The 72,089-nt window shown below is 40.1% G+C and overlaps 1 long non-coding RNA gene across 3 annotated transcripts; it reads right to left on the bottom strand.

The window, feature by feature from the left end:
- Positions 1–41,765: 41,765 nt before the first annotated feature.
- LOC142746339 (uncharacterized) lies at positions 41,766–69,338 on the bottom strand. Of its 3 annotated transcripts, none has more exons than XR_012881705.1 (3): positions 68,983–69,338; positions 62,691–62,920; positions 41,766–44,853 (listed from the first exon to the last, which is right to left on the bottom strand). It is a non-coding gene; the product is annotated as an uncharacterized LOC142746339 (long non-coding RNA). The 3 variants fall into 3 exon arrangements; XR_012881704.1 differs by lacking the exon at positions 41,766–44,853 and adding an exon at positions 61,859–61,911; XR_012881706.1 differs by lacking the exon at positions 41,766–44,853 and having other exon boundaries at positions 62,581–62,712; positions 62,790–62,920.
- Positions 69,339–72,089: the final 2,751 nt, after the last annotated feature.

Below are 72,089 nucleotides of genomic sequence, written 5' to 3'. Positions count from 1 at the left end.
GGGGGCCCTATCTACAGGGACCGCCACAGGGAGCTCTAGCTACATGGAATGCCACAGGGGGCCCTATCTACAGGGAACGCCACATAGGGCCTTATGTGGCGTTACCCTGTAGATAGGACCCCATGTGGCGTTCCCTGTAGATAAGGGCCCCCTGAGGCGTTTCCTGTAGATCAGGGCCCCTATATAGGGGACACACTAAAAAGAATGAAGAAAATGAATGAACAATATTAGTAATGGGCGAAAATATAAAGAAAAATATATGAGTTTTTCATGTTTCGAAAACATGGAATGAACAGATTATCTTTGTAGTTAATGAGAAAATAAAAACAAATTCCATAGAAACAGATGTGTAATTATTTTCCTGTGCTTGATAGACCTGGAATGAACACATTCCCTTATAAACTACACATATATCGTGTTCATTCCAGGTCTATCAAGCACAGGAATTTCCTAAGGCGTCTGTTTATATGGAATTTGTGTTTATTTCCTCATTAACTACAAAGAAAATCTGTTCATGCCATGTCTACCAAACATCAAAAATTAATTATGCCCTTTTTTATATTTTCTTCCCATGAGTAATAATGTTCATTCTTTTTCTTAATTCTTTTTAGTATGTCCCCCTATATAGTCCCCTGTAGTTAGTTCCCTATAGTCTTCTGTATTTCTCGTTCCCTGTATAGTCCCCTATGTAGTGCCCTATAGTGCCCAGAGTAGAAGGAAAAAAACAACACATTGTCTTACCTGTCCCGTTGCCCCGCCATCCTCCAGTGACATCAGTCCTCCTCCATCGGAACGATGCAGCAGCGCGATGATGTCATCACCATTGACTGCATCATCACTAAAGCGCCGAATGGCGAGGTATCATGTGCCTCGCCAGGGCAGCGCTAGTCAACTCAATTGTATCCGCGTCCTAAGGACGTGGATACAATTGAGTGCAGGGGACCGGTTTCGGCTTCCCGCTTCACCCGGTTCTGCGAACCGGCTGTCATTTTAACAACCGGTACAGGAGAACCAGGGTGAACCAGCCGGATCCCTCCCCTGGCCCAGGGGCATATGGTGTACTTAATCCACAACGTAGTATACTGTAAGTTCCCACTAGTGGCATGTACAGATAGCTAAACATTTATTGTTCAACGCTACAGAACTGCAGTACATATACAGCTCTGTTCCAGAAAAATGAAGCTCCGACCGCTATAAAGATATGTAAGAAAATTAATCACCACAGAATTTTGGATCTAAAATTCTATGGTTAAATGGTGGAGATTCAATATAGGATCAAAAGTGGCTGCATCCTTAAAGGATTAAATTATGAGCCCTATTGCAGACAGGATCTAATGATGTGATGTAATTTCCACCCCCTGTAAGAAATTTTGCAGCGTTTCCGCAGCAAATTAAGCAGTACATCAGAAAAATGCAGCAAATCAGTCCATTTTCCGCAGCAATAATTGACATACTGCAGAACTAAAATTGCGCACTGCAGGTAAGTTTCTGGACTGAATTTTTCTGCAGTGTGTGGATGACATTTGTTAAGTCTCACCCACTTTGCTGCTACTGTATTTTGCTGTGTACTTTCTGTCTGCAATTCCGGACGGAAAATATGCAGCAATTCCGTTACGCGTGGACAAGCCCTAAGTCAGCATATGCTGACAAAGTTAAATAAAATTTGCAGGTGCTAATCTGCTGTGACTACAATGCAAAGCAAACAAACACAAAGATGCAGCCACACTCTGCGGGCGCTAAGATATAAGCAAACATTGGATATATGGATTATTTTAAATAGCATTACTGCTATTCTATCTATTGAGAGTTATTACAAAAATATGTCACAGCTGTATAAGACTGTGTTCACACGTTGCAATCAATTTGCATCTTCTGCCACAATTTTGAAAAACTGCAAAAAATGTAAAACTGACTACGACATGTAAACACAGCCTAAGCAACAAGAAATACATACATAAAACAAATAAATAAATGCAACGTAAATAAGTTGAATAACCCCATGTATTATATTTTTTGGAGTGATATTTTTGTTCTTAGATTGTAACATTTCTAAACTCATACAATAATTTATTTTCCCTAGGAGTGCCTGCACAAATAGCTGTAGTTTGGCCAAAAACTGTGCAGTAAAACCGCATATGGTTTTACCGCAAATTGCTGCTGATTTCCCATTGTGAATTTTGGCCATACAGCTCGTACAGGTGAAGTACATTGAAACCATGTGCTTAACCTGTACACGCCATGCGGTCGAGAACGAATAGTTATTTCTGTACAGGGTCTCTAATTAAATTAAGATTCATATAGGGTTAAATATTTATTTTACATTTTATTTTTATTTTAGCATTTACGTTATTTAAGTTCCATTTATTCTATAATTTACCACTGTACTAGTTATCTTAATATACTTAGTCCCTCTGCGTAATTTGTGTGTACATTTGAGATTCCAAAGTTGTTTGCATTATTTTATAATCACGGACCATTAGGCTTAAGAATATGTAAACTTTGAAACTATGTTCTAGGCAAATAATAAAAGTTTCAAACTTTTATTGACGATCCCAGCCACTGGTGTGTTCATTGAATGTCACATTTCTCTTCATGACAAGGACTGTACTGCTAAACACCTGCAGGAGAGTGCTGGTTTATCCTTTAGGGAAACTGGACTTTAATTCTCTGGAGGATCCAGGAGTAAATGTGATTTTCCTGAACAACTCATAACTGTGGTAAAGGACACAGGGTGCAATGACCTCATCCAGTTCTTGTACAAAAACAAATAAGATGTTGAGTGAAGTCTCCAAGTCTGGCTGTAATATACATGCTAAGTGACAAATAAATGTTACAGCAAAGATGCTTGTATTTTTAAATGCAATAATATATTCTTTAATTTACGATGAATGGATGAAAGCCAGGCTGGAAAAATGCATATTAATAAAATTGCATAATAATAATAATTATAATAATAATATTTTAAAAACACCTCCACTTGATGTACGTTGTCTAAATTTCAGATCAAATATTATTTTTCACTTATTCTATGCCCATTTTTTTTCAACCTCTATAACCTTGGAGGATCTACCTAAGGCATTATTTAAATTGCAGTGTGCACAGAGAGGGTTAGGCCCCACCTACGGCTCTCTACTATGGGGCTCTAGGTACCCCTGTGTGCCATCATGACCCAGAGACATACTTCTTTGGATGTAATCTAAATTAGAGGCATATGTAGGTCAATACAGCCCCACGGGCTACTATGGGTGGCGTATTACATCTTTGTATATCTCTGAGCATGTAAGGAGCCATTATACGGCCATGTGTAGGAACCTTAAAGGACAACTCCTAGAAGATCTACTATAGATTAAATGCCTTTTAGTGGGCTTTCCAAATGTAAAACATAGGAAAATAACACGTGCAAAGGTGCAGCATTCTGAAAGAAGAGCTTCAGTGCCTGTGAACCCATGACAACTCTGCCTGCACTGTGCTCTGGCAGCTGAGTACTCATAAAATTCTGCCTCTGCAAACAGCTACAACATGTCTAGGGGCAGGGAGCTTTCAGTGCGGTCTCAGATCTGTCCTTGTGAGCTACTACATGGGCACGCCTAGTTCCATTGAGTTTGCATCAATGAAGCCAACTCATCCGTGCAAATTTTAACACAATGCACTATTAATATTACAACTTTCAAGTTGCCTAAGCCTAAAAATAAGTGTATTATATATAGTATATGATCATGAAGCTACAAACAGAAATTTTACAAAATGTCTTTCCCCTTCTGCAAAACGTTCATCATTGTCATATAAAAAAAGCCAAGACTAAAAATATTATTTTTGTCCTAGACAACGCAGCAATTCCAAGTAACTATGGAGATTATCTAACAAGTGGTTTACTTAGTGCCCCCAGGCTGTCAGCGCATACTGTTTAATTTATACAGCTACTTGAATCCTCCTTGGAAAAAAGTCACCCATATTTCTCACAACACAACTCTGATTTATTTGTCAGTGTGGGCCAAGGCATAACATTTATTATGATTCACCTTAGCACAATGACATTTCATTTGTCTTGTAAGAGAAGATATTCCTACGACCAGGAGATCAACATCCCCTTAGCCTTCTGAATATCACATAATAAACGGGTGTCTGCTTTTCCTCACTGCCTCAATAGGACGACATGTTTATGTTACAGGACCAAGCCCCCATTGAATATTTACAAAATTTGGTGCAGAGGTGTTGATACATAAATCTAAAGGCTGAAACCTACATGAAATAGAAGTGGTGGAGAGCCATAAAACACTTTACAAAGAGAAAAAGCAAGGCTAGATTTTTATTCTCATGCTCCATTATTAATTGCAGGCTATTCCGGGCTTAAAATGATATGATTTATCATGTAGTAGTATTTGCTGCACTTGTTAAAATTCATCTTGTGCAAGAGATTATAATATATTTTTTTTTAAAACAGTACAGAGATTTGTCTATATACACACACACACATATATATATATATATATATATATATATATATATACACTACCGTTCAAAAGTTTAGGGTCACTTCGAAATTTCCTTATTTTTTTAAGAAAAGCACAGTTTTTTTCAATGAAGATGACATTAAATTAATCAGAAACACACTCTATACATTGTTAATGTGCTAAATGACTATTCTAGCTGCAAACGTTTGGTTTTTGATGCAATATCTACATAGGTGTATAGAGGCCCATTTCCAGCAACCATCACTCCAGTGTTCTAATGGTACATTGTGATTGCTAACTGTGTTAGAAGGCTAATGGATGATTAGAAAACACTTGAAAACCCTTGTGCAATTATGTTAGCACCGCTGTAAACAGTTTCGCTGTTTAGAGGAGCTATAAAACTGACCTTCCTTTGAGCTAGTTGAGAATCTGGAGCATTACATTTGTGGATTCGATTAAACTCTCAAAATGGCTAGAAAAAGAGAGCTTTCATGTGAAACTCGACAGTCTATTCTTGTTCTTAGAAATGAAGGCTAATCCATGCAAGAAATTGCCAAGAAACTGAAGATTTCCTACAACGGTGTGCACTACTCCCTTCAGAGGACAGCACACACAGGCTCTAACCAGAGTAGAAAGAGAAGTGGGAGGCCCCGCTGCACAACTGAGCAACAAGACAAGTACATTAGAGTCTCTAGTTTGAGAAATAGACGCCTCAAAGGTCCTCAACTGGCAGCTTCATTAAATAGTACCCGCAAAACGCCAGTGTCAACGTCTACAGCGAAGAGGCGACTCCGGGATGCTGGCCTTCAGGGCAGAGTGACAAAGAAAAAGCCATATCTGAGACTGGCTAATAAAAGGAAAAGATTAATATGGGCAAAAGCACACAGACATTGGACAGAGGAAGATTGGAAAAAGGGTTATGGACAGACGAATCGAAGTTTGAGGTGTTTGGATCACACAGAAGAACATTTGTGAGACGCAGAACAACTGAAAATATGCTGGAAGAGTGCCTGATGCCATCTGTCAAGCATGGTGGGGGTAATGTGATGGTCTGGGGTTGCTTTGGTGCTGGTAAAGTGGGAGATTTGTACAAGGTAAAAGGGATTTTGAATAAGGAAGGCTATCACTCCATTTTGCAACGCCATGCCATACCCTGTGGACAGCGCTTGATTGGAGCCAATTTCATCCTACAACAGGACAATGACCCAAAGCACACCTCCAAATTATGCAAGAACTATTTAGGGAAGAAGCAGGCAGCTGGTATTCTATATAATGTAGTGGCTAGCGCAGTCACCTGATCTGTGAGAAGTGCCCATCAAGCCAATCCAACTTGTGGGAGGGGCTTCTGGAAGCATGGGGTGAAATTTCTCCCGATTACCTCAGCAAATTAACAGCTAGAATGCCAAAGGTCTGCAATGCTGTAATTGCTGCAAATGGAGCATTCTTTGACGAAAGCAAAGTTTGAAGGAGAAAATTATTATTTCAAATAAAAATCATTATTTCTAACCTTGTCAATATCTTGACTATATTTTCTAGTCATTTTGCAACTCATTTGATAAATACAAGTGTGAGTTTTCATGGAAAACACAAAATTATCTGTGTGACCCCAAACTTTTGGACGGTAGTATATATATATATATATATATATATATATATATATATATATATATATATATATATATACAGTATATATAGACATACACTATATGGACAAATGTATTGAGACAATTACACATTATACCAAGAGCAGCTTTTATGACATACCATTCTAAATCCATAGGCATTAAGATGGAGTTGGTCCTGCTTTTGCAGCTAAAACAGTTTTTACTCTTCTGGGAAGGTTTTCGTCAAGATTTTGGAGTGTGTCTGTGAGAATTTTTGTCCATTCCTCCAGAAGAGCATTTGTGAGGTCAGACACTGATGTTGGACGAGAGGTCACAATCTCACAATCTCCGTTCTAGTTCCTTCCAAAAGTGTTTGATGGGGTTGAGGTCAGGGCTCTGTGAGGACGGACAAGTTCTTCCACACCAAACTCACCCAACCATGACTTTATGGATCTTGCTTTATGCACTGGGACACAGTCATGCTGGAACACAAACCCCAAATTGCTCACACAAAGATAGAAGTATCCAATTGTTCAAAATGTCTTGGTAAGCGGAAGCATTGAGATTTACCTTCCCTGGAACTAAGGGGCCTAGGTGGACCCCTGAAAAACCAACCCATAACATTAACCCTCCTCCTACACGAAACTTTACAGTTGGCACAATGCAGTCAGGCAGATAACGTTCCCCTGGCATTTGCCAAACCCGGACTTATCCATAAGACTGCCAGATAGAGAAGCGTAATTCATCACTCCATAGAACACGTTTCCACTGAGTCCAGTGGCGGCGTGCTTTAGGCTGGGTTCACACAACCTATTTTCAGGCGTAAACGAGGCGTATTATGCCTCGATTTATGCCTAAAAATACGGCTCCAATACGTCGGCAAAGATCTGCCCATTCATTTGAATGGGTTTGCCGACGTACTGTGCCGACGACCTGTAATTTACGCGTCGTCGTTTGACAGCTGTCAAACGACGACGCGTAAAATGACTGCCTCATCAAAGAAGTCAAGGACCCTTCTTTGGACGTTTTTGGAGCCGTTTTCTCATAGACTCCAATGGAAACAGCTCCAAAAACGGACATAAAAAACGCCGCGAAAAACGCCACGAAAAAACGCGAGTTGCTCAAAAAACGTCTGAAAATCAGGGGCTGTTTTCCCTTGAAAACAGCTCCGTATTTTCAGACCTAATTGCACATACCCTTACACCCCTCCATCCGACGCTTGGGATTGTACTTGGTGATGTAAGACTTGCATGCAGCTGCTCGGCCATGGAAATTCATGCCATGAAGCTCCCGGGAGAAACAGTTTTTGTGCTGAAGTTAATGCCACAGGAGTAATTGAGTCAGCAGAGCGTTGGCGACTTCTATGCACTATGCGCCTCAGTACTCGGCGACCCTGCTCTGTAACTTTACGTGGTCTCCACTTCATGGCTGAGTTACTTTGGTTCCTAAACGCTTCCACTTTGCCATAGTACCACGCACTGTTGATCGTGGAATATCAAGGAGAGAAGAAATTTAATAAACTGACTTGTTACAACAATCCTATTGCAGTACCACGCTGGAATTCAGTGAGCTCTTTAGACTGACCCATTCTTTCACAGATGTTTGTGGATTATCAAATATTTTCGATTTATAAGACAGTTATAGTAACTCATTTGTAAGGCCTCATGCACACATCAGTCTTTTTCTTCAGGGTGCTAGCCGTTTTTCTGACGGCTAGCACCCTGACCCATTCATTTCAATGGGGCCATGCACACTTCAGTTTTTTTGACTGTCCCGTTGCTCCATTCCGATCAAAAGTAGAGCATGTCCTACTTTGGTCCAAGATTCCGTGACCGGGAGGCCCATGCAAGTCAATGGGGCTGTCAAAAAAACTGAAGGCACACAGAAGGCATCCGTGTGCCGTCTGTGTGTGACGGAGCCGTTGCCTAGCAAAGACCGGGCGGGCAGAAGTACATTACAGATATATTACACTAATCGGCATCCACTTCTCTCTATCCATCACTGATAGAGAGAAGAGGCTGCTGATTAAAAATAAAATAAAAAGCAGTTCATAAGTACCCAGTCGTTGTCTTGGTGACGAGTCCATCCTCTTCCTCCAGTCCGACCTTCCTGCATGACGCGGCAGTCCATGTGGCCGCTGCAGCCTGTGACTGGCTGCAGAGGCGGTCACATGGGATGAAGCATCATCCCTGGAGGCCGGCCTTCTGACGTCATCCAGACTTGCGTGACCGCCACTACAGCCTGTGATTGGCTGCAGCGGTGACATGGGATAAAACGTCATCCCAGGAGGCCAGACAGGAGGAAGGTAAGTATGAACTGATTTTTTTTATTTTTTTACTTCATTAAAATTGTATTTTGCGAGCGCCGAGCATGGTAATTCTTCAGCGCTAGTCACTGTCCAGGGTGCTGAAAGAGTTACCGCCGATCAGTGCAGCCCATTAACACTTTCAGCACCCTGTACAGTGACTAGCGCTGAACAACCATGCTCTTTCAGCACCCTGGACAGTACCATGCTCGGTGCTCGGAAACGGAATGCACACGGGAGTGCACACGGAAATCACATGGCCTCTAAAACGGGCACACGAATCCGTCAAAAACGGCCGTAAAAACGGTGATGGAAGTTTGCACGAGGCCTAAGGGTATAAAATCTAAATAAAGTAAGCAGAAAATAAAATTACTTTTAGGCCCTGTTCACACAAAGATTTTTGCTGAGATTTTGATCTGCCTGCACACCGTTTGCCGCGTTTTTCGTGGCATTTTTCGCCTGCAACCATTGAGCACCGAGGGTAAACACGCAGTGAAAAATGCTTTCTCTGCCTCCCATTGATGTCAATGGGAGGTCAGAGACGTAAACGCCCGAAGATAGGGCATGTCGCTTCTTTTTTTGCTAGACAGTTTTTCCACTCACGGGAAAAAACCGCCTCCACCTCCCATTGAAATCAATGGGAGGCATTTTCGGCGCGTTTTGAGAAACGGTTTCCGCGTCAAAAACGTGTAAAAAAAAAAAAACTCAGTGTGAACAGGGCCTTAGTGTGTTTTGTAATACGAGGAAGTTCCTAATTGGTTATATCTGCTCAGTATTCTGCTTCTGATCTTGTAGATAGATAGATAGATAGATAGATAGATAGATAGATAGATAGATAGATAGATAGATAGATAGATAGATAGATAGATAGATGATTAGATAAATAGATAGATAGATAGATAGATAGATAGATAGATAGATAGATAGATAGATAGATAGATAGATAGATAGATAGATAGATAGATAGATAGATAGATAGATAGACAGACAGACAGACAGACAGACAGACAGACAGACAGACAGACAGACAGACAGACAGACAGATAGATAGATAGATGGATGGATGGATGGATGGATGGATGGATGGATGGATGGATGGATGGATGGATGGATGGATGGATGGATGGACGGACGGACGGACAGACAGACAGATCAGAGGCGTAGCTAGGTTCTCCAGCACCCGTGGAAAGATTCAGTTTGGTGCCCTCCCCCCTTTCCCATCTCCTTCCCACTCGCCATGTTTGTTTTCTCTACCAATCAATGAGGTATGGTTTTTTTTCCAATTTTTTTTTGTGTAACTCGAGCATAAAACCATTTGTACATTTTACAAACAATATAGTTCTATATACAACACCAGAACAAAGCTCAGTAGATGTATACAGCACCAGAACCAAGCTCAGTACATAAATACAGAACCAGAACAAAACTAAATACATAAATAGAGCACCAGAACCAAGCTCGATATCTACATACAGCACCAGATCCAAGCTCAATATATATACAGCACCAGAACAAACCTCAGTACAAATATACAACACAAACACAAAGCCCAGAACATATATACAGCCCCAGAACCAAGCTCAGTACATATATACAGCACCAGAACCCAGCTAAAATACACATATATATATATTTTTATATATATATTTTTATATATATATATATATATATATATATATATATATATATATATATATAAAAGTTTGGGGTCACCCAGACAATTTTGTGTTTTCATGAAAACTCACACTTATATTTATCAAATGAGTTGCAAAATGACTAGAGAATATAGTCAAGACATTGACAAGGTTAGAAATAATGATTTTTATTTGAAATAATAATTTTCTCCTTCAAACTTTGCTTTCGTCAAAGAATGCTCCATTTGCAGCAATTACAGCATTGCAGACCTTTGGCATTCTAGCTGTTAATTTGCTGAGGTAATCGGGAGAAATTTCACCCCATGCTTCCAGAAGCCCCTCCCACAAGTTGGATTGGCTTGATGGGCACTTCTTGCGTACCATACGGTCAAGCTGTTCCCACAACTGCTCTATGGGGTTGAGATCTGGTGACTGCGCTGGCCACTCCATTACAGATAGAATACCAGCTGCCTTCTTCCCTAAATAGTTCTTGCATAATTTAGAGGTGTGCTTTGGGTCATTGTCCTGTTGTAGGATGAAATTGGCTCCAATCAAGCGCTGTCCACAGGGTATGGCATGGCGTTGCAAAATGGAGTGATAGCCTTCCTTATTCAAAATCCCTTTTACCTTGTACAAATCTCCCACTTTACCAGCACCAAAGCAACCCCAGACCATCACATTACCTCCACCATGCTTGACAGATGGCGTCAGGCACTCTTCCAGCATATTTTCAGTTGTTCTGCGTCTCACAAATGTTCTTCTGTGTGATCCAAACACCTCAAACTTCGATTCGTCTGACCATAACACTTTTTTCCAATCTTCCTCTGTCCAATGTCTTTGTGCTTTTGCCCATATTAATCTTTTCCTTTCATTAGCCAGTCTCAGATATGGCTTTTTCTTTGCCACTCTGCCCTGAAGGCCAGCATCCCGGAGTCGCCTCTTCACTGTAGACGTTGACACTGGCGTTTTGCGGGTACTATTTAATGAAGCTGCCAGTTGAGGACCTGTGAGGCGTCTATTTCTCAAACTAGAGACTCTAATGTACTTGTCTTGTTGCTCAGTTGTGCAGCGGGGCCTCCCACTTCTCTTTCTACTCTGGTTAGAGCCTGTGTGTGCTGTCCTCTGAAGGGAGTAGTACACACCGTTGTAGGAAATCTTCAGTTTCTTGGCAATTTCTCGCATGGAATAACCTTCATTTCTAAGAACAAGAATAGACTGTCGAGTGTCACATGAAAGCTCTCTTTTTCTAGCCATTTTGAGAGTTTAATCGAACCCACAAATGTAATGCTCCAGATTCTCAACTAGCTCAAAGGAAGGTCAGTTTTATAGCTCTTCTAAACAGCAAAACTGTTTACAGCGGTGCTAACATAATTGCACAAGGGTTTTCAAGTGTTTTCTAATCATCCATTAGCCTTCTAACACAGTTAGCAAACACAATGTACCATTAGAACACTGGAGTGATGGTTGCTAGAAATGGGCCTCTATACACCTATGTAGATATTGCATTAAAAAAACAGACGTTTGCAGCTAGAATAGTCATTTAGCACATTAACAATGTATAGAGTGTATTTCTGATTAATTTACCGAACAGAATCAATGAGGAACTTTTTACTCTTTTATTTAATATATATAACTGTCCAACAATCTAGAATATTTTATAATCCAGCACCTACAAGGGTCCCATTCACACCATATTAAGGTTTTTGTCACGTCAAAAAAATCAGTCCAAGATGAATAATTTCAGAACTTTTTCCACCTTTAATGTGACCCATAATCTGTACAATTGTATTGAAAAACAACCTGAAATCATTTAGAGGGGAAAAATAAAAATAAAGAACAAAAATAATGTGGTTGTATAAATATGCACACCCTTAAACTAATACTTTTTTGAATTACCCTTTGACTTTATTACAGCATTCAGTCTTTTTGAGTAAAAGTCTATCAGCATGGCACATCTTGACTTGGCAATTGTTGCTCACTCTTCCTTGCAAAAGCACTCCAAATCTGTCAGATGGCGAGGGCATCTCCTGTGTACAGCCCTCTTCAGGTCACCCCACAGATCTTCAATGGGATTCAGGTCTGGGCTCTGGCTGGGCCATTCCAGAACATGGCTCTTCTTATAGTGAAGCCATTCTTTTGTTGATTTGGAGGTATGCTTTGGGTCGTTGTCGGGCTGAAAGGTGTAATTCCTCTTCATCTTCAGCTTTTTAGCAAAGGCCTGCAGGTTTTGTGCCAATACTGACTGATATTTGAAACTGTTCATAATTCCCTGCACCTTGGCTAAAGCCCCAGTTCCAGCTGCTGAAAAACAGCCCCAAAGCATAATGCTGCCTCCACCATTCTTTACTGTGTGTATGGTATTCTATTGGTGCTGTGCAGTGTTGGCTTTGCGCCAAACATAACTTTTGGAACTATGGCCAAAAAGTTCAACCTTGGTCTCATCAGACCAGAACACATTTTCCCCCATGCTTTTGGCAGACTTGATGTAGGTCTTTGCAAAACATACCTGGGCTTGGATGTTTTTCTTTGTTAGAAAAGGCTTTCGTCTTGCCATCCTACCCCACAGTCCAGATATATGAAGAATACGGGAGATTGTTGTCACATGCACTACACAACCAATACCTCACAGAAAGTCCTGCAGCTCCTCTAATGTTGCTGTAGGCCTCTTGGTAGCCTTCCGGACCAATTTTCATCTTGTCTTTTCATCAAGTTTTGGGGGACATCCAGTGCTTGGTAATGTCACTGTTGTGCCAAATGTAATCCACTTCTTGATGACCGTCTTCACTGTGTTCCATGGTATATCTAATGCCTTGGAAATTCTTTGGTACCCTTCCCCTGACTGATGCCTTTCAACAATCAGATCTTTTTGTTGTGTTGTAAGCTCTTTACGGACCATGGCTTTTGCTGTCACATGCAACAAAGAAAATGTCAGGGAAATCCTAATAGAACAGCTGAACTTTATATGGGGTTATTCAGAATCACTTTATATAGTGGCAGCTGTGTACTGACTACTATTTAACATGAGTTTAACTGTGATTGGCTAATTCTGAACACAACCACATCCCTAATTATTTTGTTATTTTTCCCCTCTAAATGATTTCAGTTTGTTTTTCAATGGAATTGTACAGATTATGGGTCACATTAAAGGTGGAAAAGTTTTGAAATGACTCATCTTGTACTGATTTTAGAACATGACAAAAGCCTGACATTTTAACAGGGATGTGTAGACTTTTTATATCCACTGTATATATGGTTTGGTAATAATCAGCTGTATAACAGTTTAACATCATACTTGACTTCTACCTAAACGATATCACCCACATTATATCCAAATAAAGTTTATATTCTGCAGCACCATAGTAACACGTCTTATTCAGCACAAATTTCATCACATGAAAACAAATCTATGCATATTCGAGCACTGAAGGATTGTTCATGAAGTAAAGTTCCAGCTGTCTAACATGCCGTACCTGCAGATGCTCACTCAGCTTTTTCATACAGCGGGATATTTGCTCATCTCTATGACTGAAAAATGTTTTGCCCATAAGAAAATCATCCATCTGTGAAATGTGTTACAAATGAAATGTAACTTAAATGTTTATGTAATGGGTGCAATGAAAAACTGTTAGATGCTCATATGCTGTACTTAGTATGCTGGACAATACAAGTCTGGGGTTTTGAGAATAGACGCAGGGGGTCCCACATTCCTGACCTTTATCTAGGTTAGCTAGAGTGAAGATTTGCTACAAAGAGTGACCCAGCACATCCATGTTTTACATGAACTTTGTGCAGAGTACATGCAGGGGTTGGGCAGAGCAGGAAGTTTATGTGGTGCAGATTCAGCCAATAGCTGCAGAGCACTGAGTGATGTCATGATGGGGTTGTTGGTTTGGCAAATCTCCAGGAATATGTTCACACGCTGAATAAAAAACGTCTGAAATTACGGAGCTGTTTTCAGGGGAAAACAGCTCCTGATTTTCAGCCGTTTTTTAAGCCACTCGCGATTTTCGCAGTGTTTTTTATGGCCGTTTTTGGAGCTGTTTTTCTATAGAGTCTATGAAAAACGGCTCCAAAAAAGTCTCAGGAAGTAACATGCGCTTCTTTTTTCGGCCGTTTTTTTACACGGCCGTTTTGAAAAACGCCCCATCGGAACAGAACGCCGTTTTCTCATTGAAATCAATGGGCAGATTCTGCTTCCGATTTTTCCGCAGTTTTTTGGGACGTTTAAGGCCCGAAAAACGTCGATAAACACCGCGTATGAACATACCCTAACACTTGATTCGGTTACATAATATGCCCATGTATGTCAGCAGGCAGAACAGAATGGCACATTTGTTTTAGTACTTCATTTCCTTCTTGCATTTTAGTGGATGGTATTGTGTCTTAGGGCTCTTTGGATCATTGTAATCAATTTCAGACACCTGTGATAATTAGTTTGCCAGGTGTGCCCAATCAAAGGAAAACTACTTAAAGAGGCTCTGTCACCAGATTATAAGTGCCCTATCTCCTACATAATCCTACATAATCTGATTGGCGCTGTAATGTAGATAACAGCAGTGCTTTTTATTTTGAAAAACGATCATTTTTTAGCAAGTTATGAGCAATTTTAGATTCGCTTCTTAAAGATCAACTGGGCATGTTTTTACTTTTGACCAAGTGGGCGTTGTAAAGAAGTGTATGAGGCTGACCAATCAGTGGCTAATCAGCGTCATACACTTCTCATTGTTCCAGCCCAGCATGATCCACAGCACAGTGTGATTGTGCAGTGAAAGAAGCTGGGCTGGAACAATCAGAAGTGTATGACGCTGATTAGTCACAGATTGGTCAGCCTCATACACTTCTTTACAACACCCACTTCGTCAAAAGTAAAAACACGCCCAGTTGATCTTTAAGAAACTAATCAAAAATTGCTCATAACTTGCTCAAAAATGATTGTTTTTCAAAATAAAAACCACTGCTGTTATCTACATTACAGCGCCAATCAGATTATGTAGGAGATATGGCACTTATAATCTGGTGACAGAGCCTCTTTAAGAAGGACGTTCAACATTATTAAGCAGGCCACACGTTTCAAGCAATATGGGAAAGAAAAAGGATCTCTCTGCTGCCTAAAAGCGTGAAATAGTGCAATACCTTGGACAAGGTATGAAAACATTGGATATTTCAAGAAAACTTAAGCGTGATCATCGTACTGTTAAAAGATTTGTGGCTGATTCAGAATACAGACGGGTTCGTTCAGATAAAGGCATAATGAGGAAGGTTTCTGCCAGACAAATTAATAGGATTAGGAGAGCAGCTGCTAAAATGCCATTGCAAAGCAGCAAACAGGTATTTGAAGCCGCTGGTGCATCTGGAGTCCCGCGAACCTCAAGGTGTAGGATCCTCCAGAGGTTTGCAAGTGTGCATAAAGCTATTATTCGGCCACCCCTAAACAATGCTCACAAGCAGAAACGGTTGCAGTGGGCTCAGAAATACATGAAGACTCATTTTCAAACCGTGTTGTTTACTGATGAGTGCCGTGCAACCCTGGATGGTCCAGATGGATGGAGTAGTGGATGGTTGGTGAATGGCCACCATGTCCCAACAAGGCTGCGACGTCAGCAAGGAGGTGGTGGAGTCATGTTTTGGGCTGGAATCATGGGGAGAGAGCTGGTAGGCCCCTTTAGGGTCTGTGACAGTGTGAAAATGATCTCTGCAAAGTACGTAGAGTTTATGACTGACCACTTTCTTCTGTGGTACAAAAAGAAGAACCGTGCCTTCCGTAGCAAAATTATCTTCATGCATGACAATGCACCATCTCGTGCTGCAAAGAATACCTCTGTGTCATTGGCTACTATGGGCATAAAAGGAGAGAAACTCATGGTGTGGCCCCCATGTTCCCCTGACCTCAACACTATTGAGAGCCTTTGGAGCATCCTCAAGAAAAATATCTATGAGGGTGGGAGGCAGTTCACATCAAAACAGAAGCTCTGGGAGGCTATTCTGACATCCTGCAAAGATATTCAAGCAGAAACCGTCCAAATACTCACAAATTCAATGGATGCAATAATTGTGAAGGTGATATCAAAGAAGGGGTCCTATGTTAACATGTAACTTGGCCTGCTAAGTTTTTTTCGATTGAAAGAGCTTTTGATTTCTGTAAATATGATCTCCTGATGCTGCAAATTCAACAAATTACCATTTTAGTTCTCTTTACAACCTTTAAAATGTTTTGATCTCTGTTGTGCATAATAATTTGAAACAGTGCATTTTGAGTTTTTTACTTCTAAAAAATAAATCTGTTATCATTAGGAGATTTGTTCAATAAAATTTGTATTATACTCCAACGGTTGATGGCTTGAAGATTATACTGACTGTCATTTGCATCGACTATTTAGGAAAATTAGCGAAAAATATCATTTGCATAATAATTTGGAATACGGTGTATATTGAGCATAGTATGTGCAGATGTAGTAAACTTTAACTTGACTGATAACGCTGCAGCGTCATAACATATCACTTAAAGTGTAACTTGTACTTTTATCAAACTTTTGATATGTCATAGAGACATATCAAAAGTTTAGATTGGTGGGGGTCCGGGTGCTGAGACCCCCACGGTTGCTGAAACGAAGGTGTAAAAGCCCTCAGGTGAGCGCTTTGAACCTTCAGCTTTGATCAGCGCTGCCTGTCAGGCTGAAGTCAGCTCTCAAGAAATGTCTATGTGAGCCGTCTTCAGGCTGATAAGGAGAACTGATCACAGCTGAAGGTAGAAAGCGATCTTCATTTTCGTTTCAGCAACAGCGGGGGTCTCAGCACCTAGACTCCCACTAATCCGAAGTTTTGATATGTCTCTGTGACATTACAAAAGTTTGATCAAAGTGCAGGTACTCTTTAATACAACAAAAGCCATTGAAAAGCCAATGATAAAGTCAAGTTAAAGTTTCTTGTAATTTTATTTCCTTTTTTTTTCTCTTTTTTATCCCTTTCCAATGTGGGTCAAGGGATGTGGGTGTATTTTTGGGAATATAAATTTGTCTAGTGATTCTGTTTTCTATATGTTTTTATTTATTGGAAGCAAAATAATATATAATATATATATATATATATATATATATATATATATATATATATATATATATATATGTATATATATATATATATATATATTGCCATAGCGTATCTAACATGTAAGTGTCAAGCTAAAGAGAGTACAAATGGCTACATTTGTACTCACCTATAAAGTCAGCTCTAACAATCTACACACACAATGCTAAATGCTATTAATAAATTCCCTGATTTATCATTTCAGTCATCATTGGCTTATCTCTTAAAGGCGCAGACATGTGACAGTGACCTAATGTTCTTTGGAATGACTTACAAGCAACTTCGTGTTCATGAAACAAAACGATGTCTCCTTTTACTATGTTCTGACTTCAGCTGGGTGTGGACATCAACTGAAATGACTGTGATTGTTATAGATTTATTACCTGCCGGAGGTGGGGATACAAGCTTGTACGTGAGCATTACACTTACTGTCAATATTTTATTATATGTAAGCATAAAACCAGGGACAGGACGGATTCTTGTCTGAAGTAGTATAAATAGTATTTACCTTAAGGTGGTAAATATGATGATTCAAAGGGTATTCAATACATCCAAGGGTGTTTTAGGCTTCAGCAACCAGGGTAAGTATCTACAATGTATGGAGCTACATATATGACTGAGAATGGCAATCGCACACAGATGTTATGTACCAAGGGTTGCCGGCTAACTGGCTTTCGGAAGCCATAATAATGGAAAGCTGGTGTTCAGAAGACCACGTGTCACAGAAGAATGTCAGATATAAGCCCCACTACTTATTACTCTTACTACCCCTCCACACTATGTGTGAGTGCCCAGACCTAGTGACCCCAATGACAACCCTCATTGTTCAAATTGATAGTGCTCATAGCAGACAGTCTCTTAAGTAGGGCCATTTATAATACCTATACACACGGCCATATTTTCCACTAGGCACTCTGGGGCAAGTGCCTAGGGCAGCAACATTTAGGGGCAGCACTATTATGAGTGAATTTTTTAAAATGTTTTTATTTTTTCTTTCTAAAAGCAGATGCCTCCACTGGGGTCAGACAATTGCTTAAGAATCCACCGAGTGAAAGGGTGTATTGTCTAAGCAGAGAAAACTTGTGTGCAGCGATGTATAGATCAAGTTCTCTTTGCAGTTATCGCTATGAGCCAGGACTGGTGAGTGCTGCTTCTTTTTCTATGAAGCCCGCTATCCTCACTACACCCTTGCATACCTTTTTAGGACAGAGGTATGGGGCACAGTTTTTCCTCCCGACTCCCCCAACCGAGTGTGCATGTTCATTTCAATAGAGAGAGGAAAATAAGCTGCTACGAGATACCTCTGGCAGTTGCTTACCTCTTATAGGAACAAAGGATCTGGTATGTTGAAATCCAACATTGTCTATCCTTTTTTCGCCAGACATCTGCCACATTAGATTATTGGCTGATCTCGCTAGATTTGGCAGGTTTGGCTGAGCTTTGTCAAATTAGCATGGACACTATTAGACTAGACTAGAACAAACTACATACTGTATGGGAGCTGTTTGCTGGAGAAGTCGGTCAGATGATGCATCGTCAGAAAAAATATCAAATTGTGGTCGTACAAAGAGACACATTCACCTTCTAATTTATATCTTACAACATACTTGGTCCTTATCCAGGAGATGTTTTTTCCTGTGTTGCCTTGGTTTGAGTTTAAGATTTCCAACTCAATGAGACTGTAGATCACATGGGCAAAATAGTACTATTAAGGTCAACAGGCCCTTTGTCAACATTGGTCTTTCAATAAATATGTGTGAGATAAAAGCCAAAAATATTTTTTTCACTCTACTGATCAGTAGGGATCACTGCTCATGGATCTCCCCCGAAGAAAACTTCATGGGGAAAAAAGTGGAGGAACACTTGAATTCTTGTCTCAAAAGCAGCAAGTCCAAAATCGGTAGCTACTGTAGGTATCTACGTTGATGAGGTCCATATAACAGACCAGAGGTGTCTGTAATATTCAAAAAGTTGTTATAAATTAGAGGCTGCAGTCCAGACATGTAAACTCACCCATTAGAAAGAAATGAGGAAGAATAACAGTATGCATTTGGCACATGCACAATTTCATAAAATATTACCCCTTGTTCACTTTAATTCTAACACTGTAGCTGTAGCTGCTGCTGGTCCATTTGTTGTACCTTGGCAAATATCCCTTTTCAGAACCTGCTACTACTGCCTAATGGGGAATATATAAAAGAAGAGCTGTCAATGTATCATTGGTTACGGGATAACTGTGAGAAGAGCTACTGTGTCTTTGTCCCTATGACAAACTTACCTGCCCCTGTGCTCTGACAATTCAGAGTTATCATATGGACACTGAGCCTCATAGTAATTAAAAGATGCATAGCTTGAAGCTCCAGGGGTCTGGTACAAAAGCCATACCTGGGCCCTCCACTTAACTGCCTGTGACTATATCATACCATACACCATTTACTATACATATGTGATATACTATATACACTGGAAAATTATTGGAAAAGTATTATCACTTGGTATTATTATGAGGTAATATTTAAATTATAGAGAGATAGTTCCATTGAGTGTGATTCCATTATTGTGACGCTTGCATGATATATCCCAGCTACAGTTGTTCCTGATCTTCTGGTAGTCCTCACTTAAAATTAAGTAGTTACAATGTGAACCTGCACCATAGGGCAGCTTCAACCACAGTCAAAATTGTAATCGTGAGGCGAATCTTAAAAAAGTTAAAGCTATTGCACATTTTCCATCCACTAATCTACCACGACTTGGTCATGGAGCCCTAGCCTTAAAGGGGTATTCCCATCTTACAAAGTGATGATATATTGCTAGGAAATGCCATCACTTTAGGATCAGTGGGCGTTGGACCTCTGGGACCAACACCGATTCTGAAAATAAAGGGGCTGCTGCATTTAATGTTGCGCTAAATTCCCTTCTAAGTTTTCCCAGCAGGCGCTCCCAATCTCCCCAGCTGTGTAGGAAAATGCAGCCAGCCCTATTCACAATTCATGGGTGGCAGGGACACTGCTTTGGAGGGAAAAACAGGGAAGGGGACGCAGCACTATATCAGCGCAACGGCCCCATTATTATTAGGATAGGCGGGGGTCCCAGAGGCCTGAACCAAACTGATCATGAAGTGAAGGCATATCCTAGTGATATGACATCAATATATAAGATGGTAATAACCTTTTATAAGGTTTGTCCAGGAATACAAAAAAGGGGTCTACTTTTATTTCCAAAAACACCATCACTCTTGTCCATGGGCTGTGTCTGAGCCCCATCAATGTTCCAAGCTCTGCCTGTAGCATTGATTGACTTCCCTGCATTGACAATAATCTGCGATGCCCACTGAGAGGCAGTGAAAATCCAATTCACACATTATGAAATTATAGATAAGATGCATTATACAGCGTTCTGCAAAAATATATTAGATGTTTAGTGAGAGAATACGATTTATTTTTTTCTCTTTTTCAAAAAATATTTAACAGATAAAATTTGGTCAGGTGTATTTGTGGATTGATTCAGACCGATGTGTAGAATATTCTCACCTAGTGTTGGAAAAGGGACACAGCATGAGAAAATTACACCGAAATGTGCAAGTAGAGAGCTCATTAATCCCCGTCTCTGCAAGCTCTGCCGTTCACCTAAGTAGCAATGTTCTCTACCTCGTGGGTCAGACTAAAACCTCTAGAAATAATGAGTGTGTGATTTTTAAGCTCTGTCCTCTCACCCACATTTTATGTTGGCAATTATGTGAACAGCAGAGGTGTTCAGGTACAAGGAGTAAGATTATCATGACTGCCTAATTTGCGGAGGTGATTTGCTGCCATTTGGTTGGAATGTAGTGTGAAGAAACTCTACTACCAGCCTAAGTTCCCCGTTTGGAGCCACTTTACGAGTGTACTAGAGAATTGCAAATATAGCAATTTCCTAATATAGTGCTCTTTACTGGGGCAATTTATCAATGTATTCATGTTTTCTGGTAGAAATGCTTTAAAAAAAAAATATGATAGGCCGAATGCCATATTTATGAAGCCTTCAGACAATTTTTCAAACATGTGCAGATGTAATAACCCGGAAAAGGGGGCTGAACACTCCATGAAACACATTTATCAAGCTTTTTAACATGGCGTTGTTAGCATATGCCATATTCCTCAATGCTACACTAGTGTATTAGACTGGCACACTGCTCGAACAGGGCACTATTAGCAAATCTCCACCACTGTTTTTTGCTGTGTGAACTACTCATAGTCTGCAGTCGGCTACCATAAATGATGCAGTGCATTCTGCTCTAAGGGTCTGCAGTACAAGTGAATTTTAAATTCCCTACAGTCCTACAGTGTACAGTATTATTGGCTTACTCAAATGGCTGAAGTAAGCATTGCAATAATAATTTTCCAAAAATAGTATTATTTCAACTACCATTGACACCATTCCTTGAGTCCTTTAAATGAATGTCCACCTTTTAACAGCAAGTCTTTTTTGGGTCCTAAACCCTGTACTGAGTAATTTCTTGAAATATCTTTATAGCATTCAGCACTCCATTTTTTTCTAGCGATCTTCAAATCCCCTACATAGCTATAGAGATAAAATATACAATTCTGGCAGCCACTAGGGGGAGCTTGGCAGCTCACTGCATACTGCTTTAGTATTGAATACTATGTAGGACCTATATACAGTAATCTCCTAGGCTCCCTCTAGTGGTGGCAGAAAGCAGGCAGAATACCTCTGCAGGGGATTGGTGGATTGGGGATTTGAATCTCTAACAACTATAAAGATATAAGCAAATGCCAGATAGGCCGGTAAACAGTGGGCCATCTGCTGGCCACCCACACAATCAGTGTCGGGCAGTGGTGACCACAGGCACCAACGTAGCAATAGCTTCTGCCCCCTGGTTTTCCAAACTACCTCTGTATTGCTGTGTATGCAACGAAGGGAAGGAGCACTGCAGAAATCATGTATAGCGCAGGTTAGCCAAGCCAAAACTAATCAACGCTTGTTTTCTGCACCCCCTTTCAGCTCGTTAGTGCACCCTTAGGCCCTGTTAACACTGAGTTTTTTGGCGCTGTTTTTGATGAGGAAACCGTGTCGGAAACCGTGCCAAAAACGCCTCCCATTGATTTCAATGGGAAGCGGAGGTGTTTTTTTCTCGCAAGCGGAAAAGAACGCTCACTAGAAGAAAAAAAGCGTCATGCACTTTCTTCATGTGTTTCCGTCTCTGACCTCCCATTGACATCAATGGGAGGCAGAGAAGCGGTTTTTGGTGCATTTTTTGCCCACTGCCGAGAAACGCCGCAAAAAACGCCGCAAAAAACGCAGCAAAGAGAGTGCAGGCAGGTCAAAATCTTTTTCCGCCTGCAAAAAAAACTCAGTGTGAACAGGGCCTTATACATTTCTGGTGCCGCAGAGGAAAATTAGAACTAGTCTCTGCCCTGCCTCTATGTAGAAATCAAGCCTAGCGCTGATTGGCTGAGCATCAACCAATCAGTATTGGGCTTGCTTTTTCTACTGCCCCCAGATCATAGCTGCAGCATGGCTGCCGAGCAGAAAGAGACTCCAGCCCCTGCCTGGCATGTCACTGCAGTGGCAGCAGGTTTTCGCGTAAGCTGCAAACAGTCTGATACAGTGAGGTAAGCGGGGAATCAATGAGTATTGGGGACGTACAGTAGGTGATGCACACATTACAGTCTGCATCTGCAAGCAGCCTGCTTGAGGGGGGGGGTGGCTGCCTGGAGGTGAGGGGGTCCAGTTACACAGCAGGATCTGGAGGGTTAGAGGGGTGAGCATCAGGTAATGTTTAATTTGAATAGCAGATGGGCGGAGCTTAGCAAATTGGGCATGGTTTAGCCTACACATGGACAGGGCTTAGTGGTGGAGGTGTGTCTCAGGTATAGATGCCTATAGCATGCCAGCATCCTGCTTGCAAGTGCCGAAGAATCAGAAGTCTACAAAACAAAGCGGGTAGATATAGTAATACCAGTGAAGTAGTGTGTTTCATTGATTTTTGTAGTGTGAATGATTGGTGTAGTGTTCACAGTGTATGTTCATTGTATGAGTGAAATAAGCAATATGTGTGAGTTTAGTATGTACTTCTAACGTATAAGTGCCATTTGGGTTTGTCTTGTATTCAGTGTGTGTGGTATGTGTCTAGTATGAGTAGAGTGCGTGTGGCATCTGTGCCAGGTGTGAGTTGTACGTGTACAGCATTTGTCCTTGGTGTGAGTCGGATGCATGCTGCATGTTTCCAAGATGGGGTTGGCGTGAGTGGGGTATGTGTCCTAAGTATGAGTGGTGTGCGTGGGGAGGTGTCCTAGGTGTAAATGGTGTGCGTGTGCATGTGTCCTAGGTGTGAGTGGTGGTCGTCTGCGGCATGTTTTCTAGGTGTAAGTGGTGTCCGTGCTCATGTGCCCTAGGTGTGAGTGTTGTGCACATGTTTCCTATATGTGAGTGGTGGGCCTAAACGGCATGTGTTCTAGGTACGAGTGGTGCGAGCAGGGGATGTGTCCTAAGTATGAATGGTGTGCATGCGCATGTGTTCTAGGTATGAGTGGTGTGCGTGCGCATGTCTACTAGGTCTGAGTGGTGTGCGTGTGTATGTGTCCTAGGTGTGAGTGGTGGGCGTGTTTAAACTCCATTCATATGCAGTGGAAAAATTGTCCTCTAAAATTATGAGCATGTTTATTATTTTCATGGATTTCATACAGAAAAGTAGTGGTTTAGTTGGAGTTGGAACAATCGGCAATTTCTCCATGTTTCATTTGCACCTGTTTTGAATAATCACCCTCACGTCTTTGTATAGCTGAAAGGTGGCACCCATGTACACCAGCCAACTCTAGCGGCTACGTATGGGCTGCAGGGTGCCTGTTTGCTTAAAAATGCCAGTACGACCCTGGTATAAGGCTAATTAGCACAAAATTTTGGACCTAGAATGACATGGTGTTAAATGGTGTTCCTTTTAAAGAATTGAGGACGTATGTAAAATTCAAAACAAGATGTCGTGAAGAGTGGTCATTCACTTTAAGATGTATAGAGCATGATGGTGAAATTTCATTCAGAGCTCCTGTTGCAGATATTGTCAGATTTACATGCAGTGCTATTCATGCCGTCAAACGGCGGCCACCACAACGGACCCCATTATAAGTCAAAGTTAAACAGCAAAACAGATGTGAATAGAGCCTAAAAGAGAAGCTGTACCTACTTGGTGCATGAGACTCCCCACAGCTTATATGATTGTATCATTTTATATTAAAAATAAATCTCAATATTTTTAAAATAATATGTCAGAGCGCTTTTTTGTTCTCTGTATTAGAAACATTAAAAGAAATATGAAATACAAAATACACATGCTTCAAATTTCCAAACGCATAACATAAAACGACTGTATATCTTTAAACAATAATGCCCACGTAAGCACAGATAAACGCTCTAAGCCCTCTGAATGTATTATTTTGTATTGTCAAATTAAATGCGCTCATTTCTTGAATTTTTATTTTTTTTCGAGATTTGAGTTCTTCTAGTACGTAATTGTCGCTGATCTTTTTATGTCCTTTTTCATGCAACATAGAGATACAAACCGGGTCAGAGAAAATTACTGAGCGTTACAGCTTGAAACTTCATGTGCTCATGTTAAGTATTGTAAACCATGTACCAAGTACTATTAGGAGGTAAGCAATAGCACACTTCAGGGTGTACATTAAGCTAAGGCTCAGCATGGTATAGATGCATTGTAAAGCATGAGGCAAAGTGCAGTGATTTAGCTTAATGCACACCCTGGAGTGTGTTATTGTCCTCATAAAATATTCTGAATGCAACAGAACAAAGCCTGCATGTTTCTGTATTAACTCTTTCATAGGAAAGAACTATTATCATGCTATTGTTATGCCGGGCAGGCAGCATTTGTGGTCAAGAAATAACAAGTGCATTACAGTGTATGGACCATTTTTCTTCTGCTTCTGAAAGCAATGTTTTTTTTAACCACCAGTAATGCACATTACATGCATATGCTGTTTGGATAGAAAGTTAGCAGATAAACAATAATTAAAGAATCATTTGCATCTTTAAGAAAATATTGTGAAGTTGCACGGGTGCCGTTATTTTCCATCATGCTGGAATTCTTAGAAAAGTACATTTTTTATTTCTGAATTCACTTTGGTAATGCCAAATCACCTTGACCAAATACACTTGTATCAACTGAAAGGATCCATTACATAAAAGTTCCATACAAATAAAAATAAAATATAATCATTTTATGTATCATGACTTTAAAACGTACACAGAGCATTAGAAATGTAATGCTTGATATACTTTCAGACTAAAAATAGGGAACGTGTCGAAAGAAAATACAACTAAGGCGGGATTCACACGACCGGGTCGCGTCCGAGCCCGAGTGCCGGCCGGTAAAATCGGCCATTCTGCCCGGCCGGTTTGCATAAAGTTATGCATCCGTGCGGGGCAGATCCGGACAGTGACATCAGCGGCAACTCCTGAAGGGGAATCCTCATGTGTTCGGGGATTCCGCTTCAGGAGTTTCCCCTGATGTCACTGCCCAGATATGGACAGAGACATCAAGCGCTCTGTCCAGGAGCGGAATCCCCGAACACACGGGGATTCCGCTCCTTCAAGGAGCTAAAGTGCGGCTAGCACATAGCAGAGCGGGGAGATACCTCCCCGCTCTGCTATAGTGGCGTCGCTACAGTAGTAGCAGCCGCAGCAGCAGCTGCTAGCGGCGCCATCAAAGGTGTCGCCGGGCCAGGGCGCTTTTAAAACAAGCAGGAGAAGGGAGCCAGCGCAGCGCTCCCTTCCACCTGCTGTACACCCCGGCCCTGCCACACCGTGTACAGCGATGCCATTCGTCAGAATGGCATCAACTCCTCCTCCTCACATGCACTCTGCGCTGTGAGGAGGAGGAGATAGAGCGCAAGAGCCGGAAAACCCGGCCGTCACTCGGGACACATCCCGGTGATGGCCGGGTATTACCCGGCCCCATAGACTTCTATGGGAGCCGGGCGGCCGGGTACCCGGGCGAAAATAGAGCATGTCCTATTTTTTGACGGGCGGTTTTCCCGGCCGTCAAAAAATCGGTCGTGTGAATAGCCCCATTAGGGGTATATTATTCCTAATGCAGCCGGGTGCCGGCCGATTTATGAACGGCCGGCACCCGGCCGGGAAACCCTGCCGTGTGAATGAGGCCTAAGGTGTTAAGGGAACTTCCACCAAAAGAATGAAGGTTTGACTGGCACTAACCTCAATATCTAACTCCCCCTCCCCCAAGACATACGTACCCATAGGGGTCAAGACAGAGAGACTGTATGCAGGGCCCATGCATCGAAGAACTGGTTCTACTATCCCAGAGGCTTTTTGGTACCTAAAGGTATAAAAAAAAAGAGGTTAAAAAAAAAAGTAGTTACTACTGATGTTCTTTAGACTAACAAAGAAATGGCTCTACAGGATTAATGGGTTAAAAATAATTGTGACTCTGAAAAGCCACTAGTGCATATTGTTGTTCCCCTGTTATTCCTCTTGGTAATATATGCATAAACTGACATTATGAATTGTGTGTTTCCCTACACAGTCTGACATTGTCCAATACGTTATGACAATGTCAAACTGTGTAGGGGCACTCCCCATTGACAAGAGGAATGGTAACACACAGTTGTCAATTTATTGGACAGGAGGAATTCTAGAAGAACGTCAGGGTGCAGAGTTCTAAAAAAAGATGCTCCGGAATTGTTATTTTATGGAAGATGCAGGTATTTACTAAAACGGACATGTCAGAGCAGCTGACAGATCTTTAAAGGTTATGTGCCCTTTGCAACCAATTTTTTTTAATTTGCTGAAATGAATCAAAATTTTAAAAATAAAGTGCATCTCCATGGTTACAGACTACAAAAAAATGTCTACAATTGTCCTTTGTCTAGGGTAATCCTGTAGTCATGTGCAGGGTCAGATGGGCATCTCTGGGACCACTAGAGAAAATGATTCTGAGGTCCAACTTATAATAGAATCAAACAAGTTGTTAGTAAGATCTCATTGTTAAATAAGTTGTATAAATAAATATCAAATAATATAAATGTCCCAACAATGTCCCAACACGTTTGGACGTCGACCTCAGCACGAAACTTGTGGCACATGGATCAAGTACCACGATTAGCAGATACTAAGTAAATTAGAAAAAAGACACGGCGACACAAGAGACAAATGAAACACAGATAGGCTAAAGAGCCACGATGAATGAAACAATTCCGCTCACCTCGGATGGTGGACACCATAGGTGTCAGAAAGGCATGAAAAGCTGCAGCCAGGTCCGAACACAGCAAGCAAGGCTTGATGTCTGTTGAGGGGTGGTTGGAAATAGAGAAAAATCGGACCACCGGCGCTGCTTGGAAGATGTTATGAGTAATAGGAGAGTTGGACAACAATCGGAAATAAAAGGACTTTAATGTCAATAGGCTACGCGTTTCGACACCGGACCGGCGTCTTCCTCAACCACGATTAGCAGATGACAGCTGTCTACGTGTGGCCAGTATGGTGAGTAACACCTGCAGTGTATTTATTTATATGTGGTTTGTCTCTATGGTTTATTCCCCTGATTAACTAAATCAATAGGAGAAAGCGCCAGGACGTTGTTGGGACATTTATATTGTTTGATATGTTGGTAACATTTATTTCATAAGGGCATACTAGGGTACATGTAGGGATAGGTTACAGTGCCGGCCACCAATTTGGGGGGAACACTGTATTTGATTGGAGGATATAGCGACTAGGGGCTTCTAGGTTGAGACAGGTATCTTACTGTCCCCTTTGTGCTTTACCATCTTGTCCCCCCTCCTCCCACCTTTATATCCCTAGGATTTGGTGGTACTATTTCATTTAATGACTTGGTCGCTATTGGCAATAGGACTTGGTTTTGTTTGTTCTTTAACAACCTTTTCTGTATGAGTATTGTTTTTCTTACGTACAGAAAGTGATATAGTATCTTAAGAGCAGTTATGGGCACAGTGGCTGACATTTTTTTTAGCTCAGGCTATCATTTATGGGAAATCTTCAGCTTGGGTACTGTGGTTGGTACAATGGGGATACTGCTTCCTCATAGGATACATTGTATATTTTTATTAAGGTCTTGTCCACACACAACGGAATTGCTGCAGAAAATTTCTGCAGCAATTCCATTAAAAATAGCAGACATTCCGCTGTGGAAAAAAAACGCACCATTTCCTTCGGCAAAAAATGGTGCGTATTTTGCTGCGTTTTTCTCAATGCTGGGAGGTGCTGACATCTCCTCTGAAAAACGCAGCAATTCTGTCCACTTTCCGCAGCAGGGATTGACATGCTGCGGTACAAAAAATACGCACCAAAGGTCAATTTCTGCACGGAATTTTAACGCAGCGCGTGGATGAGATTTGTTAAATCTCATCCACTATGCTGCTACTGTATTCATCTGCAATTCCGGACGGAAAGAACGCAGCAATTCCGCAGCATGTGGTCGAGTACTAAATGGGCACTGTGGTTGTCGCTTCCACTCTTATCCTGGGGCTACATATAAACTTTCTATAGCGCAACTTTTGAATTGTAACTATTGAGCTTCAGATGCATTTCCAAGGAATTCTTTGTAGTTGCACGCCTCTCTGTGCTCTACTGACTGCCGTTGTCTTTCGCTAGTTAAATTTGGAAATTCATTCTACAAAAATGATGTAGCCCCAGCTTTACAGGAGCTCTGTGGGGACATTCAATAAGGGACATGTGAGAAATATGCTTCAGCATGCAAATGTGTTTCTCATGGGGATAGTAATGTTAGGATTGTACCTATTTTTTATTTTAACATGTTGGAGAAGATGTATGGATTGTATTGGTGGATTGTAATGGACCAGATACATTTTCTTATTAGTGAGGGTTTTTACCTGGGGAGACTTGTGGGAAACTGTGATGAGATGTTAGAGTTAGGATCAATACATTTTTAGGTTGTTCAACATTTTCCAATGTCCCTCAAGCACAGAATCAAGAATTCCAAGTCGACGATCCCCTGTATACCTGTAAAGACGCCAGTAATTTTTTCTTTTTTTTTAAAGGACAAGTCTAGAAGTGCACTTATCCTTAAATCGTAATTTCAGCATTAATCACCTCTATTTCTTTGCACAATGCACACATTAGTATTATCTTTAGACATAATTCTATAATAAATAATACTATGACAAGAAAGGACTGCATGAAAAAAAATACTATGCTATCACATTCTTTACCTGAATGTATTATGGATATATCCTATTAAGGGGTCAAGTAGGTGTCCATCATCATTGGGTACCCGCAGGTTATAAAATGGCAGCAGACTGTTTTGTAAATATGACCTTAAAACATCAAGAAGTGTTCTTTTATGTGTCTCAAGACGCAGGCGTGTAGCCTAAGCTTACTTTTGATAGCACTGTAACAATGAAGATCCTATTTCTTTTTTTGCTGATAAGTGACTTTCCCCTCTGAAGAAAGCAGTGATCTCATGTGGGTACACTTCACTCTGTTGCCAAAGATCCAGAGGGTATTTACTCTGAGGCATAATGTATTTATCAAGAGGCCATACATTTTCATCAGAAGCATTTGAAATAGAGATCTGTCTTCTACCTACAATTATGATGTCACTTTTTAGTAATCCCGTGACTAATCAAGCACTGAAAGGAAGAGAAGAAGGAGGTGAACGTAAAGCCAACCGTATTTCTAAACCTACAGTGTGAGCTTAAGGAAGCTGCGGGCTTTTAGCCTGGAAAACATCCATGTTATGTGTTGATTAATGTTTTCAGTTGGCAAAGTATGTTTACTCCCACACAACAGTCAAAACCATGCACCGGGGAGACACTTTTAGCCTCAGCCAAGAGGCAGTAAATATTCCGGGAAGATGATTTCAGCTAATATTGTATTGCAAAGAAATATATATATTCATGCACTGCCAAGGTAGCAAGAAAAATCCAATGAAATGTGAATTTTTTGCAGGAGTGGATGGAGACTTGACTGGATGTATGAAGCAATTGTGAGAAAAAGTCAACTGTAAGCTATGAACAAATGAAAAAAAATATTCAATGAGACCTTTACATCACTGTGTATAGTAGTCAGTGGCGGATTAAGTAAACCATGGGCCCTGGGCTGTTCCACAAGCTTGGGCCCCCTTGTCCACCACCGCCCTGCCACGTCATGTCTATATTAAACACCACCTTTCTGTGTGAGCATTGACAAATGAGTGCTACGATTCCCCTTGTCAAAGGGCTGTGTCCCTACACACTGACAGTCTTCAACCATCGCTGACAGTATCACACTGTGTAGGGACACATCCTCCTGACAAGGGGAATGGTAACACGCATTTGTCTATTAGTCCTGGGTACACAAAGACTTTATGTGGAATACAAGGATTTCCGATAACAGACATGTCAGGAGAGGTGACAGATAAATGCAATGACTCACAGGTGATGTCTTCACTGATAGGTCGTTCTCTTTTCTTCTCCATCTTACACAGACCGCTATGGCGACTTCTCCTGATGACTGCAGTTTCCTGATGAGAAATCTTTTCCCCTTGATTCTGTAGCCATTTTCAGCGTCTATAGCAACATAAAAATTCAGAAATAAACACCATAAATTGTCTTATACCCCAGACCCCTAAGCAAATTAAGACCCAGGCCCATACATTAACTCAAATCAATAAATTCAGTCCCCAAGAGGTAACTAAACTTTTAAAAAACATTTGGCGTGTCATAGTGAGAGTGATATGTCAGAAGTTTTGATCGATGGGGGTCCCAGCATTGAGACCACCACCGATCACTAAAACAAAGCAGCAGGAGTGCTTGGGTGAGCGCTGTTCCACTTAATTTCTGATTGTCTTTCCTCGTCGCGGTGTACGGACTCATAGACTTTCTGTTGTGCCCATAGACCGCATGCTCGGCTATCAGAGGAAAGACGATCAGAAACAAAGTGGCTCCTCACTCACCTGAGCGCTTCTGCCACTTTGTTTCAGCGATTGGTGGGGTCTCAGTGCCCGGACCCCCACCGATTAGAACATTTGACATGTCACTATGACATGTAATTTTTTTTAAAAAGTTTCGTTAGTTACCCTTTAAGCAGTCAGACACCCCTCCCCAGTGCATCTGACTGACTGCTGAGTGCCCTATGGGAGGGTCTAAGTGTCTGACACTTAGAGCGGATTTACACGAGCGTGTGCGTTTTGCGCACACAAAAAATGCGGCGTTTTGCGCGCGCAAAAGGCACTTAACAGCTCCGTGTGTCATCACCATATGATGCGCGGCTGCGTGCCTTTCGCGCACCCGCCATCATTATGACACTCTGTTTGTATGTTTGTAGCACCTGGTGCTTTTCTGTTTGCAATCATAGTTATACTGCTGTTGAGCAAATCACGCACGTCCCACGGAGGTGCCTCCGTGTGGCATGCGTGATTTTCACGCACCCATTGACTTCAATGGGTGCGTGATGCGCAAAAAACGCAGAAATATAGGACATGTCGTCAGTTTTACGCAGCGGACACACGCTGCGCAAAAATCACTGACAGTCTGCACTGCCCCATATACTTGCATAGGTCCGTGCGAGGCGCGTGAAAAGCATGCGCGTTGCACGGACAAATTACACGTTCGTGTAAATCCGCCCTTATGGCTCTGGGGGGGGGGAAGGAGTTATTCCCCTATAGAACCCTGAACAGTCAATCAAACGCTCTGCCCCCCCCCCTGCAGTATAATAACTACTGAGGGCTCCATGGGGGAGATTATACTGCAGGGGGGGTTCTGAGCATCTGACTTACTGCAGAGGGCTCTATGGGTGGGAAATTATTTTGCACACAAAAAATGTGAGATTAAACACCCTATATACAATTCACACTAACACCAAACACTATATATTCAAACCACACACACTATATAGACTTACATTATAGACACTATAAACACAGCACACACTATATACACAGCACACACTATATACACAGCACACACTATATAGACTTACATTATGACACACATAAACACACACACACACACACACACACACACACACACTACATAGACTTACATTATAGACACTATATACACAGCACACACTATATACACAGCACACACTATATAGACTTACATTATGACACACATAAACACACACACACACACACACACACACACTACATAGACTTACATTATAGACACTATATACACAGCACACACTATATACACAGCACACACTATATAGACTTACATTATGACACACACACTACATAGACTTACATTATAGACACAGCACACACTATATACACAACACACACTATATACACAGCACACACTATATACACAGCACACACTATATAAACTTACATTATGACACACACACACACACACACTACATAGACTTACATTATAGACACTATATACACAGCACACACTATATACACAGCACACACTATATACACAGCACACACTATATACACAGCACACACTATATACACAGCACACACTATATACACAGCACACACTATATAGACTTACATTATGACACACACACACACACACACACACACACACACACACACACACACACTACATAGACTTACATTATAGACACTATATACACAGCACACACTATATAGACTTACATTAACTAACACACACACACTTACCAGTCTCTTCCTCTGCGGTGCTTGTCTCTGGCAGCCTCCAGGACCTTAAACATGTGACTGTGACGTCACCACAGGTCCTTCACCCTCTAGTTTCAGTTTTGCCGTTATCAGGCAGCTGCTGGAGGTTTAGACAGGAGGGACAGTGCACAGCAGCACAGAGGAGCAGACTGTCAGGGAGACTCCAGCACCTGCCCATCACAATCTCTGACAGTCTGCTCTCTACAGCTGATGTGCTGTGCCCCTGTTCCCCGGCCGCAATTGACTCCCCCTGCACATTCCCCCCGCCTCTAGAATGCGGCCGGCAGCAGCAGCCCTGGAGAGTTTTGTTTCAATTGTCTGCGGTGTGGGAAGCTATGGGCCCCCCTGCAAGCCTTGGGCCCCGGGCGACCGCCCGAAACGCCCATATGGGGATCCGCCACTGATAGTAGTCCTATAAGTGAAACTAGTGTAAAAGACAAAAATAACATAAACCCATAGAGGTCTGAAGCAGGGGCATAACTAGCATAATAGCAAATTGAGCCCCTATCACCTAATGACAGGAAACTGAAAAAGCAACATAAGTATCAATAAATTACGATATAGCTAATAGCGCCATATATCGGAGAACCCACATTATATTGCTAGATAGCAGAAAGCCACCAACTTGTTACTTTCTACAAAAGGGTACACATTTTTGCACCTGAGTGGGCCTCCTCAACCCCTGAGCTCATAGCAGCTTCTCTGGCGGCTCTGGCTATAGTAACGTACATGGCCTAAGGGCATGCACTGTGAAGTTATTGAAGATGGGCATTACTAAGGCTGGACGATCTGCCATAAGAAACTAATTTGGCAGCTTCAGCCAACTATTGGTCCAAATTTAATTCTATAGCCCAAATTCCAATATATATCTGGCACCAGAATGATAGTTCTTGGATTTTCTGTTGCAGGAAAATTTTATGGGCCAGTTTGTGGAAGACCCGACTAGAGGTGAAGCTCTGTTGGATCTGGTCATTTCTAATAATGCAGATCTTGTTGGGAATGTCAATGTTCGTGAAAACCTCGGTAACAGTGATCATAATATAGTTACATTTTACCTATACTGTAAAAAACAAACGCAGGCTGGGAGGGCAAAAACATTTAATTTTAAGAAAGCCAATTTCCCCAGGATGAGGGCTGCAATTCAGGATATAGACTGGGAAGAACTAATGTCAAATAATGGAACAAATGATAAATGGGAGATTTTCAAATCTACTTTGAGTTATTATAGTGCAAAATTTATTCCTACAGGTAATAAGTATAAACGACTCAAATTAAACCCCACATGGCTTACACCTTCTGTGAAAGGGGCAATACATGACAAAAAAAGGGCATTTAAAAAATACAAATCTGAGGGTACAGCTGTAGCCTTTGTAAAATATAAAGAGCTTAATAAAATATGTAAAAATGTAATAAAATTAGCAAAAATACAAAATGAAAGGCAGGTGGCCAAGGATAGTAAAACAAATCCTAAAAAATTCTTCAAGCATATAAATGCAAAAAAGCCAAGGTCTGAACATGTAGGACCCCTAGATAATGGTAATGGGGAGTTGATCACAGGGGATCAAGAGAAGGCAGAGTTACTAAATGGGTTCTTTAGCTCTGTATATACAACAGAAGAAAGAGCAGCTGATGTAGCCGGTGCCAGTGCTGTTAATATATCAGTTGATATACTGAATTGGATGAATGTAGAGATGGTCCAAGCTAAATTAAATAAAATAAATGTGCACAAGGCTCCGGGACCAGATGGGTTACACCCTAGAATTCTTAAAGAGCTTAGTTCAGTTATTTCTGTCCCCCTTTTCATAATATTCAGAGAATCTCTAGTGACTGGTATAGTGCCAAGGGACTGGCGCAGGGCAAATGTGGTGCCTATTTTCAAAAAGGGCTCTAGGTCTTCCCCGGGTAATTATAGACCAGTAAGCTTAACATCCATCGTGGGGAAAATGTTTGAGGGGCTATTGAGGGACTATATACAGGATTATGTGACAATAAATAGCATTATAAGTGACAGCCAGCACGGTTTTACTAAGGACAGAAGTTGTCAAACTAACCTAATCTGTTTTTATGAAGAGGTGAGCAGAAGTTTAGACAGAGGGGTCGCTGTGGATTTAGTGTTTTTGGACTTTGCAAAGGCATTTGACACTGTCCCCCATAGACGCCTAATGGGTAAATTAAGGACTATAGGTTTAGAAAATATAGTTTGTAATTGGATTGAGAATTGGCTCAAGGACCGTATCCAGAGAGTTGTGGTCAATGATTCCTACTCTGAATGGTCCCCGGTTATAAGTGGTGTACCCCAGGGTTCAGTGCTGGGACCACTATTATTCAACTTATTTATTAATGATATAGAGGAAGGGATTAATAGCACTATTTCTATTTTTGCAGATGACACCAAGCTATGTAATATAGTTCAGACTATGGAAGATGTTCATGAATTACAGGCAGATTTAAACAAACTAAGTGTTTGGGCGTCCACTTGGCAAATGAAGTTTAATGTAGATAAATGTAAAGTTATGCATCTTGGTACCAACAACCTGCATGCATCATATGTCCTAGGGGGAGCTACACTGGCGGATTCACTTGTTGAGAAGGATCTGGGTGTTCTTGTAAATCATAAACTCAATAACAGCATGCAGTGTCAATCAGCTGCTTCAAAGGCCAGCAGGATATTGTCGTGTATTAAAAGAGGCATGGACTCGCGGGACAGGGATGTAATATTACCACTTTACAAAGCATTAGTGAGGCCCCATCTAGAATATGCAGTTCAGTTCTGGGCTCCAGTTCATAGAAAGGATGCCCTGGAGTTGGAAAAAATACAAAGAAGAGCAACGAAGCTAATAAGGGGCATGGAGAATTTAAGTTATGAGGAAAGATTGAAAGAATTAAACCTATTTAGCCTTGAAAAAAGAAGACTAAGGGGGGACATGATTAACTTATATAAATATATTAATGGCACATACAAAAAATATGGTGAAATCCTGTTCCTTGTAAAACCCCCTCAAAAAACAAGGGGGCACTCCTTCCGTCTGGAGAAAAAAAGGTTCAAGCTGCAGAGGCGACAAGGCTTCTTTACAGTGAGAACTGTGAATTTATGGAATAGCCTACCGCAGGAGCTGGTCACAGCAGGGACAGTAGATGGCTTTAAAAAAGGGTTAGATAATTTCCTAGAACAAAAAAATATTAGCTCCTATGTGTAGAAATTTTTCCTTCCCTTTTCCCTTCCCTTGGTTGAACTTGATGGACATGTGTCTTTTTTCAGCCGTACTAACTATGTAACTATGTATGTAACTATAATAATGAATAATATGTGTGTAAATGAGCTTTTACTCTTTTTCAAAGATAGTACACATCTCTGGTGTGGTAAATCATGTAGGACACAATAGACCCAACTTCATGTTCTATGGGTTGTCAGCTGAGTGATCCATCATGTGTGAGATGGTAGACTTTTATTTTACTGTTTATGACTCATGATTTCCCTAAGGCCATGTTCACACTGAGTTTTTTGCAGGCGGAATTTCTGCCTCAAAATTCCGTTTGGAAGTTTGAGGCAGATTTTCCTCTCCCTGCACGTCGATTTTCGCTGTGTTTTTCGCCCGCGGCCATTGAGCGCCGCGGGCATAAAACGCAGCGAAGTACGCTTTCTCTGCCTCCCACTGAAGTCAATGGGAGGTCAGAGGCGTAAACGCCCAAAGATAGGGCATGTCCCTTCTTTCTCCCGTGTGGCGGTTTTACCGCTCGTGGGAGAAAACCGCCCCCGCCTCCCATTGAAATCAATGGGAGGCATTTTCGGGCAGTTTTTGACGAGTTTTGCGGCGCGGTTTCCGCATCAAAAAACTCGTCAAAAAACTCAGTGTGAACATAGCCTTATTGTTTTGTGTGTGTGTTTATGTTTCACTTAGACATAATATTAACTATCTAGTAAATACAGTTATTATTATTTGGACAGTGACACAATCTTCATGATTTGGCCACCACATTGGATTTGAAATGAAACAACTGAGATACAATTGAAGTGTAGACTTTCAGGTTTAATTCAAGGGGTTGAACAAAAATATCCTGTGAAATGTTTAGGAATTGAAACCATTTTTCTACACGGCCTCCTCATTTCAGGGGATCAAAAGTAATTGGACAAATTAACATTACCATAAATAAAATGGTGTTTTTTTAATACTTTGTAGAGAATCCTTTGCAGGCAATGACTGCCTGAAGTCTGAAACGCATGGACATCACCAAACGCTGGGTTTCCCCCTTTGTGATGCTTTGCCAGGCCTTTACTGCAGCGTCTTCAGTTGTTGCTTCTTTGTGGGTCTTCCTTCCTTAAGTTTTGTCTTAAGCAAGTGAAATGAAGCTCGATCGGGTTGAGATCTGTGGATTGACTTGGCCATTGCAGAATATTCCACTTCTTTGCCTTAAAAAACTTCGGGTTGCTTTCGCAGTATGTTTTTTGTCATTGTCCTTCTGTACTGTGAAGCGACGTCCAATCAACCTTTCTGCATTTGGTTGAATCTGAGCAAAAAGTATATCTCTGAACACTTCAGAATTCATCCGGCTGCTTCTGTCTTCAGTCACATCATCAATAAACACTAGTGACCCAGTGCCTTTGGCAGCCATGCATGCCCATGCCATCACAGTGCCTCCACCATGTTTTACAGAGGATGTGGTGTGCTTTGGATCATGAGCCGTTCCAAGCCTTCTCCATACTTTCTTCCTCCCATCATTCTGGTACAGGTTGATCTTAGTTTCATGCTGTTCCAGAACTGGGCTGGCTTCTTTAGATGTTGTTTGGCAAAGCCTAACCTGGCCTTTTCTACTATTGAGGCTGATTAATGGTTTGCACCTGGTGGTGAACCCTCTGTATTTGCTCTCATGAAGTCTTCTCTTTATGGTACAATTAGATACTGATACACCTACTTCCAGGAGAGTGTTATTCACTTGGGTAAATGTTGTGAAGGGGTTTTTATTCACCATGGAAAGGATTCAGAGATTATCCACCACTGTTGTCTTCCGTGGACGTACAGGCCTTTTGGAGTTCATGAGATCACCAGTGCACATGTCTTTTTTTTCAAGAATGTACCAAACTGTTGATTTAGACACTCCTAACATTTGTGCTCTCTCTCTGATGGATTTGTTTATTTTTTTTCAGCCTAACGATGGGCTCTTTCACTTGCGTTGAGAGATCCTTTTACCTCATGTTGTGGGTTCACAGCAACAGCTTCCTAATGCAAATGCCACACCTGGAATCAACTCCAGTCCTTTTACCTGCTTAATGGATGATGGATTAACGAGGGAATAGCCCATGCAGCCAACTAAATAGCTTTGGAGATAATTGTTCAATTACCTTTGGTCCCTTGGAAAAGAGGCAGCTACATATTAAAGAGCTATAATTCTTAAACCCTTCCTCAAATTAAGATGTGAATACCCTCAAATTAAAGCTGAGAGTCTGCACTTTAAGCCCATATTGATTATATAACTGTATATTCAATATGTTTTGGTAAATAGCTAAAATGCCAAAACTTGTGTCACTGTCCAAATAATTCTGGACCTAACTGTATGAGTATTGACTGTCTGGAGAATGTTAGGAAACCCATAGACCTTAGGTATTTTTTCAGGAGATTTAACCACTGAACCGGCTTTCTAGAGGGACATACCAAATGAACTAATATCTGAAAGTGTAGAGCAAAGTTATATGCACCATAGAGGCTGCTATGCAGGCTATCCCTGGTTGGTGGAAGCCCCTTTGCTATTTGATAGCGAAATACTGGCCAGGACTCCCTTATGCAAGATCTCTATTTTTTGCAAACAAGGTAGTCACTATCTGACCCAAAGATCAGGTTAAAAGCATGGAGGGGAAAATAAATACTGGCTCATCTGTCCTGGATGGCAAAATCCAGAACCTTAATGGGGGACCCATTTTGATGTGAGCTACACCACTGATGTAGAGAGAAACTGTATTTTCTACATTTGCTCTGTGTATTTCTCCCATTTTACCTGCATGTAGATGTGAGAAGTGAAGTTATTTGTTTTTTTAATTGTGAGGGCCATGGATCTTTCATAGACAGTTTTTACTTGTAATTTATCTTTGGTTAGAATCCAATTGTGCAGTTTTGAGCTTCAAAACATAGGCCACATCCAACTCCCATATCAGTACCTATGTTCCCTCTGATGGGAGGCCATGTGAAGATATAGAAAGCTGTGCTGTCATATTTTTGCCATACTCATTTTATACCTTAAACTGGGGGATGCACTACAGTGCTGTTTGACAGTGGGACCATGTGCCGGACTGGGATTCCAGAGCTAATAATTCTAAGGGTCCTCCCTCCATCTATACAGAATGTGCATGTTCACTGTTAACTGCAATAAAAACTCTATTATAATTGCACATGCTGAACATACTGTATCATCAATAAGGTGGAGAACACTTTGTGGGAAAAATCTAAACTACTGTGCTAACCCAAATCACAGCAAAAATAATGTCAGATGAAGGTGATGATAAAGTTCATCACAAAGAGTTTATTGAAAATGAAATCTAAAGTCTACAGATATTGCATTTCAGAGATTAATATCCATGCTCGGATGAGATAGAGAAAAAGATCAGACAGTTAATAAGTTCTGCAGTTTTGTAAATCAACCCATAAGAAACAGACCCTAGTGACAAGTGATTGGCTCCAAAGTCAGATTTAATAGGGGTTGTTTTCTGGTGAAACTTTAGGGCCCATTATTATGTCAAAGTTGGGCCAGTCCAACTTCAATGGGATTACTTTGGTACACAAAGTTGAGGAATTGTCTGTCTTGTGGCTTGTTTTATTATGTTGTCTCTTATCTCCATATAAAATATTTGTTTCCTCAGGTTTTTTTTAAAAATCTCAAATTACAAACAAATACCTGCAATTTATAAATTGGGAACACTACCAAAAATATGGCCCCTCTAATTCAATTACATTTTCTTTTTATCCTAGCAGATCCCAGAAAAGTAATTTGATGAATCTAAGAAGTGTGAATACTGTTTTGTAAGACATGACAGTGCGCATTTAGTTGGCATATATTTATATTTGTCCGTGTTTCCCAGAAACCAAAATATGGGCAGGAGAAGAAGTCTAAACCAAGATTTCTAACATTTACTTAAGATTTTCAATTAAGTGCAGTTACAGTTCTTTCTTTTTGAACTCAAATGTATTGCGACACATATCTTCCCTAGTGAATTTTTATTTGGGTAAATAATACAGGGCAGTAAAATCCTTAATAGGATGAGTCAAAGTAATGATGAGTTAAAATTCCACAGCTCGAGGAGAGGTAGTTTTAGCATCTTGGCAGATAATGTAGAATGGCACAAATCGCTGTCTGTGCTAAGAGGTTGTACAGCCTGAAGGCAATACAAAGCATAGGAAAAGCTAAAACCTGTATTTTATTCTATGGTTTACACAAAATGTATCTTAAAATAACTACATCTTTGTCAGTCCTGTAATTTTAGGAAACTACTGGAAATATAACAATAAACTAGATAAATAAATTTTGTCAAAGTTGGACGTTCTTACAAAGAGCATTTTTTTGACTTTGTCTTTGCTAACTGTCTCTGCTGATCCAGAAATGATGGCAGCCTCTAGCAAACATATCACTACAATATATAAGCAATTTGATTAACACGTTTCTTGCATTAGATGTGGCCGCGAGAGACAACAAGAATGTTGCTGTGTTTCTAAATGCACTTCACATGAGCTTCAAATCATGCCCCCTGGAGATCAGAGGTAGGTTTTAAGCTTACATACAAAATCATTATAACAATGGGAATTTAAGTGCAATGTCACACTTTTCTGCAAATGTCACCTTTAAATAGTTATGTAGCCAGTGTACACATACTTAAATAAGTGAGCCTTCTACCGTGAACCTTCTACCTTCTTACTATGAGAAATATGGGTATATTTAACGGGATTATCCAGGTTCTGAAAATATTGGGATAATGGCTGCAAAGAAACAAATGGGCAAAAAAAACTGTACTTACCTATTCTTTCCCCCAGCAATCTAGCGCTGATGCACCGGCAGAACTCCCGATGATTGTTTACATGCACGTAGCATGTGACCGCTGCAGCCATTCAGAGCATTATGCCAGAAATACAATTATGTCAGAAATACGATTCATCACTGCTGAGACCTTCTGAGCCCTCTGATTGGCTGCAGCGGTCACGTGCATGTAAACAATCACCAAGAGCTCTGCTGGAAAGTCAGCGCTGGATCGCCAGAGGAAAGGATAGGAAAGCGATAAAAAATCAAGGTGTAGTACTGATTTAGATCAGTACTACACCTAGATTTTTAGTGTTACTAAGTATTGACAGTGCTGCCAATCTTATAGCAAAGTTATTGTGATAATTTTGATAAAAAAATATTTATATCGGCTAGGATTAGTTTAATTGAATTTGAATTTCTTACTGAGATTTGTAAGGTTGCTATGACTATCAGCCTAGCTGCTGGGTTTTCTTAGTCCTTCCTGGTTTGTGATGCAGAGCCAATCCTATCCCTCTTTCTGCATCCAATCCTGGTCCTGGGCGGGAATTTAATTCTGGCTTGGTCTCTCAGTTTTGCTTGTGGTTTTCATGTGTATACGTGTATCTGACCTAGCTCTGATAACTCCCTGAACCACACCGTTACTACTTAAGATTTTTTGGGATTTGGACTTCGGCTTTCTGCTGGATTAACCTTATGCTTACTGATTTGGACTTGTATTGTCTCTTCTGATTATTACTCGGGCTGTCAGATTTTCTGTTCTGGTATAGCCTGCAAGTGCACCTCTTGTCTAACATTTTAGGCCTCATGCACACGTCCGTATTCTGGTCAGTTTTTTGCTTCAGTATTTGGAAGCCAAAACCAGGAGCGGGTCCAAAACACGGAAGAGGTGTAAATCTTTCCATTATAGGTTTTTTCTATTTATGTTCCACTACTGGTTTTGGCTTCCAAATACTAAAGCAAAATACTGACCAGAATACTGACATGTGCATGAGGCCTTACTCTGCAGCCTGGGTCCCAAGCAACTACATCTAACCTACCATGCAGCGGGCTCTGGTGAAAAGGGTTAATGACAGATTTGAGGTTGCTTATTTACTTGTGCGCCTGATCCAGACAGTTTAGTGCTACTTTGCGGGAATCGCTCTTATAGTAATCCCATAAGCATACATCCTGGGAAATTGCTCAAGTAACTATTCCTTGACAGCATATACAATTGACAGTACATGACAGTCCATTATAATTAAAAAAGAAAAATGTAAATAAAAAATCCACAAAATCTTTCAGCCACTGCCTCCTTCCGGTGAAATTACCCTATTACAGATGAGGAAGTTACAAAGGCCATTAAACTACTGTCTTCTTCTAAAAACCCGGGTCTGGACGGTTTCTCCCTTGTATGACAAGAAATTGACCCCTTTTCTGACCCCTCATCTCGTTAAATTCTTTAATCACCCACTAATGGGTAATCCCCCCCCCCTCAGGAATTTTAAGACGCTAACATTTAATTGATCCCAAAACCTGGGAAAGATGACCCTTCCTGTCAGAACATTTGCCTGATATCTGTTCTCAATGCTGATTATAAGATATTTACAAAAATCCTCTCTTTATGGTTGGCCCACCATTTGTCTTCTTAATCTTGACGGCTCAAACAGGTTTCATCAGCGCCCGCCAAACAATGGATAATATACGCCTTGTAGTTAACCTCCTTCAGCATATGCTTTCTCTAATGATATTACAACAATGATGCTGAGTCTTGACATGGAGAAAGCTTTTGACTGAAGTATTTAGCGCTAGTAATGGGAAGCATGGGTATTGAGGGCCCCTTTTTGAAAGCCCTGCAGTTTCTTTATTCTGCTACTCGGCAAGAGTTAATTTTAAGGGCGAATTGTCTTCTTTCCCTTTAGAAAGCAGAATTAGTCAGTGATGCCCTCTATCCCGTCTTCTGTTTGCCATTGCCATGGAGCCTCTAACCTTGCAATTCATGAGAATAGCAATATATCAGGATATGATTTGGGTTTAACCTTTTTCAAACTTAGTATGCATATGGATGACATGTTGTTATTTATTAGGAATCCCCTGATTTCCCTTCTTAATCTACACCCGGTTTTGACTCATTTAGAAATATTCTCAAGACTGTGGGTTAATCCCACTAAATCTGAAGCTATGAAGATATGTCATCTGACCAGGAACATTTAATTTCCCTGAATTTTTGGTTTAGATGGAAAAAAGTCCACATATTATATCTAGAGGTCACAATTCCCCATAATCCCCTAATTTGTGTAATTTCCCTAAATTGTTGTCAGGTATAAGAAAGCTTTTGGAGGAATGGTCCATTATCATATTTTATGGCTTGGCAGACTATCTGTTATCTGTATAACTATTCTTCCTAAACTGACGTATTTATTCAGGACTTTGCCGGTACTCGTTCCCAGATATGCTCTATTACATATCCAGGGTATATGTGTTAAATTTATCTGGACTGGTTGCAGACCCAGTCTGCAGATAGACTTTATATCATACCCCACTCTGAAAGCCACGGGTTGTGCCGGAAGACAAACCTTGGACCGGTTTTGTGTTCTATTATAGTCTGAGGAAGGAGTCGGTTCGGCTTCGAAACACGTCGCCTGTAGTTCATTAAAGACATTGATACTTCAAACCTGGTTTGTTTCCTTATGCAACACTAAGGACTAACAGCCAACTACGCTCCAAAGAACCAGTGCCGCTTCAAGGGTTGATTATTATTATTTTTTTTAGTTTTATCACCTTCACTGGTTTTGATTCTCATTATTCCCCTGTCTAATGCACACGAGCGTGTCCGATTTGCGCACGCAAATGGCGTGCGTTATACGTGCGTGAGTGCATGCATTGTGCTTCTGATTTGGTGCCAACCCTCTGGCAACACTCACAGGAAGGTCATATGGTCGGGATTCGCAATTTCCTATTGCTGTACAGCATAGAGAGAGGTTGGTGTGATTCCTGTGCTTGTTGTTTTGGGATTTTATAGTATTTTATTTGTATTAACATGACATCCAAAGCTATGCACCATGTTCTAATGTTGTGGCTGATCTCTCGCACATGGAGAATGACGAAATGGTGGAGGAAGAACCGAGGAGGAGGAGGCGGCATTGGGTTCATCCCATTGTTTCCCAACGTACTTACAAAGGCCACTTCCACACCCTTTATGAGGACCTGCATCTGCATCTGGCCAAATTTCAGGCCTTCTGTCGGATATCTGTCGCAACTTTTGATCGGCTGCTGAAGGAGCTAAGTTCCGGCCTAACCTTCAAAAATACGGACATGAGACGCAGTATTTCACCTAAGGAACGTCTCATCATCACCCTGAGGTAAGAATACATACTGTCTATGTTTAAAACTAATCTCCAGTGTGCTAGTGTAGAACTAAGATAAAATGAGCAATTAGAACTAAGTTTATGTTATTCATTTTCATTATTTTATCTTCAGATTCCTTGCCACTAGAAATTCGTTTGCGTCCCTTCATTTCGAATTCCTATCGGGGACGTCGACCATTTCTGGGATTATCAGGTCTACCTCTGATCTAATCTGGCGTCAACTGAAAGAGACCGGGATGCCTCAACCCACAACAGAACAGTGGATGAGTATAGCAGATGGGTTCATGAACAACGCACAATTCCCCAACTACATTGGGGCGCTTGACGGAAAACATATCCGGGTAAGGATAGGGGTAGTATGGCCAATGAAGAAAAGCACTAAATGGGGTCATTGGGGGGGGGGGGTTGCTGCTTCCAATATGATCATCAACGCAGATTGAGTTCTCAAGCGACGCTCCACAGGGATACAACGCAAAAAAGGAGCCATGGACCTAACAAATATGTCCACCTCATCCTCAGGCTGATGTCGAGACAAGTAATCTAAAACCCTTGTGTCCACCTGGCTCGCTGTTGATGGATCCACTCTTTTTTTTCTTCTGGGTGCAGCTCTGGAGCGAGAAGTATCCTCTGGAGTGTTTGGGCTCTGAACACTTGGCCCAGGTGATGTCACAGAAATCTTGCAATCCTGTTGTTGTCCCAGTTCTGGACTAGTGGTATCTTCCACAACTCTCCTTTCCACCATCTCTGTGCTGTCGTCTTCCTCCGGATCGCCCACTAGGTTGTCCTCAGAGCTGATATTTAAAGAGAATTGATATATTTTAATATTACATTGACAATATTGTTTTTGCATCAGGATCAAAATCGGAAAATGTCGTGTCCAGGGGACCACTTTAAGACATTGTTGCATGTGGAGTGAAACAAATATTTCTGACATTTATTACATATTTGGTGCGATATTGAATTCTTCCCCCAAGCGGGGGGAACCTTGGAATGCCAAATTGTATATATTTTAACTGATACTTACACCCGAAGTTCAAAAACTGGTTTGAGAAAGGATAACTGGCGGGAGAAATGATATGGCCTTTTTTTGCTAGGAGCCGAACCACTCTTCCCTATCGTGTTCATTTCACTCCGGTATTAGTCCCTCGTTCTTCTCCACCTGACTTTCACATCATCAAATGTAATAACATAAATATCTAGCTGTAAAATCATGAAAAAATAAAGTGTACATGTACTATACGTCCCACATTTATTTTCTTTCTTTCAAATGTTGTACTCCGTCTCTATCAGGGCCTCATGCTGCACAAGTACATTATTGACCACACCCTTGATCAACAGCGACACATGGCAAACGGGTAAAAAAAAAGATACTGTGTCTATAAGGAAAACATGGCTTGAACAATAAAAAATAGTCAGTGAGATTCACGCAACGGACTCACGCTGCGTGAAAAATCACGCATTTGTGAATGGCCCCATTGAAAGTAATGGGTCCGTATGCTGTGCGCTGTTTCAACGCACAGCACATGGACGTGATTCACGCTCGTGTGAATGGGGCCTTACGCTCCCCCATAAGCCATAATGTGGTCCCCCATCTGTGCACACACCTTCGTTCGGTTGGTAATAAGGTGGTTGCACATTCCCTGAGACCTGGCATACTTACAGGCATAAATTTTGGCTGATGTCAGAACCCTCTTCTCTGCAACATCTTTCTTAACCTGGATTCCCCCAGGCCAAAATCCTGTTATTTTTCAATGGTGACTGGATCACCAGCTTACTATCATCTTTCATCTTGCTCAAAATGAGCAACTAAAGTCTTTTGAGGAATTTAGAAATTAACTCAATGTCCCTTTAAGGAAACACTTTAGATATATGAGGATACGTCACTTTATTCACTCCTGAGACGCCCGATTCCAATTTTTAGAATATATGTAGATTAGACCCTCAAAATGAAGGGATGATTTCTCAACTTTACTACCAATTTCGCTGCTGTGAGGTGGGATTATTATGTTACATTTGGTGGCTTTGTTTAGTGGCTCAGACTTACTGGAAACGAGTGGAGAGGTGGATCCATTTGTCTGCGTTACTTAACTCCCCGATTGCAAACGCCTCTAAAACAAAACATAGACCGTTAATGCATTTTCTTTCGAAAACATTAAAAAAAGTTTAAAGATATTCAGGGTTTTGTACGTATTATTGCTATCTTAGAAGACAAAGTTCCTCGGTATGAGGTTATTTGGTCACAGCTGCAGGGCTCCTTTTTCTGAATGAACCACTTGACTGAGGGGATTTAGCTGACATGGAGATTTTCTGGTTTGCATCTCTTTCTCTCTCTTGTCAAGTCAACCAAAACCAATTTTTGTAGGGTGATTGTTTTTATGATGCTCTTTAACTTATGCTTTTTAATGTTGTTTTCCTATCTCCCATTTTTGTAGTAATTATTTTTTTTTTGTTATCTTATCCTCTCCGCTTGCCCTGAATTTGACATTGATATGATGAGGCACCGTATTGCCCTACATGATTGTATGCCATACTTTTTTATTTGTAGTTCCCTTTTTTATGTACATCCTGCACTTTTCCTCCATTGAGGAGTTTATGAAAAATTAATAAAATACAATTAAAAAAAAAAAAAAGTAATGTTCAAAGTTTTTAGAAAAAATACACACAAATCAGCATTTTTTTACAATATTTTATCTTCATTAAATTTAAGGCCTCATGCACACGAACGTGCCTTTGAGGCCGCAATTCCCCTGAAAATGCACGGGAGAATTGCGGCCCCATTCATTCCTATGGGGCCATACACACGACCGTGATTTTCACGGTCTGTGCATGGCCCAGGAGCCCGCACCGCAGAAAGAACGGGCATGTCTTATTATGGCCGTGTTCTGCGGTCCGGGCTTATTGAAAATAATGGCCGTGGCCATGTGCACGACCCGCGTTTTGGCCAACTCCGTGGCCAGCCGACCCAAAAATCACGGACGTGCACATGGACATATTTGGTTTTCCCACAACCGTAATAACTTGCACAATAAAAGTATTACATTATTTATAATAACTGCTGTATGGTTTAAATAAAAAATAAGAAAAACTGCAGCAGAATTGCTTTTTTTTTGCATTTTTGGCCAAATGAAATAAACGAAACCATAATGTGCCCAAAAAAATTCACGTAAATAAATTACAACTCGTCCTGCAAAAAAATAAAGGCTTATACTGCAAAGTAGAACAAAAAAAAAGTTATGATTGTTGAAATGCAAAAACACAAAATCAATAATTTGTTCTCGTCTTCAGGCCAAAAAAGTATTTTAACCCTTTTAATTTGTACACCAATGCTTCTGAACTATATATGATGCATTTATTTAAAAAAAAATTATAAAGTATTACAATCTTTGTTGCAGATTATTTCGACATTTATTTATTTTTACTTGCATTTTCTTCTCTTATTTGAATTTAACATTATATACTTATGTTTCCAACACAACCACCAAAATATCCTGACTGACTGACCGTTTAACTGGCCATTTAACACCTTAGATGCTGCAATGAACACTGACCTAAGGAGTATAAACAACGGGAGGGGACTTCTTTTGCTTCACCCTCATCAGTCCCTGCATTGTGATTGACAGGACTGATGGTTTTAAATGAAAAGTTTGGGGCCTAAGTAAGTTCCCCAGTTATGTTCAGTAATAATACCTGTTACGACAAATTTAACATGCCGTATACAAAGCACAAACAGTGATGTATTGGAAAATACAAATATTCCAGTACATTACAGTTAAAAATAATTGTCTAATAACTGATCTAAGTCAAATAAAATTAAATAAACATTACATAAATAAAAATAAACTCACATGTACAAAACAGAAGAAACATTTAAAAAAAAACAACAATATCACAAAAAACAATAAAACATATACATGTTACATGGTATCTCTGTAATCTTATCAACTTTTACTATAAATATGTGTTACAAATTAGCCAAAATTAAAGCTTAATAGCTAAGAATCATTAGGTACATCACATTATCTTCCTTACATCTTTGCAAAATAATAGGTAATTTTTTTTTAGTGATTCGTTGTTGTTTCTGATCATTTGCGTTTTAAATAGTAGTAATAGACTTATATAGCCCAAAACAATCAGATACATCGATGACATCTGTCTGAAAAGAACATCTGTCAAATTGGATTTCCGCACCACTTCTTTAGGCATCAGCAGTTATTAGTACTGTTTGGCCTTCTCTAATGTTGTGAAACATTACATTATGTCTGGCCAATCTAAGTCTATAGAGTACAAATTATTCAACCACATTGTTCTACTTTAACAAATGTGCCCTATCTATAATATACAAACTGTGTATATTGCTGTGTATAGTTTGAAAAAATGCTGGATTATGAATTACTTGTCTTACAAAAGAATTATAGAGGGTGGAAGAAAATAAAATACAGTCTAGAAAATCAACATAATCACACAAAATAAAACACAGAATATAATTCAAAGCACTTCTAACATCATTAAATATAGTCTACTTCAAATTGAGAAAGCAGCCATTTGTTACTTAGCAATTTTAAGGAATGTGATTACCTAAGCAAACATAGCTTGATGGATATTATTACCACAGAAAAGCAAGCTGATATAAAAAGAGAGAAAACACAAAGAAAATGTACACGTGTATGATGTCTATAGCTTGAGTTGAGAAATGTAGCGTAAATTCAGTGGCAGATAGGAGCAATCACGGCAGCAGTCCAGGGCAATGTCCAACAATAGCCATGTAGAATCTTTTCTGTTGCACATATGGTATCAGACAAAGGCTCTACTCAAAACTTCCGGGCCCCTATGTGAAGACAGGGCCCCACAATTATCATGCATCATATATAGTTCCATCTATTTAATAGTCCATACCCATATCTGTGAGGACTGTCTCCTAATAGGATTTGGCCCTTCACTGTTTTGACACCCTTGCCTTCCATTAATTTTATACTTTTAAAAGTTTTTGAAACATTCTTTGTATCAAGTTAAATGGCAGTAGGCAGCATCGATGTACTATTTAGAAGGACTGTAAAAAAGGGACAGCTCGGCAAGGCCAGTTTTTGGCGGCTAACAATCTGGTCAATTGCTTAGGACATCTATTTTCTTAGTGACTCTGAGGACGGAAACCCTAAGAGCAAATTACAACCACCTAGTATTATTTATCAGTGTATGGTGGTACTATTTCAGAATTGAATAACATATTATGTGGAAACTATATGATAGTATTATGCAAGCTTTTTAAGGGAGTATTTTTTTTAAAACAAGAATTTTCTCAAAATGGCAAGCGGTGGGGTCCTTCTATGTTTGTTGCCCAGGGCCCCATCTTCTATAAAACAAGCCTGCACATTGGATGCCATTTTATACAGGTAAGCAAAATATAAACCAATTTGATATGTGAAAATCAACAAGAAAAAAGTTGTGCCATGTTTCATTGCATGTCGAATTACAGAGGTATTCTCCACTAGAAGCATTTCTTCAAGGAGACAATATGGTGTCTCATGTCACACGGAATGACTATGGGTCCGTAATAAAAAGTGCCACAGACATGAGCCCTTACCCTACTATAGAGACTAATGATACCTCTGGACACCATGGTTTGATCATCTGCATCTTTTCAGGCACTGTAAATATCTCTATGTATGGCTTCACCAAAGTCGAGAATTTATTTGAGTATGTACTAAAGCATTACTGTATCGAATTCAAATGAGAAATTAGTAATTTATTACATTCACAGTAGACCAACTATTACTTCCAAACAGTGATATTTTAGAAGCATACTCTTTTGGCCCACAAGAATCAGAAATTAAAGCTATGACATATTAGAAGGTCATAACAAGTAGTCTATTGGTCTACTTATGACAGTGATATATTTATCAGATAACATTGCTTCTGACCTCACAAACCGGAGTGCTTGAGTGAATGTTCGATAATCTCAGTCAATGATCTTCAAAGAACAAAACTTCTGTATATTAAGTTATGTCATTCATAAATAAACTATTTTCCAGCATGGAAAACAAAATAAATCATATGAGCACTGAATGAAGTGAAAGGGTATTATTGGGAGACATTGTTTGTTATTTCACGAGTCAAGCCAAATGCTGCTAGATGAATGTTTCCTTTAAGCAAATCATTCTGGAAAATACATGGTTAAGAAGTCAATCACAGGAGGACTCTTCCATAAGGGTTATATTCAGCATATACAAAATTTTTGCTACCAGTTCAGCTTTACAGGAACTTATCATGTATTAGTTTCCGTCATTATTTATGTCTAAAGAGGAGAAATAATGTCCCATATTTAATAAGATGGGCGTATTTTACACCAATCTAAGTAAAGGTGATAGTTGAAGGGATTGACACCAAAGTTATAAAAAGGCACATGTCTCTTAATCAATTTGCCACATTTTGAATTGTCACATAGTCAGAAAATGAAATCTACGTTAGCTATGAGGCATAGATTTCTGCCAAATTGCACCATTTTTACCTATTTTCCTTAACCCCTTAAGACGCAGCCTTGTTTTGGCCTTAAGGCTCAGAGCCCATTTTTGAAATCTGACATATTTCACTTTATGTGGTAATAACATTGGAATGCTTAAACCTATCCAAGCGATTCTGAGATTGTTTTCTCGTGACACATTGGGCTTTATGTTAGTGGTAAAATTTGTTCGATATATTCAGTGTATATTTGTGAAAAATTGCAAAATTTAGCGAAAATGTTGAAAAAATAGCATTTTTCTGAATTTTAATGCATCTGCTTGTAAAACAGATGGTTATACCCCCCAAAATAGTTACTAATTCACATTTCCCATATGTCTACTTTAGATTGGCATCGTTTTTTGAACATTCTTTTATTTTTCTTGGACGTTACAAGACTTAGAACAAAAACAGCAATTTCTTATATTTTTCAGAAAATTTCAAAAGCCTTTTTTTTAAGGTACCTGTTCAGTTCTGAAGTGGCTTTGTGGGGCCTATGTATTAGAAACCCCCATAAAACACCCCATTTTAAAAACTAGACCCCTCAAAGTATTCAAAACAGCATTTAGAAAGTTTTTTTAACCCTTTAGGAATTTCACAGGAATTAAAGCAAAGTGGAGGTGAAATTTGCAAATTTCATTTTTCTTGCTGAATTTCAATTTTAATTCCATTTTTTTTCTGTAATACAGAAAGTTTTACCAGAGAAATACTAATAAATATGTATTTTCCAGATTCTTCCGTTTTTATAAATGTCCCACATGTGGCTCTAGTGTGCTCGTGGACTAAAACACAAGCCCCAGAAGCAAAGAAGCACCTAGTGCATTTTGGGGCCTCTTTTTTATTAGAATATATTTTAGGCAGCATGCCAGGTTTGAAGAGGTGTAGAGGTGCCAAAACAGTAGGAATCCCCCAAAGTGACCCCATTTTGGAAACTACACCCCTCAAGGAATTTATGTATAGTTGTTGTTACCATTTTGACCACACAGTTTTTTCACAGCACGTATCTGAATTGGGCTGTGAAATTAAAAAAATTTCCTTTTTTCCAATAAGATGTCATTTTTGATAAAAATTTCTTATTTTCACAGGGAACAAAATACCCCATTTTGTTGCCCAATTTGTCCTGAGTGCGGCAGTACCCCATTTGTGGTGATAAACTGCCGTTTGGGCCCATGGGAGGGCTCAGAAGGAAAGAGCGCTATCTGTTTGTTGGAGTCCAGATTGCTGGATTGGTTTTCGAGTGCCATGTCGCATTTGCAGAGCCCCAGAGGTATCAAAGCAATGGAAACCCACCAGAAGAGACCCCATTTTGGAAACTACACCCCTCAAGGAATTGATTTATGGTTGTTGTGACCATTTTGACCCCACAGTTTCTTCACAGCACGTATTTGAATTGGGCTGTGAAATTAAAAAAATGTATTTAATTTTTTCCAATAAGATGTAATTTTTGATCAAAATTTCTTATTTTCACGGGAAACAAAATACCCCATTTTGTTGCCCAATTTGTCCAAAGCGCGGCAATACCCCATTTGTGGTGATAAACAGCCGTTTGGGCCCATGGGAGAGCTCAGAAGGAAAGGACCACCATTTGGCCTACTGGAGCTTTTCTGGTGCTAAGTCATGTATGCAGAAGCCCCTGAGGTACCAGTACAGTTGAAACCCCCGAGAAGTGACCCCATTTTAAAAACAACACCCCTTAAGGCATTCATCTAGAGGTGTAGTGAGCATTTTGACCCCACACGTATTGTGTAAAAGGTAATGTGCAGCAGATGGTGCAGTGTGAGATTTGCAATTTTCTATATATCTATGCCATTTCAGTGTCCAATATATTGTGCCCAGCATGCGCCACCAGAGATATACACCCCATAAACTGTAATGTGGGTTCTCCTGGGTATGGCAATATCCTACATGTGGCTGTTATCAGCTGCCTGGGCACACAGCAGGGCTCAGGAGGGAAAGATGAGGGGGATAAGCTGTGCGGAGTGTGTCAGGGTAGATGAAAAATCTAAAGGATGTATGGTAAATTTTAAAACACTCTTTCATACAGAGCCCTGTTTTTTTGGGACACGTGTCACATTGATATATTATGTCCTCCCTTATCCCCCTCTTATAGCAGACTTTGCACCTCTTTTGACTTTTTCCCTTCTTGCCAGATTGGGGAACTTCTTTCTGGAAAGTATTGCCCTGGTAAGATGCGTGTGGCTTCGCTTCCAGAAGTACTGGATGTCCCCTTCTTGGTCCCTAAAGATTAGGTTCTTGATAATGATGTGCACGGCCAGCTTCTTATACCACACCGCATGGCGCTTGAAGGCTTCAGGACTTGATCTGACAAGTCCACCCCTCCCATGTACCTATTGTAGTCCAGGATGCAGTCTGGTTTGGGGGTCTCTGTACTGGTACCTCGTACAGGTACATGGGTACTGGTGTGGCCATGTATTGTTGTCAATACAAGGACATCTCTCTTGTCCTTGTAATTGACACACAATATGTTGCTGCTAGATTGTGCCCTGCTCTCACCCCTTCTGAGTGTTTGCCCAAGCAGAGTCTTATGGAGGCCTCTCAGATTTCTTCTAGCAGTGCAGCATGCCGCAGTACTTCTGGAAGCGAGGCACTTGAAGAGCGGGATGCTGGTATACAAATTATCCAGGTAGAGTTGGTAACCCTGGTCCAGCAGTGGGTGCACCAAATCCCACACAATTTTTGCATTAGCACCCAGTAAGGGGGCTCATTCTGGGGGCTGAATACTGGTGTCCTTCCCTTCATATATCCTAAATTTGTAGGTATACCCTGATGCACTCTCGCACAGCTTATACATCTTCACACCCTACCTTGCCCTCTTACTCGGCAGGTACTGGTGCAATTGAAGCCTCCATTTAAAATCTACTAAGGACTCATCAATAGAAATACACTTCTCGAGGGGTGTATACTTGGGAAAATCAGGCACTGAAACGGTCTAATAGGGGTCTCCGTTTATACAAACGGTCAAAACTTGGGCCATCTCAAGGTGGGCACTGCTCATTATCAGTATAATGTAAAAAGCGAAGTATTGCCTAATTTATTTATTTTAGGTTCCAGTTAAGTTCTGAAGTTGCTTTGAGGGGCCTATATATTAGAAACCCCTATCAAAGACCCCATTTTAGAAACTAGACCCCTCAAAGTATTCACAACAGCATTTAGAACATTTATGAACGCTTTAGGTGTTTCACAGGAATTTAGAGCAAAGTAGAGGGGAAATTTACATATTTATTGTTTTTTTTGTCATAAAATCCTTTTTTTCTATAACACAAAAGGTTTTACCAGACCAGAGAAACGCAACTCAATACTTTTTGCCCAGATTCTGCAGTTTTGAGAAATATCCCACATGTGGCCCTAGTGCATTAATGGACTAAAGCACTGGTCTCCGAAGCAAAGGAGCACCTAGAGGATTTTGAGGCCTCCTTTTTATTAGGCACCATGTCCAGTTTGAAGAGGTCTTGTGGTGCCAAAACAGTGGAAACCCCGAAAAAGTGACCCAATTTTGGAAACTAGACCCCTTGTGGAATTCATTGTAGTTTTCTTGGGGTGCATGAAGCTTTTTGATCAGTTTTTATTCTATTTTTAAGTGGCGTGGTGACTAAAAAACAGCAATTCTACTATTGTTTTTTTATTCTATTTTTTTACAGCATTCACTGTGCGCTATAAATGCCTTATTCACTTTATTCTGCGGGGCGATATGATTACGGCGATACCAGATGTTTATAGTTTTTTTATGTCTTATGGCGTTTACACAATAAAATACGTTTTGTAAAAAATCATTCACTTTTTGTGTTACCTTATTCTAAGAGCCAGAACTTTTTTATTTTCCATCAAGAAAGCCGCGCGAGGACTTATTTTTTGCGTAACAAACTGTAGTTTTCGATCAGAACCATTTCTAGGTACATGCGACTTTTTGATCTCTTTTTATTCAATTTTTTGGGAGGTGAAGTGACCAAACAATTGTGATTCTGGTACGGTTTATTATTATTTTCTTTTACGGTGTTAACCGCGCGGGATAAATAACAAAATAGTTTTGTAGTTCAGGCCGTTATTATGTATAGTTTATTTGTTTGTTTATATATTTTTATTAATAATAAAGGATTGATAAGGGAAAAAGGGGGATTTTTACTTTTATGACTTTTAAAACTTTTATTTTCTTATTTTTACCCATCTTTTTTTTACTTTTTTTTTACTTTATTGCTTTGTCCCACTAGGGGACTTGAGGGCAGGAGGCCCTGATTGCTATTTTAATAAACTGCACTACATAGAGCTGTCAGATACTCACTAACAGCAAGCATAGTGGGTCCTGACTTTGAAATAGCCGGACGCCATTGTTAGGTGTCCAGTTACCATTGTCACCATCGCCTCCCGCTATCGTGTAGCAGGCCGGGGATGGTAGCTTAACCCCTAAAAAGCCGCGATCGCTATTGAACGCGGCTTTTAAGGGGTTAATCAGCGGGGACACAGCGATCGGTCCCCGCTATAGGAGCTGTGAAAACCGCTATACAAGACAGCAGCTGTCACAGCTCCTGTATGTGTCAGGAAGACGGCCGAAATGGCCGTTACTCCCGTAACGTACTATTCTGTCACTGAGCGCGAACGGGGCAGTCAGCATGACGGAATAGCACATGTGATTTTCTTTCTTTTTTTTTAATATAATTATCTCTCACTGGTAAAATTAACCTAGCCTAAAAATTCTAGACAGTTCATGTCTTTGACAGTGGGCAAACTTACAAAATCAGCAAGGGATCAAATACTTATTTCCTTCACTGTAAGTCTGTAGAAAATAAATTATGTTTATTATAAATGTTATCTATTTATTTTTTCTTTTTTTAAACTTTCCTAGGAGGGCCCATATTGGAGGCACACATCTCCTTCCTGTATTGTCTGTATAGTGTAGCAGGGTGTGTGCATAATGGAAGCTGCAATTAATGGGTGTTAACATTATTAGATAATTAATAGAAAAGTGTTCATAGACTAATATAGTCCCCAGAAAGAGATGGAGTACAATTCCTATACACCGGGAAGTGACAGGGGAGAAACATAGAGAGCCGTACCTGAGTTTGTAGTGTATGGTGTCTCTATCCTGTATCATCTTGGCCTCCAGAAGTACCATAGAGCTGTCATCTGTCATTAAATCCCCAACCCTCTAATGACTCTGCTAACCCTCTCGCAGTCTATACAGCAAAGCTATTAGTTGAGCTGCAGACAGCAGGAAATATCAGCCTATTGTGACTGCTCCACTAGCTAGTTTGAAAACTGGAATATTTCTGAATTTTCTTACAACGTTAGTCACATAGAAGCAAAAAAATATCACCCTCTCACCACAGCTGAAAAGAAAGAAAAACACCAAAACCATATGTTAAACTTTATTTAATGACTAAAAATCTCTCCACGTTCCACTTTCTACACATAAAATAAATTGAATTTTCTTCCTTTGCTTTCCATTCCATCTCCCAATATATATCCAATAAGGTTTAGTAAAACACATGTAAGATTGAAAAAGACATTCCTTTATTCAGCTGTACAGCGTCATAGAATACATAATTCTCCTGTGACTCAGGTATATCAAACTGGTGGAATTTTTCCTCTGCATCATGAATCTGAATATGGAATTGAAGTGTCGGTAGTGTATTTATTCTCAGGGGCTAATATTTAAATAAGAATATGTGTCTCAAAACAGAATTGTCACGCACTCATATCCTATTTTGGATACTTGTGGAAACTTTATCGTGAGTAAGCACCTGGAAGAATCCTTACATATGGCCAGCAACTACAGCATAGTTAAACAATATGGATGTAACATAATCTCATTCAGACATTCAATGGAAAATGTTGTCTCAACTTGTGCTGTCTTGTCCCAGCTCATCCTTAATCATCTGAAAATTAGATGTTTTAGTAACATGCCAACGTAATATCACATTAATTTAGCGTTCTTCAGACAAGTTAAAGGAACTTTACTCACTTTTCCCGTTTCCCGTAAGACGCACGTTTGCTCCGGATCATGAGGGGGCCCGAAGGCCCCTGTGTCATAAAAAGTCTCTAATATTATAAATGGAATGTCATCGTTTGGGGGGACTCTTACACACATTTTGCATTAGGCCCAGGAGCTTTAAGTTAAACCTCTGTATAAAGATGGATTTTCTATGTCAGACTTGTATAATTTGTATCTTCTCCTTCCCACAATTCCATTGTTTATGGCCACAACTCTACTTTTAAGCTGGCCATGCATGACCTGATTCTATGGTTTACACAGATGACTGGGCATATTGCAGGCCATGTAGGTGAGGCTGAGTAGATGTTTCATGTGTGTTACTTAGAACTTCTCCTTTCACCACCCTTAACCTCGTTTAAGTGTCATAAACCTTTCACAATACCGCATGATAGGTGGGGTCTGGATCATTGGGGTAGACCATAATGTCAATCATGTGTTATTGCAGATAGGGACAGAGGACCTGTAACCCATGGTTACCATAATAGGGAGACATAACTGTTCATCTAAAACTTACAGAAGAAGGCACTGTAATTGGAGAGGCTGTTTCTAGAGAAGGAAATTCAACCCAGACAGGAAGTAAGAGTGTGAAGTGTTTCCAGTCAGTGCAAGTGCAGGGCTAATTGTTCCAGAGGTGGCCTGTGTAATCTGTCTGCAGCGAAGCTGTTTGCAGAAAATCTGTGTGCAGAGGAGTAGGCCAGTGAGTATCCTGAGTGGAACCAGAGCCTGGGTGGCCAGACAAGAGAATCTGAGCAGGAGTCAGCGCCAGAGCGAGGTTTCCAGCGAAACAGCGGCTGCTTTGCAGAACTGCCGAAGAGGGCCATCCATACAGAAAAGAGCACATGCTGTCCAGAGAGCATAATACAAAGGGAAGTAAAGGCCGCCCAGACTATGTAGTGAGTTGTTCCATTGACGTATTCTGATATTTTCCTCAGTTTAATTGAAAGACACTGTTCTGATACAAGGAGGGACTTCACAATTCATTGCAGCATCCTGATTGTGACTGTTGCTAGGAGTATATATACTGTATATATATATATATATACTGTATATATTTTTTTTTCTTCAAGCTGTTGCTGCTGCACTGTTAGAGTTTGTTTGCTGCACATTACATCTTGGCGCTAGTTGGCAAGATGAATGTAAATATGGTACTTGTGGGGGCTCTGTTGAATCATCTAAAAAATTACAATGGACCCAGTATGTTGTCGGAGGACTAGCAAGAGAGAGTAGAGCGGGTAGCCCAACAATGGAATGTTCACCCACACCTAAAAGCAGAACTGTCCATAAGCACGTTGGAGTGCAAAAGGGGCAGTACTTTCCAGCCAGCAGGAGACAGGCAGCCATTTGAGCAGATTTCTCGCATCGTGGAGGACGTGTATGGAGATACATTATCTGAGGGCATGCTGCAAAAGAGATTCTTCGCCCCGAATGAGAATGAGGAGGAAACACTGCCCTAGTTCGCGAACGACCTACAAGAATTGATGGTAATGTTACAGCTAAAGGAAGAACAAAGGCCATGTCCTTTACTAATGCTGAAGTTGTGCTGCATGACTGGTTTGTGCTAGGCCTCAGAAATCAGATGTTATAGAGAGCCCTGCAGGTGAATCTTAAGCAAGTACCTGAATTGATTATACACCACTTGCTGAAGGAAGCAATAACCAGGTGCAAGGAATGTGGTCAAGAACAACATTTGCCTGGGACTGCCCATGCCGCCCCGTGACCATCAGCAACAGGTGTTTAAGCTAGACAGACCTGCAATTAAGGGGCAAATTGCAGGGAAGGGGCCAAATTAGGCTAAAGACTTAGTGGGAAAATGCCTTGTAGTGGTGGCTAAGTTTAACGGAGTTGAGCTATTCTGTCTAGTGTCGGATCCCAAATGACAACCATGGTCAAGTCAATCTTTGAACATACTTGCCCTTGTTATGCGAAGGATGAGACTTTCAGACTTTCTATCCTCTGCAGCTGGTGTTAAGGGTATTCAATTATCTGACAGTACAAGAGTGCTTACAAGGCAACAAATATTTGCGACTTATTGTTGATCATTTCACCAAGTTTACCATGGCTGTCCCCACCCAAGATGCAGAGTCAGCGGCACAGGCCCTGTGGAAGGATTTGATTGTGCTTTATGGGTGTACTGCTGAGTTACACTCTGACCTGGAAGGGTTCAACTGGGTCAGTTTATTGTCCCCACAGCATTTTGTAATAATAACTTTCTCTTTTATTAACTGGTTGCCGACACAGGACGAGAATGCTCATCCTGAGCGGCGGGTACTTCGCGCATTAAGAGCATTCTCGCACTGTGGGACAGCTATCTCCACGCGCGATCGGGAGCGGGGAAACAGCTGTAATATTCAGCCACAGCCCCGATCTAACGGCTGAGAAAAGAGAAACATCTCTCTGCCGTTAACCCATTGAATGCTGCGATAAAAACTGATCGCAGTGTTCAAGGTGGGGGGGACTGCCCTTTGATCGCGTCACAGAAAATCCCTGTGACGCGATCAAAGCCCATAACTCGTATGGCCAGACAGCCCAGGGTCCATTAAAGGACCCCAGGGCTGTCTGAACATATTTCCTGTTGTTAGGGCATAATGAGGTATGCCTTAACAACTGCCTGTGTACAATCAGTACACAGGCTAATGTACTGGCATATAGATCTATGACAGTACATTACAGTTAAAAAATAAAAATCAAAATGAAAAATTCCTTTGATTAAAAAAAATAGTTAAATTAACGTAAAAAAATTAATGTTAAATTAAAAAAAAGTTAAAAAAAACACAGAAATACACATTTTTTACAATAAATAAACTTTTTCAAGTCCCAAAACATGAAATAATATAGACATATTTGGTATCACCATGACCGTAACAACCTAAAGAACAAACGTTTAACATTATTTATGATGATCGATGTATGGTGTAAAAAATAAAATAATAAAACCTCAGCGGAACTGCTTTTTTTCTGCATTTTTGCCAAAATAAAAATGTATATAAATTAAACGATAATGTATTTGTAGCAGAAAATGGTACCTACATAATGTACAACTCGTCCCACAAAACACAAAGTCACATACAACTACGTCGTACAAAAAATAAAAAAGTTATGAGCGTCGGGATGCAAAGAGGGAAATATAAAAAAATTGTTCTGTCCTCAAGGCCAAAATTGGCAGTGCTAGCCACATGTCCCCTCAACAGTGTGAGCCGCATCTCCCTCATAACAGTGCAAGCCACATATCCCCTCTACAGTGTGAGCCACATATCCCTCATAACAGTGTCAGACACATGTTCCCTCAACAGTGTGAGCCACATATTCCTCATAACAGTGTCAGCAACATGTCCCCTCAATAGTGTGAGGCACATATACCTCATAACAATGTCAGACACATCTCCCCTTAACAGTGTGAGACACATATGCCTAATAACAGACTCAGACACATATCTCCTCAACAGTGTGAGGAACATATCCCTCATAACATTGCCAACCACATTTCCCCTCAACAGTGTGAGACACATTTCCCTCATAATAGCGTCAGACACATGTGCGTTCAACAGTGTGAGGCACATTACCCTCATAACAGTGCCAGCCACATGTCCCCTCAACAGTGTGAGGCACATATCCCTCATAACAGTGTCAGACACATGTGCCCTCAACAATGTGAGCCACATATACCTCATAACAGTGTCAGTCACATGTCCCATCAACAGTGTGAGGCACAAATCCATTATAACAATGTCAGACACATCTCCCCTCAACAGTGTGTCACATATCCCTCATAAAAATGTCAGACACATGTCCTCTCAACAGTGTGAGGCACATATCCCTCATAACAGAGTCAGACACATGTCCCCTCAACAGTGTGAGACACATATCCGTCATAACAGTTCAAGCCACATGTCCCCTCAACAGTGTGTCACATATCCCTCATAAAAATGTCAGACACATGTCCTCTCAACAGTGTGAGGCACATATCCCCCATAACAGTGTCAGCCACATGTCCCTTCTTAACAGTTATGGCGACATACCTTCTTAAAAGTGTCTTCCACATTCTTCTTCACTTACCTTAAGCCCATTGGTACTCATCTTTAACCAAGCGGCACTCACAGGGTGATAATCGAGCTGCAGGTCACGGGACAAATGGGAGTCGCCTTTTTGAGTGTTGTTACTTATATAAAAGTGTGTGGCATAATTATATACAGACCCCCTTATTAATATCAGATCCCAGAACAAATGATTACATTCATATCAGAACCCAGACCAGACCCCAGATCAGACCATATACTTTCCCTCCTCGCTCCCACCTTTTTCACCTACATCTTCATGCTGGACGGCATCAGGATCGTGTGAAACGGCACCCGGAGCTGAACAAGAGCCAGGAGTGAGGAGGGTAAGTATACATGCTGCCATCTATTAGATTAAACCAACAGATAATAGTAAAAAAAAAAAATTGGGGATGGGGTGCTGCAAACCCTCCTTGGCAACACTGGGTGACCAGAGGAGAGTGGCTAAAAATAGGGTAAAATGTGTGTGACACGCCTATATCCTTATCGGTGCTAGGCAGGTAAGAATAATGATGATGAGAGATCGTTTTTTCTTTAGAAGGATTTTTTTCTTTATTCAGTGGACGACGCGTTAAAAATGACAGATTTCATTTTTAATCACTAGTTCATATAGAATAAGTGTTAAATAAGTGTTCCATCCTCCCTTCCCGTATTTTTTCAAAATCTGTGAAACAATACCTTTACATGGGTCTTTCCCGGTCTTTTCCATTATATAACTAAGTTCTATACACGTGCAAACATGTACAACAGACCTGATGAAGGGACCGCTACGGTCCAGAAACGCGTCGTCCACTGAATAAAGAAAAAATTCCTTCTAAAGAAAAAAATTATCTCTCATCATCATTATTCTTACCTGCCTGGCGCCGATACCATACATACTGCACTTTTTCTTTGTACCCTTCCTACCAATTTGATTTCTGTAAGGAGGATTCTTTCTCCCAGGGAATGCAGTGGGTGGTAGCCGGCTTCGACAAAGAACAACACAAATCATGGAGGAGCACCGTCTCCCGTTATTTTCTTCAAACTCCTTATATACTACTGTATCCTGGATCACTAATGTTTCAATGACAGCAGTCAAGTAAGCAGAGTGTCCTGTGACTGCTATTGTGATTTGGAAACACAAGGGGGAGGTTTAACCCTGTAATTTCCCTATGCATACACCCATGCACAGTGACTGTGGTAAGTAGGGAGTTATGGGAAGGGGAAATCTGGCTCCTCATAGTATGATATCCTCCATAGCCATGGTACTGGTGTATAGTTCAGAGTAGATTTTTATTTTCTGTAGGGCAGTACTAATACTAAGAAAGTGAAAAAACAAAACAAAAAACAATTTCTATAATTTGTCATTAAATGATGTGAAAATTATTAGAGCTGGAACATAGAGAAACTAAGCTATGCTGCAGTTCGGAGGATCTAGTACCTGTCCATCTTTTGTGTTAATCACCATTGATTCAGAAATTAATGAGACTTCTACAGGTCCCAGAATTCCTCAGCAACTGATGCACCAGATATAATAAATAATCTGTGTTCAGGATCAGCATGTATTATTTGAAAAATGTACTATATAAAGAACTGCAGAATAATCACTTTGGAAAGCTGACTGGGACAGCTCGCACGTACAGAAAGTGTCAGCATTACTTATGACTGTGGGCAAATTACTTGATTTACTTGGGCTTTGGGCCCAGGAATAAATTGTGTACTTTCCGCAGATGCTTTGATTGTAACATTGTTTTGAATTGTGCTTTGTGCATTGTCATTGTCTTGAAAATGAACTGAGATTTGCTACGTTTTTAAAAGAAGAAGAAACAAAAATCAAAGAATGAATACAATAGTAACAAGTAATCTGCAATGTATAAGCCTAAGGGAGAGCACAGATTCAAGCTGTTCTCGTGGAGAGCCTCAGGCAAACATCAGACCCTTCATCTCTAGCAGCTACTGATCAAGAAAACATGAAATAGTATTCTTTATTCACAGGTACCCATAGCAGATAATGGCTGAGATCATTTCTTAAAGGGGTTCTCCAGGATTATATAGATATATCTATAAATGAGGGGAATAGCCTGGCTCTTCAACTCACCGGATTATCTTCTATTAAGAACCTGCAAAGAAAGCTTCATCAGGGACCATTTCTGCAGGGTCATGCTTGGCTTACATGTGCTCTCTGGCTTCGATTTACTCGTCTGCTCTCCGTGGACAGAAGCCGTGTTGATATCTTGTCCAAACCGAGTAGACACGGCCAATAGATCCTACAAGGGGGTGGTGTAAACAAAGTTCTCCTACAGCTTAGAATTCCAAGGTCACAGCATCCTGATATATATACCAGCAGAAAGAAAAAAAATATATATATATATATATATATAAACACTCTTTTGGCATATTGTATTTTTGGCTATTGATGTCTACTGGGACATTAAACATACAGATAAAGAGATTTTTCCGTGGTACGCATTGAACATTTCACAGAGAAATGGTTTTCTACAGTTGCTTCATATAAACCTATTTTTCATACAGAAAAAGCACTTTCAATCATCTGTTTCCATATCTCCTCTAAACATGTGGACTGTATTGCATGCGCAACTATTATGCCTCATGCACACGACCGTGTGTCATCCAAGTCCCGTCAGTGATCCGTGGAAAGATTGGATATGTTCTATCTTTCCTCGGATCGGAGACCATTTTTCATAGACCCAATTCATCCGCTAAAGTGAATGGGTCAGTGAAGACTATCGGGTGCCAATCGGATGCCGTCAAAAACGGCCAGAGTGGCACAACGGTCGTGTGCATGAGGCGTTACTCCATATAAACAATATGTTTGATAGCAACAGTCACCCTTGCATTTTGTAGCTACGCAGCAGGTGTAGCTAAGGAGTAGAGTCCTGGATTATTTTGAGAAAAACACAATAATGAAGGGAAAGGTCCTTGGTCTTATCCTGGTTGCCTTCAACTTGGAGAACTAGAAGTTCCAGCAAGTGAAGTATACGCAACACAGAGGTGTGAGACAAAACCTTTTGCGTCTACCTGTGGTGGAAATAGTGGTGTTTCGCTAATAGGACATCTTTTATTACTCCATCTAATTCTTCCACAGCAGTCTAATGGAGGAAGAACAGGAAACAGGGGTTCTAACAATATAATTTTTTATTATCAATCCATGTGGGAAAACCTCTTTAAGCTCTTGAAGACCTGGGAAATGTAAACATGTTTTGCATTCTGGCGGTCATAACTTTTTTTAGGTCGATGTAGCTGCATTTTTTAGGCTGATGTAGCTGTATGAGGTTTAGGTTGAGCTGTACTTTATTTAGGTGCCGTTTCAGGAAAAATGCAGAAAAAATGTTTTCCATTTTTATGCCATAGACAAATCATCATCAATTAAAGAGGTTTTCCCACGAACATCACTTTTAATTTATCCACAAGATAGATTACAAGTTTGTGATCACTAGAAGCCCCACACCGATCACGAGAACGGGGGTCCCATGGTCGGACATTTGCACTACCACTCCATGGGACTGAAGGAGACAGGCAAGTACAGTGCTTGGCTATCTCTGTCAGTCCCATAGAGTTGAACAGCGTGAATGCCTGACCGCTGCTCTATTCAAACGAGGTACATGAGACCCCTGATTTTTATCGGTTTGAGGCCCCCAGTGGTCAGACTCTTATGACATCCTATGGATAGGTGATAAGTGTTGTTCATGGGAAAATCCCTTTAAGTAATACATTTATTTTGCAGGTTTTTATAGTTGTGAGGCTACCAAATATGTGTATATTATGTTGTGTTGTGGGACTTATAAATCATAAATTCAATTTAATGTAGAAAATGTAGGATTGTATTTTTAATTTTATTTTTTTCTGAGATTTTTTTAATATTACTTTCTGTATTCAATTCACTTTTTTTAAAAAAAAATCTTAAAGGGGTTCTCTTTACATTTTGACATTTTTTTTTTTTTACTATAATGTACCAGTATATATGACAGCACATAAGCCTGTGTACTAATAATACTAAAGCAGTTGTTAGGGCATAACTGAGTATACCCTAACAGCAGGCATTATGGCCAGTCAGACCTGGGCTTCTCCAATGGTCATTGAGCTGCCTGCCAATACATGGTATGGGCTCCGATTTTGGAATTCCTTGTGTCACAATCAAAGGGACCACTAGTCTTTGCCCTCGATTGATGTGATCAGCGTTGATCGCTGCATACAAAGGGTGTATTAGGGCCATTACCTCGCTCTTGATCACTTGGTCACAGTAGTATGCAAGTGTAGTCAGCATCATATGTTGGCAAGTGCCAGTACAGTGATACTAACACAAGCAGAGCAGTGGGAGGGGGGCTTCAGATAGTAGATTTATATGCCATTCATTTGTGGAAAATAAGGGGACAGCCCCATTGGGTACAGTAAAGGCTGCTATTACTGGTTGTCACCCAACAGTAACAAAAACCACTGGATAGAATATTAGAAGATTTCACACAAAAGGAAAACATAGGGAGTTATGTTTTTAAGCTTTTATATTGGCTTAGAACAAAGGTAATTCCTTGTTAAAAATATTTTACAGCTCATTAATTATTATATAAAATGATGGATTCAGTATAATAAAACTAGGCAATAAATACATCATCCTTGCTCTGACTTCTTGATGAGATCCACTAAGTTTTTTAGGTTGTCAGTGCTTCACATGCAAGAACAAAATGCAAAGTTTAGCTGTGTTCTCAGGGAAAATAATGAGATACAGTAGTGTAAAGTGAGAGCGAATAACGGATGGAAAAACCAGAGACAGAGGGGGGGGGTGTTTTCAAAGGCAGAGCGAGTGGAGAGTGATATGTGTAAATGTATGTAAACAGCAAGAAGAAAACTACAGCCATATTTATAGTCTAAAGGAATCAGTGGTATATGGGCCTCAAAATATAATGCAATGTAGTGTAACCTAATTTAATATAATATATCATTTACTATTTATTGTATAGTACATTATAGAATACCATAATACAATGTAAAATAATAGAACATAGTAACATAGAATACTAAAGTGTAGCATAGTACAGTATTTTGAAGCATAATAAAGTATTGAAGTGCAATAAAGTATAGGATATTATAGTATACTACAGTAAGATAGAATATACTAGATTGTAATAAAGTATAGTATCTTATTGTATTATTAATAATAGTATATTATTCCAAAAGAATAATATAGTACAATAAATAATAGAATATAAACAGAATAAAGAAGAATATTATAATATAGTATAAAGTAAAGTATAGTAAGGTAGAGTACTTTTTTATGTAATACAGTATAGTGTTTCAGTCACATATTGTAGCATTAGTGATAGTATAATATTATAAAAGTTCAATATAGTATAGTATTGTACAATACAATTTAGAACAGAATAGAAGACATTATTATAATATAGTATAATAAGTTATTGTAAAGTATAATATAGTATAATAAGGTACAGTATAGTATAGTAAGGCAGAATAATAATGTAATAACTATAATGTAATAAATTATAGTATTTCAGTTAAGTGTTGTAGCATCGGTTATGGTATAATATTATAAGATTCCAATATAATATAGTATTGTACAATGCAAGTTGGAACAGAATAGTAGAGAATATTATAGTATAATAATAAGGTATAGTATAACATATAGTGTAGTATAATAAGTTATAGTATAGTAAGGCAGACTATATAGGATCTATTCAGAAGTCTTCAGGAAACTGTACATATATTTGTAGGATGGGTAAAAGGCAGGCAAGTTTCAGACAGGTTCAAAACTTTGTGTAGGATATTTTTCATAAATTCCAAGTTATGCGAAATTCATGGTCATCATGACCCGCAGGCCGAGGGGTAAAGACAGAGAGAGAGCTGTGAAAACTGTTAAGGTCACTGGGAAGCCTGCCTGGTGAATCCAGCCAATAACATGAAGCATAAATTGGCATAAAATATTTGAGCTCCACCCAATTATTACAGTTTTTCATTTTTGGGTCGTAAATTATTAGATCATAAAATTAACCCCTTAGTGGCTAGTCCCTTTAGACCCTTTCTAACTAGATACTCTTTGGCAATTTTAAGGCGGACAGGTCAAACAATGTTAACTTTCTTCGACAGATAGAAATTTATTATGGTGTAATATGAAAAGCTAAAGAAGAAAACCAATGAAATGAAAACACTTCATCTCTTTACCTTCGTTTTTATCAAGTCCGTATCAATGTGTTAGCATATATTTTGAAGTAAATTGTATTTTTTTTTTACTATTATTTGGATGATAAATTTATTTCCTTTAGGGCTTCTTGATGAATTCTGAGAATATTTCACATTTTGTCAAAAATTTTATTTGATTACTTTTGCATTATAATCACAAAAGGATATTCAAAATGAATGTTTCATTGAATTTTGTCAAAATGACACAAAGAAAACTTATGGTGCAGTACACCTGTGCAAGTATTATTTTATTTTAGAGTAACTTTTCTTGATAGAGGTGACATGAGACATACCACATAGATTTACTTAAAATTAAACAATGAAAGTGGATTTGCTCTTCTAAGGCCCAGTTCACACAGAGTTTTTTGGCACTGATTTTGACGTGCAACCCACATTGGAATCAGCGTAAAAAAACTGCCAAAATCATCCCTCATTGATTTCAATGGGAGGCATAGGCTTTTAGCAGCACATGGGAAAAAAAGTATCATGTCCTTTCTTGCCGTGATTCCATCTCTGATCTCCCATTGAAATCAATGAGAGGCATTTTTCACTGCATTTTTGGCCTGCGGTACTAAATCAACGTAGGCAAAAAAAGCACAGGTGGGTCAAAATCTGCCCAAAAAATTCTGCAAAAAAATTCTGTGTAAACTAGGCCTTAGACCCATCACTATTCTTCCTGAACTGACTCCCAGTGAATGGGAACTAAGAAATACTCAGCATTTCCCGTGCTGCCCACCAATGATATACTGGTAAACGGGGATACTCACTTTTAATAAATACGGCATAGCTAGCTGTACAGTATACCGTAGCTGACGGAGTATTCGTCTGAAAGACAGGGCTAACTAAAGGGACAGTGTTTCTTTACGTGCCGAGTCCATGCATGCAGGTATCAGAAAGAAGTAATGTGCATTGACATATAATTCGCTGTTAAAAGATGTCTTGGCAAACCACTATGGCTAGCCCTATTTGTTCTGATAAAAACGGGTACAAAAAATATATATAACACCGTATATGAATATATTATATGGACTAACGTATTGGGACACACATCATAATAATTGAATTCAGGTGTTTCATATTTGTGAAGGAATGGGTCATTCTAAAGAGCTCACTGAATGCCAGCGTGGTACTGTAATAGGATGCCACCACTGCAACACGTCAGTTTATTAAATTTCATCCCTCCTGGATATTCTACGACCAACTGTGAGTGGTATCATTGCAACGTGGGAGTATTTCGGAACCAAAGCATCTAAGACACAAAGTGACAGACCACGTAACGTTCCAGAGCGGGGTCGCCGAGTGCTGAAGCGCATAGTGCATAAAAATCGCAAACACTCTGCTGACTCAATAACTGCAGAATTCGAAACCTCCTCTGGTATTAACATCTGCACAAAAAAATATGCGCCAGAAGCTTCATGACTTCGGTTTCCATGGCCCAGCAGCTGCTTGCCAGCCTTACATCACCAATCACAGCACCAAGTATCGGATGGAGTGGTATAAAGCACGGCGCCACTGGACACTGGAGGAGTGGAAACATGTTCTGTGGAGTGACGAATCACACTTCTCTATCTGGCAGTCTGATGGACGTGTCTGAGTTTGGCAAATGCCACGAGAACGTTACCTGCCTGACTGCATTCGGCCAACTGTAAAGCTTCACCATACCAAGACATTTTGCACCTTTGTATTCTTCTAACTTTGTGGAAACAGTTTGGGTTTCGATCCTTTTCTGTTCCAGCATGACTGTGCCCCAGTGCACAAAGCAAGGTCCATAAAGGCATCGTTGGCGGAGTTTGGTTTGGAAGAACTTGTCTGGCCCGCACGGATCCCTGACCTCAACCCCATCCAACACCTTTAGGATAAACTAGAACGGAGACTGTGAGCCAGGTCCTCTCCTTCAACATCAGTGTCTGACCTCACAAATTATCTTCTAGATGAATGGGCAAAAATTAACACAGACACACTCCAAAATATTGTAGAAAGCCTTCCCAGAAGAGTGGAAGATGTTTTAAGTGCAAAGGGGGGAGGGGGGCAACTACATATTAATGCCTATAGATTTAGAATGGGATGTCATAAAAGCTTCTGTAGGTGTAAGGTGTAATGTGTAGGTGTCCCAGTACTTTTGACCATATAGTTTACATACATACACCACACATATATAAAATAAATATACCACACCATACCATAATTTTGTGTTTTTCATGGGTGAAATCCTGCTTGAATTTCTATATAAAACAGAAATAGATTTATAGTATTGTGTAACTCCCCTGGTAACAAGATTGGTAGGAATTGGTGTCAATACTTTTCTGATCACAGACTATGTTTGAAGTGTTGTAGTTTTCAGGGAACTAGACCTGCTCCCCAGCAGAACACTTAATAATGTTCTATTAACCTCTCCATGCTGGGGCTGTATTCATTCACATGCATCTGAATGGTCAATTTCCCCCTCACAGTGGAGGTCAGGTTGTTAAACTGAGAAGGATTTTAGGAGATATTTAGCTTCATGCTGTCCATCACATGCTCCACTGACCATTCAGACACAGGCTGTTTACATCAGCTTCTTCCTGTGATGTAATAAAGGATCTCTCCTCCAAAACACATATACAATATGATGCAGAGAATTACCTGATCAGCTCTTTTGTTTCCTTTCCTGTTTGTTTACCTACTAGGACCAAGCACTGAATTTGTGTGTGCACAGGTTACTACCATACACAGTACCTTCTCATGTATCTCCTGCAATTTAAATGAGATGATAAAACAAGCCAACCAGACAGACAAGCAGATAAAACATATTATAGGCAGACAGAAAGTGATAGAGATAGATAGATAGATAGATAGATAGATAGATAGATAGATAGATAGATAGATAGATAGATAGATAGATAGATAGATAGATAGATAGATAGATAGATAGATAGATAGAGGATGGATGGATAGATAGATAGATAGATAGATAGATAGATAGATAGATAGATAGATAGATAGATAGATAGATAGATAGATAGATAGATAGATAGATAGATAGATAGATGATAGACGATAGATAGATAGATAGATAGATAGATAGATAGATAGATAGATAGATAGATAGATAGATAGATAGATAGATAGATAGATAGATAGATAGATAGATAGATAGATAGATAGATAGATAGATAGATAGATGATAGACGATAGATAGATAGATAGATAGATAGATAGATAGATAGATAGATAGATAGATAGATAGATAGATAGATAGATAGATAGATAGAGGATGGATGGATAGATAGATAGATAGATAGATAAATAGATAGATAGATAGATAGATAGATAGATAGATAGATAGATAGATAGATAGATAGATAGATAGATAGATAGATAGATAGATAGATAGATGATAGACGATAGATAGATAGATAGATAGATAGATAGATAGATAGATAGATAGATAGATAGATAGATAGATAGATAGATAGATAGATAGATAGATAGATAGATAGATAGATAGATAAGATAGATAGATAGATAGATAGATAGATAGATAGATAGATAGATAGATAGATAGATAGATAGATAGAGTAAATCGGTAGAAAACAACAGCTAAATAGACAGTTGATCGTTAAAAATGCACCAAATGTAATCATATTTGTAGCTATTCAGATTTTATAAACATAGAATGTGTATACATTGTATATAGGTGCGAGCTCTGTGTAAACATGCCAAGAGTGAAGGAGTTAAGTATTGACCTCCCTTTGCTCATCAGTTATTATCTTGCAGGTTGCTGCTCTGTGACTGGCATAAGAGGAGCAGTTTCTAATCGGATTGTGTCTGCCCTTGTAATCCCAGCTCACAGTGCTTCAAGCTCCTCTCTTCAATATCACTAATGTCATTTGTATTGGCTGCATTAGACAGATGTTCAGAGTGTCTCTCCTTCCTTCTGTATCTCTCGTTCTGATCCCCGTTAATACTTTCACTGCCATCAAATCCTCAATCCTCCCCTTTTACTTTTTCTTCAATCTGGCAGAGTGGGCAAGACCATGCTTTATACTGGGCATATGGGGCATATACGGGATGCCCTTGAAAATTGCTGAGGCAGCTTCATTGGTATATTATCCAGAAGTCTGTGTATGAGCCCCATCGGGTAACACAGATATGAAACAGAAAAGAGGGTGAGTGAGAATTTATAACACGAGAGAGAGAGACAGAGAGAGAGGGGGGAGGGAGAGAGAGAGAGAGAGAGAGAGAGAGAGAGAGAGAGAGAGAAGAGATATGAAGAAAGTCAGTGAGAGGAAATATAGTGGGATAGAGTTAAAGACATGAGACAATGAGGCAGAGAAAAAGAGGAAAAGGGATAAAGAGGAAATGTAGATAGTAAATAAGAGAGAGAGAGAGAGGGAAAGAGAGTGGGAGACAGAGAAAAATAAAGAAAATAAGGAAAGAGAGGGGGAGAAAGAGAGACAGAGAGGGAGAAGGAGAATGAAACGTATAGCGAATGAGAGACAGAAAATGGAAATAAAGGAAGTCAATGAGAGAGAGAGGAAAGGTAGAGAATGAAATAGTGAAGAAAGGGAAAAAGAGAGAAAGGAAATGTAGAGAGTAAAGGAGACAGAGAGAAAGACAGACAGAAGGGAGAGAGATGAGATAGAGAAAGAGGGGGATGCATGAGCAGTTCATGAGACTGGGATAAAAAGAGTGTAGAGATTGAATGCGAGAAACCAAGAGAGTTTCGAGGGTGAATAAAGAGAAGAAAGTGAATAGTAAATGAGAGGACAGAGGAAGAGAAGACGAGTAGAGAGTGAAGGAGAATAAGTCAGGGTTATAGAACATATACTTAGAAATGGACAGAGTGTGGGGGGGACAGATACTGTAAGAATGTAAGTGAGATATAGACCCTAGTGAAATATGGAGGAACTCAGGTGGAGAGCTTCATTGTTGTGGCATCACATTACCGCTTACCTGCAGGAAGGGTGAATATTGCCAGTACACAATGTCCATACAGTGTTATTCCACCTGACAGCTTCCAAATACTGCTACCTACCTGCGGGCAGCTTTTTGTATCAATCACGCTGCCACTGTAGCGCCCCCTTTTGTCCATCCATTCACAGCCCTGTCTGTGTAGATTAGAAGCCCTATGAGCTGACTCTCATTCCACCCTGCTACACTGTGACTCCACACATGCATCCAGGCAGCTTTCATGCGTCTCCTTCCTTCCTTTTGTCTTTCTCCAAGCCTTGAACTTGACTGTGTTGCGCGTGTATTCCTGCAGCTCTCCTCTCTTGTTTCCCTTCTCTGTCTAACCCACAAAAAT

This window comes from Rhinoderma darwinii, chromosome 1 (genome assembly GCF_050947455.1).
Source record: "Rhinoderma darwinii isolate aRhiDar2 chromosome 1, aRhiDar2.hap1, whole genome shotgun sequence".
Classification (NCBI taxonomy): Eukaryota; Metazoa; Chordata; class Amphibia; order Anura; family Rhinodermatidae; genus Rhinoderma; species Rhinoderma darwinii.
This window is presented reverse-complemented; position numbering and strand designations above follow the sequence as displayed.